Consider the following 72,089-nt stretch of genomic DNA (forward strand, 5'->3'; position numbering starts at 1 on the left):
TCTGACCAGGGTTTTGAAAGTCGGTAAAAACTTAGCGACAACAATAAAGAAAAAGCTGGTGGAATTTTTGAAGAAAAACCAGGAAGTCTTTGCTTGGTCGCATAAAGACATGGTTGGGATTGACCTAGCAGTTATCAGCCATGTCCTGAACATAGATAAAAGCTTTCCACTAGTGCAACAGAAAAGAATGCTGCTCGACAAAGATAGATCAAAAGATTTAAAGGAAGAAGTCGAGAAGCTAAAGGAGAACAGATTCATCAGGGTAGCGTTTTATCCATCGTGGGTCTCTAATCCCGTACTAGTACCCAAGTCGAATGGCAAGTGGAGAACATGCGTGAATTTCACAGACCTTAATAAAGTGTGCCCAAAATATTATTTCCCGCTCCCAAGGATCAACCAACTGGTCGATGCCACTTCAGGGCACGAGATCCTATCGTTTATGGATGCATACTCTGGGTACAATCAAATCAGTATGCACCCACTTGATGAGGATCACACTAGCTTTCGGACTGATACAGGGCTTTACTATTACAAAGTAATGCCCTTCGATTTGAAAAACGCTGGTGCGACTTACCAGTGACTAGTTAATCACATGTTTAAAGAGATGATCGGTACAAACATGGAAGTATATGTTGATGACAAGTTGGTTAGGTCAAAAAAGGTAGAAGAACACGTAGGGAACTGCAAGAGTGCTTCAAAGTCTTTAACAAATATTAGATGAAGCTTAATCCCCTCAAGTGTTCCTTCGGAGTTGGACCAGGGAAATTTTTGGGATTTATAGTGAACTCACGAGGGATTGAAGCTAATCCTGAAAAAATCAAGGCCCTGATCGAAATGAAATCGCCAACAAAGATGAAAGATGTTCAAAGTTTAACCTGGAGAATTACCGCTCTAAGTAGATTTATCTCTAAATCAACAGACAAATGTATCCCATTTTTCAATCTACTTAGGGGCAATAAGAAATTCAAGTGGACAGAGGAGTGTGAGCAGGCTTTCCAGTCTTTGAAGTCTCATATGTTGCAACCACCGATTCTATCTAAACCGGTTGAAAAAGAAACTTTGTTCATCTATTTGGCGGTCACAGAATATGTTGCTAGTGCTGTCTTGGTCAGATAGGAGGAAAATGTACAAAAAGTCATATATTATGTAAGCAAAAGGCTAATAAAAGCAGAAATGTGGTATCTGCCCATTGAAAAATTAGCCTACTGCTTGATCTTAGCCTCTAGAAAGCTGCAGCCATACTTTCAAGCTCACCCCATCTTAGTACTAACCGACCAACCCCTACGGCAAGTTCTGCAAAAGCCATAAGTCGCTGTTCGATTATTGAAATGGGCGGTTGAACTTGGGCAGTTTTAAATTTCTTACCTACCGCAAGCAGTAGTAAAAGGGCAAGCTCTGTCCGGCATCGTCACAGAACTCACTGGGCTTGCAGACTATAAACAGATAGAAGAGCCTGAACCTCAAAGCCAAACTCCCTCTTGGAAGTTGTTTACAAACGGTTCTTCTAATGAACATCATGCTGGAGCTGGAGTGATTTTGGTAACGCCTGAAGGAACATCAATTCCACTGCGCAATCAGATTCGACTTCACAGCATCCAACAACGAAGCCGAGTATGAAGAGCTGCTTGCAGGTTTACGATTAGACAGGGACATGAACATAAAGTCACTTGAAATCTATAGTGACTCCCAGTTGGTGGTTAATCAGATTACTGGAGAATATCAAGCTAGGGTGTGAAGATAGTTAATTACTTAAACAAAGCAAAGGATTTGTTGGCACAGTTTGAGAGATATACTCTCCAGTAAGTATCTCGCGATCAAAAATCAAATGCTGATCCTTTGGAAAAATTGGCAAGTGCAAAGGATGCTGACACCCTCAATATAGTGCCTGTTGAACGACTTTCCGCACCATGCATCAGAGTAGAAGAAACTTCTCTGGTAATTCTGGTAGAGGATACGTGGATGGCACCTTTCATTGAGTACTTGGTGCATGGAGTATTGTTGACAGACAAAAACAGAGCAAGGACCCTTCAGAGGCAGGCTGCTCGGTTTATCCTGGTCGACGAAATTCTATATCGAAGGGGGTACTCAATGCCACTCCTAAGATGCGTCTCAAAAGAAAAGGCCAAAGAATTAATGCGAGAAGTCCATGAAGGTGTCTGTGGAGATCACGCTGGGGGAAAAAGTTTATAAAAATAGATCCTAAGGCAAGGATACTTCTAGCCAACAATGAATGAAGACTCTATGGATTTTATTTAGAAATGCGACAAGTGTCAGAGGTTCTCCAAGATACCACGAGCAACCCCCAACGACCCAAAGCAGATGTAAAGTCCGTGGTCATTCGCAGTATGGGGAATAGACTTAATCGGGTCTTTGCCCACAAGAAAGGGCGGCGTCAAATACACCGTGGTGGCTGTTGATTACTTCACGAAGTGGGCTGAAGCTGAGCCACATGCAACCATAACGACCAAGAAAGTGCTGGATTTTTTGGTCAAGAACATAGTGTGTCGCTATGGATTGCCATGAAAAATTGTCTCAGACAATGACACACAATTTGATAGTGATCTGTTCACAAATTTTTGCGAACGGCATGGAATTATCAAAAGCGTTCCTTCAGTAGTTCATCCGCAGGCAAATGGACAAGTCGAGGCTGTCAATAAGACACTAAAAGATACTCTGAAGAAAAGACTCGAATAAGCAAAAGGATCATGGTCAGAGCAGTTGCCTGAAGTCCTCTGGTCGTATAGAATGTCGCATTGAATAGCAACAAGTCATACTCCATTTTCCTATGCTTATGGATATGAGGCTATGTTGCTTGTTGAATTAGATCCGCCATCACATCGACGAATGGCATACGATCAAGATACTAATAGCCAGTTATTAATGGAATCTTTGGATTTGATCGATGAAAGGCACGAGCAAGCCCAACTCCGAGTAGCAGCTTACCAACAAAAAGTCACCTGGTATTTCAACTCTAAAGTGCGTGAAAGAAAATTTAATGTGGGAGATCTGGTACTTAGAAAAGTTTTCCTTAATTCTCGCGATCAAGCTACTGGAGTACTCGGACCTAACTAGGAAGGACCATACCAAATCGAAGAAGTCCTCCATACAGGCACTTATAAACTTGCTCGCTTAAATGGAGATCTCATTCTTTGCTATTGGAATGGAGAGCACCTGTGCAAGTACTATCAATAAACAATTCTTGTTAAAGAATTGGCATGTATTAATTTTACTTTTTACAAGTTTATGAACAAGGGTTTGTCAATTATGTGACTGATCGCTTATAAGTGTAAGATCAATTTTTGATCACTCATACAGACATGATTTTCCATTTATTACGAGAAATATAAGGGACTGTGTGCAGCCAGTCAATCTTGCCAGCTATTGTATTTATTACAAGTATTTGCTCATTACGTGTGTTATTTTGCCATATTATCATTGTTTACATATCTTTATTACGAGCATAAATTTTTGAACAGGTCTAGGTCAAGGCAAGTGACTGAGAACCTTAAGCTCTTCAATCACAAAGGGCATACAAGGCATCTAGCAGGAAAAATCATAACAATAAGCATATGTAAACACGCGAGCAAAATAAGTGAAAGCATACTACAGTACTTAGAGTATTTTTCAAAATTTTGTTTAAATTTTGTTAAATCAAACCAAAGTGCTATGCTAAGTTTGGTCATGCAAACAGATGTTATAATAAAATGAAAATATTATCATATCAAAAAGGAAACCTTTTACACCGCGAGCAGTTACTGCTCGGATGTAATTGTCTGTTAAAAGGAAAAGCTGCCCGTGCAGCAATAAAAATTTAAATTGTCTTGACACTATGAACTGAGGTCCGTGTGTCCCAAATTACAAAATTAAATAAAAACAAAAAAAATTATGAAGCAGGAGGGTCCTGAGGAGTTTGTTGGTCGACAAAGGCCCCAACTTCCTCTTCCACGCAATCAATGCCTGTAGCCAAGGAGATTTCTGGGGAGGCTGGGACTTTAGCTCTCTCTTCTTCTTCAAGGCGAGCGAGGCACCTGCTTATTTGAGATTGCCTCAGGTGCTCGGAGAGGTAGCTGAAATCTGCCTTGCGATTATGCTTCCAAAACACGTAGAAGCAATTGAAGGTGGCACCCTTATACCTCTCCAAGTTGCTGGCATTGGTCTCCTCGAGCTCTTTGACGCGCTCCTCCAACCCCTCGGTCTCTTTTCTGTTGATGACCAGGTCATCTTAAAGTTTAGAGGCTTCCTTGAAATTAAGCAAAGAAGCCTCTGTGTACTTATCTTTGGTCTCGATGGATTTGAGCAAAGTAGTATGGTGTTGTCCTAGCTCTTCGGCCAGCTTAGCCTTCTGTTCGAATAGCTCAACATTTTTCTTCTCGGCTGCCTCGAGCTGCTCGGTGTATTTTGCCTCAGCCATCTTAAGCTCCTCAGAGCGTCTGACCTCGGACGCTTTAAGTTCCTCAGGGTGTATGTCCTCGGAAACCTTAAGCTACTCGCTAAGTCTCTTCTCATACTGAGCAATCTGGGCTACTGAACGATGACAACTGGCGGTCATAGTTAACATTCCCTGCGATCAGAGAAAAAGTTAAACTGATGACGGAAAATGACAAGATAAACAAATGGACCTCAGCAAGAAATGGCAATTTACACTGGCTATTTCATTCAGCGCACGGTTAATTATTTATCGACTTCCATGGTGTCGGTACCAATGATGGCCTCTCGACTGTGTCGATGCCTTGATATTTTAGTCATCCTCTCCTTGGCCGAACTAAGCACGATATTCATTAAGGTGTCTTCTATTTGATCAGGAGGTGTATGGTCAACAGGTGCGAGAGGAGGTGTCTGGTCGGCAGGTGCTTAAGGAGGAGTCTGACCGACAGGAGCTGGGGGAGACATTTGGTCGAGGGGGGCAGGAGGAGGTGTGATTTCCCGAGAAGGAATTGGCACTGGAGGATCCCCAGTCTGAGCTTTTTTCGCGGGGGGTTCTTGTTGCTTTTGCCTCGATGTGGCCTACTCCCTTTTTTCTTGCTCGAAGGAGCAGTAGGTACAGCTCCACTGTAAAGCTCGAACAGTTCTTCAGATGACATGGCTGCAAAATAGAAGCGAACAATCAGATAACATGGATGAAGGAATCTACTAAATCAAGAAAATAAGTTCAAGGAAATTATAAGTAAGATACCCGAGCTACAACTATTGGTCGCTACACTATTTACTACACTACTGCTACACTCACTCTCTGCCATGAAGAAGTCTGAATTTAAATTAGGAGTGTATTTAAAGTTTCCGTCCCCATCAAATAAATGATAGGGAATAGGAAAACTATCTAAGAGTGAGAGGTCAGTACTGTTCTCATCTCATGATTCAAGAATAGGTTCGGGGTGTTCAGAAACCTTCTGTTTGTCCTTTCCTGAAGGAGCAGGGGTAGCAACTACTCGCGGGGTGCGGGAGGGTTCCTTGATAGTCACTACCATTGTCCTCCTCCTCGGAGGTTGTGACACATCATGGTTCTGCTCCGAAACTTCTCCACCGGTAGCACTCCCCGCAGTTGTTTCCCTCACATCCTAGTGAGGAGCCAAAAGGCCCACCAACCTTAGATTATTCTCCGTGACCAGCTCTTTGACGCTTTTTTCTATGTCAGTCATGCTGGCCAGGGATGCTCCTTGTATCTCCATCTCTGGAGTAGTAGCTGGTCGGTGCCATGGACCTGAAGAATACTAAAATTCTAAGGAACGTGAGGAAAAGCTAAAGGAAATTAAAACGACCAGGAAATGAAGAATTTACCTCCTTCAGTGAAGGCTAGATTGTTGGCGACCAGATCTAGAGTTAAAAAGTACTCCTGGAAGTACTTTCCCACGTTGGACTTGTGGGTGATCTCACTTAGGAAGGTGCGAGCAGACTCCTGATGGTAAAAATGGAAGAACCCTGTGTTGTTGTGATTGGGGTTGGACTTGAGATCGAACAGATAGTTGATCTCGTGTGGCGTCAGGACAGGCCACTTCTTATGAATATACAGGATATAAAGAGCAGAAAGCAATCTATACCTATTTGGTGTTATTTGAAAGGGAGCGACCTCAAAGTAGTTGGCCACCCCCTGGAAAAACGGAAGAGGAGGTAAGGTTGCCCCTGCCTCGATATGATATCTCGACCAGGCGCTGTAAGCGCCCCCAGGCAAGTTTGCCCGCTGAACGATGGTGGGCTTGATTAGGGTTATCCTAGGAAGTTCGTACTTCTATAGATAAATCCCTACCATCTTATCTATGATGTTGCTAGGAGGTACCACGTACCATTCGACTCCTGGTCGAAGGACGTCCCTAGGTTTTGCCTTTGTTTGGATTTCTGGCTGGGAAGTGTTTTCAGACTGAGGTCTAGGTGATGGATTTTTAGCCTGAGGAGCAGGCTGTTTGGCAGGAGGAGAGGTTGTTTTCCTTTTCTTTTGGGCGGTGGAATTTACTCGACCCATGTTTGATGGATTAGTTGAAGGTCTATTAGAAGAGGTATGAGAAAAAGGAATCTCCAGGATAAGTAATGACGACTATTCCTGATCTTCGAGCAACTAGGCGAGCAAGTCGTCGTCGATCGACCTCTCACCTCCCCACAGATCGTGCATGAAAATCTGCGAACAGAGAAGGGGAGATGAGAATCTATGGCCAAATGACCAAGAATGTGTAAAAGTTGGAATAACATTGCTCGTGTATAAAAGTTAAGCTTCTATATGACCAGCAACATTCTAACAAAAACATTAAATTCTATGCGAACAGTTTGGAAAATGGATTAAAAAACAGAAGTGGAAAGTTTTTCAAGAAAAACTTTTCGACTCTAAAAGGGCAAGAAAAACCCAATTTTTTCTACATGCTTAAAAATCAAATTTTTACTTCGATTTTATGCCCTAAATTAATAATCCTAACCCTCAAACTGATTCCTAAGCCTCATGTAGTGTTATTCCCTTATACTATCATGCTTAGACTTACATACCCATTTACCCCAAAATAGTTTCTTTCAAGAAAATTCAAGAAATCAAGGTCCGAAACAGATATAGAATAGATATTGCATGGCATCTCGATGACAGAAAAAATCAAGAAACTTACTTTGATGAATATTTGAGTAAATCTCTGAGATGCTAAGTCAGGTGGCTAGGCAGAAACTTCGCGCATCGTCAAGATCGTCTAAGTTTCTGGGTTTTCTACGCCTTGTTCTTCGGTGTTCTTAAGGAGAAAGTGAAATGTAAAAAGTAAAAAGTGATTTTGAATGGTTATTTATATTGGTCGAGGTGCAGTTACCTAGGTAATCATAAGGGGTAACTTTCCAATGCATGGGTAAGTGTAATAGCCGTCAGACCATTTTTGGGAAACTGCAATGATATGATTGGTTTCCTTTTTTGAGAAGGCATGGATGACTCTGACAGATTTGACAAGGCATACGAAAGGTCGGTTGTCTAAGTTTACTTTATGCTGGTCGCAGTAAAATAAACTTGGGGGGTGCAAATGTTTACCCAAAAATGAATCCTGATGACGTGGCAGGATTAACCTACACGCGGCAGGCACGTGACAACTTTAAGTGGATAAATCTTGTTCGACCATCGACCATAAAGTTTTTTTATAAAGTATCACGCTTAGGTGCACCAGTCTGGTCGTATACTCTCATTTACTTCCTTTTGGATATGCAATCTTGTAATATTTGCATTAATTGTATTTTCTTTTATTACCTTGATATGCAAGTCTTAATGGTAATTAAGGCCCATGAGCCCATGTAATCTTCTTGAGCCTATAAATAAGAATCAAAGGGCTCAAGGAAAGGGCTTTTGAACTTTTGATCTTTGTATCCTGAGAGAAGAATATAGTGTGATTTTCACCGAAGTTGTAATCTTCCCAAGGCTGGTGAAACTCCTGAACCCTAGTTCATTGATCACATTGTTGGGATTCAATATCAATAAGAACACTAAGTGGACGTAGGTTATTACCATCCAATTGGGGCCAAACTACTATAAATCGTTTGTGTCGTTTGCTTTCCATTTGATTTTTCTTCCTTATTTCATCTCATTTTCTATCATTTATTTGACTCCGTGTCATTGACCAATTTGAGGGTTAACATTTCTATTTTTGAGGAAAAAAAAATTAAGACCTTTTTATTCTTTGCCATTATCTAAGCCTATCTGAAAACCTTGTTAATATATCCATCCCTAGTATATTATAAGCATATGATTTCAAAATACTAAGTTGAAGAAAAAAAGGAATGGAGAGAGTATATTAAAAAAATGAAAGAAAAGAGTTCAATCAAGAACTACACTCCCAATTTGAATATAAAAAAGAAATGAGTTTGGGGGAGTGTAGCTATTATAAATATATATATCTAAAATAAATAATAAAACAAGGGATTATTGGGTTGCATATTTCGGGATTGAAGTCTTGAGTAGATTGGTCATGTGCTTATGGTATTTCTGAGCTGAATTTTTTTTTTCTTCTGATCTACCCTTACCTAAGCCTAACGTTACAAGCTTATAAAGTCCTATTTATTCTTAAGCTTGTTTTGATTTATATTACTGGGGAATGACAAGTAAGTGAGCATATGGAATAATTGGTCAGTTTGGTTTGTTGGACGGAAATTTGGTATGCATAAATGAGTTAAGTGTTTTATTTGTTGAGCATGACAAGGTAATCTTGGATGTGATTAGTTTAAATTGGTTTAGAGGAGTAGTTTGATTAAAATTTTGGGTTGTGCAAAATGTTTAGTAGTTTTATGAGAATTACGTGACCTACATTCATGATTTGGCGGCATATATTGTTCATTGGGTTCATGTTAAAAGTGTTGTGTTGTTTTTGTATCATGTGAGTTTGTGTCCTTTGCTCGAGGGTGAGCAAAGATTGAGTTTGGGGGAATTTGATAAGTCTATTTTAGGGTAGTTTTAGAGTGTGTTTTAGTCTAAGTTTTGAGTCATATTGTGAGTTTTGTACATTATTATGCTTGAGTTAGTTTTGTTCTCAGGTTTTTGCTATGAATTTGCGAATGGAAAGGAAAGGAACAAATTTGATGATGAAAATTGGTATTTGGGGAGTCTTTGGCCATTTTGTCTGAATTTGGGAGAGCCGGGAATATTTGGATGACTCTAGTGCAAAATGAAGGTGAAAAAAAAGTGAAATTAAGAAATTTGGAACAAGGAGTCGTGACTTGCCCTTACAAGTCGCGACTTGCATGAAGACAATGGCGATTCGGTGAAGGGGATTAAGGACAAGCGGCTTGCGACTTGGTCTATCAAGTCGCGACGCTTGAGCTTCTAGAGGAGAAAGAAATTATCTAAAAATAGACACGGGTCATGACGCTAGAATGGGCAAGTCGCAACCTGCCTCACTAAAATATGAAAATAATGTGTTTAAATTCGATTATTAGGTCATTTGTAAAGGAGAGTGCTTGGATTCGGGATTAGTAGATGTTTAGCATTATTGATCTATTTTTCTTCACTTTTCTCTTAGTTTTTAGTAGTTTAATTTTATGTTTCTGAACAATTATTTTATGATTTCAGTAATGTCTGATATGAACTAAACATCTGTTATAGGGTTTAGTGTAGTCACTTGGATATTTGTTAATTTTCTATAAAGTTTATATAATTTCTTCTTCTTCTTCAATCCTTTATCTATATGATTTGTGTTTAATGTGTGTGGATCATTGATCATTATTTACATGATTTATGATTTTTATTCGAGATCCGAGAGGGGAGAGTTGAAAATTATATAATCATATAGACATAACTTGCATACAGGACAATAATACCTATAGGGTTTGTGTAGCGTTTAGGGTTTCTATGCTTCATGCCTACTAATATGTTAAAATTTATTATAGATATGTAGAAAGATTGCATATAGGTTGAGATCTTTTTATCTTGAAAAAAAATTAGGATTTTTTTAGTTAACTCGCTATTAGGATAGAAATTGAAAAATTATATGCATTGATTAGTAAGATTAACAGGTTGAAAAGTTGATGAAGCTAATACCCTAGGATTTTAATTATTGAATCAATTTTTTTAATTGCATAGTTTATTTCAATTTTCAATTTTAGGTTAATAATCACTTTATTTTCGACAGCTAAATAAAAGTTAGAATTGGTTATTAGTACTTGATTGATAGTCTCTGTGGGAACGATTCTTATTTATTATCTACATTTCTTGAATCGATTGGGTATACATGCACATTATATTTTCGCTATCAAATGTTCTCAAGAAGAACCTAAAAATGAAGTTAGAAAAATTGAAGGAAGCCTAGGTCGATGAGCTACCCAATGTGCTTTGGGCCAATAGAACCACGCCGCGCTCGACTACCGGGGAGACTCCTTTTGCCTTAGCATATGGATGCGAGGCTGTCTTCTAGGTGAAAATGATGATTAATTCCTTCAGGGTACAGGCTTATGAGGACCAAGTTAACCATACGGAAATGACTAGAAATTTGGACCTGTTGGAAGAAAGAAGAGAAAGGGCACAATTAAGATTGGCAACATATCAACAATGAGCCTTGAGGTACTGCAACTCTAGGGTTCGAGAGAGAGCATTCAGAGCAGGAAACTTAGTGCTGAGAAAAGTGCTCCCCAACACGTGAGACCCAGGGGCTGGCGTACTAGGGGAGAATTGGGAAGGACTCTACCAAGTCGCCCAGCTGATACCGCCAAACACTTCCAAAATAGCACGCCTGGATGACACCTCGATACGCGGAACATCTCAAGAAATACTACTAGTAAGACATTCACAATCAATGCAAAAATATTCGTACTTAGTTTGTTTGCATTATGTTAATTTCAGTAGATAAAAATCAAAGAGGTTGTCTAGATAACCTCACAGCAGATGCAATGTTGCTATACATACCTTTGTAATCTACCCACTATCAAAGAAAGTGTTTCCTATCTCACATATTATATAACAAAAAAAGTCTCTGTTGGGAGCAAAATGACCAAAGTGCTCGATGGAATAAATCTCACCAAGCACTTGGGGGGCAGGATAGGAGGCATATAAAAGGGATGAAGTGAAAACTCAACAAGTTGTCTCTTGGATTCATAAGGATAAGCTACCCTTACGAATATCAAGAGAGTTAAGAAACTTCACAAAGATAACCTTCTACAAAAGGCTGACGCCTCCTTAGGGGGTGACGCTTCAAGGAAGATATTCCCCAATAAGTTTAGAACGACCACCAAGTCGTCTAACCAATAAGGGTCCTAAAAGAGATCCTTGCAAAAATAGTAGTATACATAATGACAAGAAGGACTCTTCTCGCACAAAATAATAAGCGCGCAAAATATATATATATATATATAAAAGGATGACAAATAAAAAATCCCAAGGGGTTAACATGTCCTTATATAGGCAGTCAAGGTGCACCAATAGGCATAACCACATGCAACAAGGGGTCCCAAATGGAGCCTCTACGAAAAAAGGTAACATTACAACCAAATCGAAAAAAAATAAGAGCATGTAGAATAAAAACTTGCATAAATAATCAACCTGTTCTCGGACCACCATGCCTAGGAGGGGTGAAAAAGTGTATATAATAAGTTACTCAAGTGAGAAGAGAAATTCATAACCAAAATGGTCACACAAAAAGTAAAGTAGAAGTACCAGACATACGAAATCTCTGTGGATAGTAGAGATGCTCTCAGTGAAGAACAAACTTTGCTTCCAAGTTCTTGGATTAGAGATGGACCCAACCATGAAGTCTTTCTCTTCAAAGGCTTTCCCAAGATAATAAAAACCAAGGCTGCCGGGGACCTTCTTGAGATTGTACATGTAGTATACCTCTTGAGGCGAGGAAACTAGCACAAATTTTTTTTAGTACAACATGAACAAGCAGCATAAATTGATCCAAACATTTCGAGCCAATCGGAAAGGAGCAATGTTGAAGTAGTTTAACACGTCGACAAAAAAAGGATGCAGTGGAAGAGTTCCCCAGACCTGAGGATAAACTCCCTAAAATCCATCGTCTAAGGTGGAGGAGCATGGAAGAGGCATCATTCGGTAGGGGAGATGCAGTGAATAGGTGGCTCAAGCTTATACTTTTCTACCGCGTCAGCTAGCCTCAGCTCATCCATCTGGGAGATGATAGAAGCAACATCAAAGGTAGGAGCTAACTGGTAGATAGGAGAGGCCGCTTTATTCTTCTTCTTAGAAATATCTGAAATACAAGAAAAATGAGTAGTTAGTCCAATAGCAGACTTCCAATGCCACTTCCTCCTGCCCGCTCGTGTCTTTTTTCGAATGGAACAGGGGGTAGCATTAGTGGAACACTCATCATAAGAATATAGGGGCATAGAGGGTAAACCCCCCATCAAGTAGGAAGTCTCGACTTTGCCAAGAAATACAACATCCCATGACCAGACAATGGAGGTCTCCAGAGGGGAGGGAGCAACTGGAAACTCGCCGCAAGGGGCGGAATCAAGCTTGCTCTCCAAGCCCCAATCCTCACTCCTAAAAGGCGCTAACGATCCTAGAGTCCCATGTCCTTGTATTATCTCCTCTACGACATGTTCAGAATCTGAGGAGGAAACCTCAATAGGCATGACACTAGGAAGGATCCTAGAAGACCCACTTATGAATGAAAGGCTAAAAAAATACACATATACATGTAAGTAATATATAAATTAAGGTAAAAACAGAAACTAAGTGCCTAAGCAAATGAATGGCTCCCCAGACAAGAGAGTGTGATTCACAAACCTAGACATGACTCGACGTAGGACTAATCAATAAGTCCCCAGAGTATCAACAAGAGTATAAAACAAAGCGAGTATAATTACAATAAAGACACATATCTATCTTGCATGGATATGAAGAGAGATAGAATAAAAAGTGTACCTGGAAGAAGACGTGCTCAGACACACTGTTGCGAGATGGAGGGCAACTTTGGGGGGCGACTTCAGGCAGGAGCAACCTTGTGTAGCGACTTCAGGCAGGTGGCGATCTCGGAGGGCGACCTCGGGGTGCGACTCCAGGGAATACCTAAATTGAGAAACAAACTCCAAATTCTGTCCTAGATGGAATAATCGGCCATCCATAAAAAATAAACTAAATGAACATACAAAAGAAAATAAATGAAATTTACCTTAAAAATGTCCCCACCAAGTGTTGAACCTCCAACCTCTTAGAGGAAAGGAATGTCTACCAACCACTAAGCCAAGTAAGAGTGAAAAGGAGGTGTGGGTAAAATGTGAGAAAAATAGGAGGTATATGTAGGGAAAGCCAATCATTCCCAACTGTTGTATCAAAATACAATCCAAGGGTTCAAAAAGATATAGAGCATTACCACCCTTCTTGAAAAAGTGCATAGGGATCCGCCCCCCAACAAAGAATTCTCACTTCAAAATAAAGAAAAAGAAAAGGGGAGCCAAACACACTATCTATCTTTAACTTAGCTCAAACTCAAGTCCTACACGTAGGAGCGCAAGACACTGCCTCCACTAAGTACTATTTTTCTTGGATAAAGCATCACCACCATTCTACAATAATATGAGAGACACCTCCTTATAGATTAGGGGGAAAGTGTGAGCCTTGAAAATGGCAAGAAAAGCCATGTAGGGGATGTGCATCCAAGAGGTGCTTCAAGATGACAGGAGGAGCTTCAAGACCAAGTCCATGCCCACATGGACCCCCAGGGCGACCTGGGGGGCGACCTCAGCCAGCAGGGGCAAGCTTAGGGGGCGAGATCAAGGCCCCCTAGAAGCCAAGCACCAATTTGACCCTACTCAAGACCACATAATGCATGTGAAGCTTCCTAGAGGCTAAGAGGGATATTCAAAGTACCTTATAGTCTCTCCATAGATTCAAGCTATGAGCACCTTACACTCAAGGTCTCAAGAGCATAGAAAGATATATACAAAGTAGAGGTACAAAAAAGGTTTGGGTAGTGTGGAGTATGAACCAGACACGATCTTCAGAGGAGTGGTGGTCGCACTAAGTACTAGGAGTAGGACTACACCCCCTCCCCCCACGCCTCCAACCACAATGAGGCCCGACAAGCCTGAAGTGCGACACCACTACCACTATTTCTTTAAAGTGCCCCATAGTACCACTATTTCTTTGTCTCCATGAGATCGCTCTTGTACTAAGAGCCACTAGAGCTCCCCTATACATAAGGAAACCTCTGATCTTTGAGGGGGTTGGAAAATACTTGTAACACCAGACTATTCTAAGAGAAATATACAAGTTTTCTTCTGTAATTTTTCTCTAAGTTTCTACAAGTTCTTCTAAGTTCATAAATTTCTTTTTAAGTCTTCGAGTTTTCTGACCTAAATTCGTTGATAACTTCTTACCGTCAATAGTGCCCTAGATATTGATTCTGTACCTAGTGCTAACTCAATGACGAACTCAATCTCCTGGTGTGGGGGCAATCCTGGTAAGTCCTCAGGGAACACATCTATGAACTCACAAACTAATTTGGTATCTTCTCGTCCCACTGGCACGAACATAGTGGTATCAACCACACTAGCTAGGAATCCTATGCAACCTCCTTGCAATAGATCCCTAGCCCTCAATGTTGTTATCATAGGAATACGAGGTCCATGCATAGTGCCAACAAAAACAAAGGGGTCCTCACCCTCGGGCTTAAAAAGACACCATGTTTTTCTTGCAGTCTATAGTTTCCCCTTACCTGGCTAACTAATCCATTCCCAGAATCATGTCCAAATCATACATACCCCACTCAATCAAATCTACTGATAGTTTTCTATTGCCAACCACCATTGGCAATGACCTAACCCATCTCCTAGAGACTACCACCTCCCCGTAGGCAATAAAGTCCTAAACCCCACAATATAATAGTCACAAGGTCTACACAATCTATCAATTACTCTACTAGAAACAAACGAGAGTGTAGCACCAGAATCAATCAATACAGTGTATGGAGTGCCAACACTAGAAAGCTGACCTATCACTACTGAGAGACTAGCCTCAGCCTCTGACTGCATCAAGGTGAACACTCAAGCTGGACTCAAGATGTCTGCCTTCTTGGATTCCTCTTTCTTCGAACCTGAGCATTCCTTCTTAAGATCCTCAACCACCCCGCACAGATAGCATGCCTTCGCCCGATATTCTCCTAGATGGCACCTCCTACACCTGACACACTCCGGGTAACTCCTCCAACTCTCATTGCTGCTCTGAACACCCCAGCCCCTTCTATCAGGACCTGCAGTGGTCGAGGTGTCAATGGTCTTCCTCATGTGATTGCTAGGGCCTCCGCCCATACTAGACCCCCAAATGGAGGCACTACCCCCCAAAAATCACGTCGTGTAGCACTCTCCATACATATCTTATTCTTTACCTCCTCAACTGCGAGGGCTTTTTCAACCACCTGGGCATAAATAGTTTCCCCAGGTACTGACGTAATTCGAACATCCTGGGCTGTCATAGCATTTAGCCCCCGAACAAATCTATCATGTCTGGCTATGTTTGTAGGCATCAAGTCAGGCGCAAATTTATCCAGCATGTCAATTTTCAAGGCTCGGTGACTGACATACTATCTTGCACCAAACTAGTAAACTCATTCACTTCGCCGCTCTAACTGCATTATTCTAGTACTTCTAGTTAAATAGGTCTCACAACTCATCCAACTCATAGTAGAGACATTTCGAGTTTGGGATGCCACCTCCCAATAGATACGGGCATCGTTCTGAAACATAAATGTGGCGCAAGTCACTCTGTCATTACCTACCACCCTCATAAAATCAAGGTTTGAGGTACTGAAGCTCATCCACTGCTCAGCCTTGAGTGGATGCTGACCTCCCTCAAAGGTTGGAGGGTGATGTTTCCTGAATCTTTCGTACAACGATTCCCACATGTTTTGAACCTCTAGTTGTTGTACCACCGATACCATAGAAGGTAGCATGATTGGTGCAGTTTCCCCTAATGGAACCTGCTGTCTTAATAACCGAATCTACTCCTCTTGACTGTGAAGTTTGGCTTGCATATTAGCAAGCACTTACTCCTAGTTCTCAAAGACTGGCGAAGGGTTCTGACCCTAATTATCATCTCTAGCCTCGATCTTAGCGATGGCTAGTTGAACTAATCGCCTTGGAGGCATAACTCTCCAAGTATATCTGCAATCAACTACTCGGCTTATCAGGCAATGATAACGGGTTTTAGAAGTCACCCCATGGTCCAACACCAACAATTAAGAAAATACATGCAACCACAATGCTAATAAGCATTTCATTAGCGCTAACATACAGTAGCAATGCTAATAAGCATGCCTTTTCATGTACACATAGCAGTCAAGGGCCAGGCCCTATCAGTATATTTCATGCTTCCTATGTTAACATGTAAATACAACACATCTGTTTTAGTTAAGCAATTAACATATATTCAGATCATTGGTTACCCAACCATGAGTCAAGCATTTCTTTAGTGGTGAGTGTACATGCCCAGCCATTCTTCAGGAATCATTAAACCTTCTAAGCTCTGATACCAAGTTGTAACGTCCTACTAAACCAGGACAGTTACACTGTTTGTTTAAAATTCTGCGGGACTCGTTAAGCGAGTCATTTGGATTAAAACGTGCATTCAGGGTTAATTAAAAAATTTGGTATAAATTTTTTGGTCAAACGATTGTTGATTTTCATTAAAGGATTTGGTATATACACGGGATCCAAAAAAAGGTTTATAATTGATACAAGGGAAAATAAACAAAGTACTTGACACTCGTCCTAAGCAACAAAACAATTAAACCCTAGATTTCCAAAACAAGTCTCAACCGTGGCGACCGACCAGGCTGCCTATGTACACATTGGCCCCGAAGCTCTCCTACTCATTGATGTTCCAACTTCTCCTCGCCCTTACCTGAACCACGTAGCACCCGTGAGCTAAGGCCCAGCAAGAAAACTCAATCAAGCATACAGACAATCAACATATTATAATTATAATTATCTTGCTTAATAATTCAAAACAATGCTCAGTAATATTCAATTTATTTATGCGACCATAGGGCCACCTAAGTGCGTACCGTATTTGCTTCGATCAGACACATATAGAGTCGGACAAGCGTAACTCATGCTCCAATCTCTTTTCTAGCAGCCATTGGGCCATACCACTACGTGCTGCACTTCCAGTTATAAACAGACATACATTGCATACATAACTTAACTATGTAAAGCAGAGTTATTCATGGTCAAACAAACATTTCAAAACAAAATTATAACCATGTTCAATCACAGGGGCTCAAGCCCTAATTTCAACATGGGTGTAGTTTTCTTACCTTGAGTTTTGTGCGAATGACGATACGACCTCAAGCATGATCCCGATCCCGAGCCTTGCATAAATCCAGTCACAACATAAACATATTCCTATTAGGGATTTAGTCCAAATCTCGAGGCTCACCCTGAACCCTAGCTTGTAGAGTTATTATTCCATGTTGCCGGGACGTTAGAAACGTCCCCCAGAGCCCCCAAGTGGGCCCCCAAATGAATTCCTAAATCTCCCGAGCCATAATCTTAAAATCAGGACTAGGTTATGGGGCACCTGGCATGGTCACACCTACCCCTAGCGTGATCGTACTCACATAAACTTTGGGGATTTTGGGGTACTAGCGCAGTCATGCGTGCCCTTGGCGCGGTTGCACTCACATAAACTTTGGTGTTTCTTGGGTACAGGCGCAGTCACACCCTACCCCAGTCGATCGCGCCAAAGACCCCGAGACCCCAAATCAAAACCCAATTCCTATGGTTCTGGGACCCTAGCACGGTCATGCCACAACCTAGTGCATTCGCGCTAGGTTGCCAGGAACCCAAAATTACCCAAAAACTCAAGTGTTCTTCCCCAAATTAAAGAACCACGATTCCCCTGCATACCAGACCAAGAAAATTGACCCCAAATAGACTTTCCAACAAGTTTATGACCACAAAACGCCCTATACAACCCTAACAACCTAATTCCAATATTAATATACCACCAAAACTCACTCAAACTCATCAAATCAACGAAACACTAAAAATTGGACAAGTTTGAGCCAAAGGTTTAGAAACTTAACCAAATCCAAAAATTCAAGTCTGAAAATGTGAATTATAAACTTAGTCCAAGCTTAGCACATCCACCAATCATGTTTACACCAACAACAACAACATCAAAAAACTCCCTAGAAGCATTAAACTTTCAGAATTTACCTTTATCTAAAATTGACCAAGAACACCTCAAAGAAGAAATGAAAAACAGAGCAAATAATTCATACCTGCTATGAATTTTGAAATATCTGGTGTGGTTATGCTATGGGTAGCTCCTAATCCTCCCAAATACTTCAATTCTTCTAGTAATTTCCCTTAAATTCCAAACATAGACTTGGATCTTATATTTAGTGTCCTTGAGTGAGCTCTTGAAAGTGAACAAGGAGCAGAGTGAGAGTGTTGAACGTGAAAGGAAGGCTTCAGCCTATTTTTAGCCTAGTCCCCATGTCAAATGACCATTATACCTTCCCCACTTAACTTTTCTTCAAAGTACCCCAAGGGCAAAATGGTCATTTACCTTAAATTCACACTAAACATAAACTTTTACCTATGAGTCCAAATTTAATCCTCTAATCTTTCACACACAGATATTTCACCAATTATTTTTATCTACCAATGCTTCCCAAAAATATGCAAAATTTCAAAAATACCCCTTGGCTCACCCCGAGCCGGGTATAAATTTTCGTTGTGACTTTTCTGCTAAATTTCTTATAAGCATCGACTTAAGCCAAATATACCAAATATATTCGAATAATAATGTGTTCTCAATCACTTAATACATATAATTACAACTATACTCTCAACGGGTCAAAATTACAAAATTCTCTTTACAACGAAAACGGGCCCACAAGCATATTTAACGCACATAAATATACATAAGTAGTCATATCATAATATAACTCATATATTTCACGTAATCACCCATATATTCAATTAAATCCACATATAATTCCAATTATGCCCTCCTTGCACGCTAATCAAGGCACTACATCATATTAGCAAATTTGGGACATTACATTCTGCATAATGAATAGTAGCCAACCTTTCCTCCAATTCTCCTATGCAATTCCGAACCACGACCATCTCCATTCGTTGGAAGTTGAAGTACTCCATGAACTCATAGACAACGTATTTGAAGGTGGTGAACTCCAAATCCTCCTCAAAGGTTCCATGTCACGCCGTGACCCACCAAAGGAGAGCCTCAAGATGCTTTGCTAGTACTTCTCTCAACACCCAATGATGTTATATTGGCCATAGGAGTGCTCCTCTTTTGTTGAAGACCCCTTGGATGCATTCGCAAACCATCTGCATCTTCTTCAATACTGTAATTCGCCAGTCTCCATCACTAATGTCAGCTTCTACCTTAGTTATTTCTCAGATTTCCTTAAACACCAGTTTCTTGGTGGTTCTAATCAAAGGAGGCATCCTTTCTATACTCCTGTTACAAAGCTAGCTCTTTAAAACAAAGAAAACAAATAACAATTAAAGCATGTATGCATAGGGTCCTTAGAAACATGAATGGCATTCTCTGATTCCATTTGTAAGAACACCCAAATCTATTTACTATGTAAAAACATCGCTCAATTCGTATTTATTAGAAAAAATATCATTTTAGAGAAAAAGGTTCAGTGGGGCCTTGATAAAATATGCAATTTGGGCCAAATGGTTTTAAAATAAAAATGTAGTGTCTTTATGCAGTCTTTGAAAATAAAATAAAAATAATATGTCCCACTAACGTATATAAAACATAAACCATAAAATATAAGTTCATAATCTTTCTTGGCGCTCATCTTGATCGTTAATCGTTCACAGGACAAACCTCATCATAAATGCTGAGACATCAAGACTTCCCACATCATTGTGCGTGTCAAGGAGAAACCCTATTGCCTACCTAAAAGGGGGAAAGTAAGGGGTGACCTAAAAGCCTAATAAGGAAGTACAAACAAATGCAACAATTTCAAGAAATAACACGGAAAAACTACATACATATCATAAAACTCATAGCATATCCTATCAAAATAATATCATATTATTGATGGTAGAAACTCGTCAACAAAATATGGATGAAAACTCAAAAAAAAAATCAGATTCTAATGAACGCAAAGGAACTTGTAGAAATATGGAGGAAATTGCAAGTGAACAATAGAAGAAAAATTCGTATATGGCTCTTAGAATAATCTGATCTTACAAAAATTTCTCTCCCCCTTGCTAGAGAGTGGAAGATCCATTTATTGGGGGGGAATCAATTGCTCCTGATATATTGTGGTCCCAGGGGTCAAGATTATACATATGTACATTGTCAGGGTTGTGGCACAGGTCATACTGGAGAAGAAGGTTGTGGTGTCGGCTCCAGTACCTGGTTAGGGTCTATGGGAGCACCTCCACTTTAGTACTTGAATGTGCCTCCACTACTTGTTTAGTACGAGTGCCAGAGATTGGCTGGTGAGGACTATACCAGGTACCTCACTCGTACGACCACTACTTTTCTGGCATGACCTTTAGGGTCAGTCACCTAAGGCAGTCAGAGCCGTACCCCCACACATACTTCATATCCATATGTTCTCTATTGCGCCAATCATGGGTTTTCTTATTCTCATCATGCACCCTACTCTCTTAAAATTAATGGTGGGAAAGCTTGTATGCCATCATGAGTAACATACCTAGATACCTTCACCAATTTTAGCTTGATACCAAATGATGGTTGGGCCCTTACTGGTCCCCGTCATATGACGAGGCAAGGTGCCTTTCATGAACCTCCATCTAGATGAGACACGGGCTGTCGCATGGACACTGTGGTGCAAGGCACATCGTCTCACATGGCGAGGCTTATGAGCATATGGCGAGGCATGCATTTTCAAGTGGCATGTGGCCCCATGCATGAAGCATTGTGTGTGGTAGGAGGAAATCTCCACGAGACCTTGGCGTGAAGCCCTGGTGCACGCCTAGTGCGAGGACCCTCTCCACGAGGCCCTCGACGCGAAGCCTTGGTGGGCGCTTGGTGCAGGGCCCCCTCTCTGTGAGACCCTCGGCGCGATGCCTTGGTCCGTGCCTGGTGCGAGGCCCCCTCTCCTCGAGACTTTCGGCGTGAGGTCGTGCTGCGTGGCTGGGGTGGTGTCCGCGAGACGTTGGAACAAGGCGAGATGCGCGCGAGATGCTGGGCGCGGGCGTGAGGCACCTGATGCATGCGAGACGTTAGGGGCGTGCGTGGCTTTAGGGCCGTGCGAGTTGACGGGTGCGCGCGAGGCGCTTGATGCCTTTTATGATACTTTTACAACGCGAGTGGACCTCACCCATTGATAGAGTGGGCCTTACGAGACTTTATACATGGCTACTTTGGACCGTCAAGGGACCTTAGGCAAGTGACTTGGGTCCTTTACCAGTGTGGAATTTTTAGCATTCACACTTGCCCCCCAGTCTACGAGAGGGTCTTTAGGCTCTCTGGTTGACTTCATGGTGCGATGCTTTTGGGATGCCTGTGAGGTATTAGCTTGATTCTTGATTTTGAAATTATAGAAATGCACACATTGGAGTTGTAGACTATAATGAGATTTTGAGAATGAATGTGAGCCTGCATTATGCTCCATTGATCCCAAGGCAAGTGCCAAGCCCCCGTCTTAACCATTGATCAAGCAGTGAATCTAATGGATAAGGTGAGTTTGTGGTTCTTATAAATAGACCTTCATCTCAAGCATAATATTTACATTTTCTCTCCTTAGTGTGGTGCTTTTAGTGTCTACACTTCCTCCAACAAGTAAGGGGTTCGATTCCTCAGAAACTCATTTTGGTTGTCTTTCCCTTTTATTATTTAAATTCATTTCTTTTATGCCAATATCCATATAGGTGCTTGGAGACTAAAATACCTTTCTCCATTTTTGCAGGTGCATACCTTCGACCCCTTGCATTTCTTCGATCGCGACGGTGATTTTGACCCTTGGCCTCCTTTCCACTATGACGGTACTTTCGACCCTTGGCCTCCTTTCGACCGTGACTGTGTTTTTGACCCTTGGCCTTCTTTTCAACCGTGTCGGTGCTCGATTTTTCTTACTCAAGGTATACTTTCTTTCTTTCTTATGTTCATTGGGTCTAAATTAGCACTACTCGGGATGGGTCGCCTTCGTCGGAGCTCCTTGTGAGCTAATCCACACACATGCCCTTGCTTGTACCCCGTAGTTGGTCATTTAAAGTGCCTGTGTATAGAGGTTTTGAGCCTATTCCTTTGTGTTTTGTAGTACTCCCTTCACCTACACGCACACCCTTATTACCCACGAGACGAGGTTCCATGGCATGTGAGGGATCACCTGGTGTTCCTCTGGGGGTCGAGTTTGTAAACTTATCTTCAGACTCAGAGTCCCTCGAAAACAACCCTTACCAAGACTATGATACTTTGAGGCAGGTCCGTATACGTCACCTTGAACACATGGCTAAACTTAGGTGTAAAATGTGGGTGGTGGAGAGCGAAATAGATTCAATTTTGAGGGGTGATGGAGTTCGTTTCTCCTTTGAACTTAGTGACAACATTGGAAACCTTAGAGTGAACCTTTTTGATCTACAAATGGATTTGGAGTTCATGGAGGGAAACCTTGCACCTGAACCTCCTGCCTCGTTCACCCCTTATAGTTGTCATGAGATCACCCCGGATTCCCATCAACCCTTGTCTTAGATTCACCCTTGCTCAGCGCTTCCACTCTCAGCGACTCGGTGGAAAACTCTTGGTAGAAAGAAAAAATGGAGGGTAAAGTGCCCTGTTTCGACCTCACCTTTTTCTTTGGACTTTGCAGATATGTCGAAGAAAGTGCGGCAATAGGTAGCTCTCGAGGGGCCAGATTCTGGTCCTCTGCTGGCGTCTTCTATTGTGTCCAACGTGTCAAAGAACCGACTGTTGGAGTTATTCGAGAAATACCATATTGGCAAGGAGTACAAGCTGTATGTTCCTTCCAACAAGTGTCGGGTCGATAATCCCCCCCCCCCCCAGGGGTACGTGGCCATGAGTGAGCAGATCCTGAAGGTGGGTGGGACCATTCCTTTACACCCGTTCTTCGTCATGATCCTTAAACATTTCGACCTTGCTCCACTCCAGCTGGCGCCTAATAGCTGGCTGACCTTAAGCTGCCTATTCATGGAGTTCATTGAGCTCAACCGTCGTGCTCCTACGACTCAAGAGGTGCACTTTATGTACAACCTCATGCCAACCCCTAAATCCAAAGGCTTTTCTTTCCTGCAGAAAGCCAATTTCCAGGTTACCCTCATAGAGGGCTCTGTATCCAACCTGGGGTCCTAGAAGCAGGACTTTTTCTCGTGAATGGTCCCCTTTTTGTACGTGAACCCTTTCGCTCGTCTCCAAGTAAGTACTTCAAGTTTTTCTTCCTTTTACCATGAATTCGTTATTTTGGAACATATGCTCATATTTGTAACTTTGTTGATTCTACAGAGAACAGGGGTGTCCCCGACATTCCTGAGTCGGAGGCAGCACCAGTGGACACCTTTCTCAATGTCGACCCCGCTAAAAAAATGGTCGCCCGTCTCTTCACCGTGGCCAACCTTAACCACTATGGTTTATCCACAGTTTTTGATCCCGATTCGCTGTTGCATATTTCTGAACGAAGTCAAAAGGTGACCTTTGTCGAGCCTCACTTGGACGGGGGTGACGCAAATTGGGTGCCTGAGGATGTTTCCCCAGAATCCAGACGCCCACCTCGGTAATCTCTGTCTCCCAAGGGTACCCTCCTTTGGTCCCTATGGACCGTGACATGGCCTCTCATTCCTGCGGTTCGCAGGCCATGCCAGGGTGCTTCTTTGTGCCCGATTATGAGGAATATGATACTCTTCCTCATTCTCCCATCAATCTATGTTCGTCAGGGCCTCATTTTTTTGATGTTCCTGTGCCTCCTCCTCCTTTGGTGAGTGGGTCATTTGTCCCTGCTTAGCTAGGCGCCCTTGATTTGGAGGGGACACCCTGGGTCGGTCGTATGGTGGCCTCTTATGGGCAAAGGTATACCCGGGTTGTCGAAGGTATTCCTGAGACTGAGTGGAGAGGTCTTGGGAATGTTTCCATGTCAGAGCTTGGGGAGACCCTTGTGCGCTCCACAACTTGGGTGAGCTCATCTGTCTTACATTGGTCTTACTCTTTCTTTTCTTTTCTTTTTTTGTTTTGAGTTCTTTATTTTCTCACCATTTTTTACTTTTTTCTTTCTTGCACGCTTCTCTGGTGGCTCAACGCTTTGATGACTCGGCGCAGGACTTCTCCTCGTCGAACACTGAAAGGAACCGCCTCACGGTCAAAGTTCAGGATCTTGAGAGGGAGCTTACTAACACTAGGCTCAAACTAGAGAAGGCCTTGGCGAAGGCCTCTTCATCCTCGAAAAGGAGGAGGAGAGCGGAAGCCAAGGCTGTGATGTTTTAGGAGAAGGTCGCTCGCCTGGAGGCTGATCTTGGGGCAGCGAAAACCAAAGTTGTAATGTTGCAGGAGAGGATCACTCTCCTGGAGGCGAATTTGGCCAAGATCGAATTTAGATCCATAGAGCGCACCCTCTATGGAGTGTGGAGGAAAAATCCTAACTTCGATTTCTCCTCCGTTGGTGGGCATGCCGTCGCCAAGGTGGCCGAGTGGAATGCTCGCGGCGGGAGGCCTTGAGATTTTGCTTCTGCAATTGTTATCATTTAATTTGATTTAGTTGTACGCTCATTTTACCCTATCATTTTTTTTGTTTGAACTTTTCTAAGTCCTGCCACATTATCGCAACTTTTATATATATATATGATCATTTATTTTGGCTTCTCTATGCTTGAGGTCCTTTTGAGCCCGCAAAAGGGGGTTTGATAGGTCATTTTTTTTTACTTTTTATTTATTATGCTTGAGATCCTTTTGAGCCCACACGAAGGGGTTCGATAGGCCTCTCTTTGGTGCACCTTGATTGTATTTGTAAGTATATGTTGACCCTTTGGGTTCTAGTCATCCTTTTATATACTTTTGCGCGCGCTTATTATTTTTTGCGAGAAGCGTCCTTCTCGTCATTATGCATAGTACTATTTTTGCAAAAGTCTCTTTTAGGACCCTTTTTGGCTAGATGGCTTGGTGGCCACTCTAGACTTATTGGTGGACGCTCTTCCTGAGGCCTTTCCTCTCATGGAGGTATTAGCCTTTATTAGGAGGCTTTTCCTGTAGGTCTTTTTGACCTTCTTGATGTTCATAAGGGTAGCTAATCCTTGTGAACTTAAGAGGTGCCTTGCAAGGTCTTCTTCCTTATTTATAAAGGGTCTTCTTTTTTTAATATATAAGGGTCTCGTTTAGGACCCTTTTTTTGGTTGTATACTCTGCCCCCCAAGTGGTTGGCGAGATTTATTTTGTCGGGCACTTTGATCATTTCGCTCATGCATTTTGATAGTTATTGGAAATGAGAGTTCTTACTAAATATTCATTAGATGTCAAAACACATTCATTGGAAATGAGTGAAGTACATGGTTACCTACGGTGACTTTGTTCTTACTACATATCAAGGGGTGTAAGTTAGCCCTCTACCTCATAGCTATTACACTTAAACTTGCATGTTTAGACAAAGAAATAATATTCTTGCCTTAGACATGGAGGCCTTAGTGATAATATTTTTTTAGATGCTTTGCGTTCCACGCTCTGGGTACCATGGTATCATCCACATGTGCCCGCTTGTAGGTGCTAGGGGGCACCACCTGGGCAACGTGGTAGGGCCCTTCCCAGTTTGCCCCTAATACACCCGTGTTCGGGTCTCGAGTATTTGGCAGGACTTTCCTTTATACGAGGTCTCTAACCCTGAATTCCCTCTATCGCACCCTTGAGTTATAGTATCTTCCAGCTCGTTGTTGATACGTTGCCAACTTCAATTGTGCCTTTTCTCTTCTTGCTTCCAACAGGTCCAAAATTTTGACCAATGCTGCGTGGTTAACCTGGTCATCATATGCTTGTATGCGGAAGGAGTTGATTTTCATTTCTATTGGAAGAACAGCCTCACACCCATAGGCTAAGGAGAAAGTCGTTTCTCCAGTAATGTTACGAGGCGTGGTTCTGTAGGCCCAAAGCACATTGGGTAGTTCTTTGACCCAGGCTCCTTTCAACTTTTCCAACTTTGTTTTCAGGTTCCTTTTTAGGATCTTGTTGATGGCCTCAACTTCTCCATTTCCTTATGGGTGCACTACAACGGAGAAGCTCCTCTTGATTCCCTTTTCTCTACAATATTCTTCGAATACCCCTCCTTCAAACTGCGTCCCATTGTCAAATATTATCTTGTAGGGTACTCCAAACAATAAATTTTTTGACAAAGGTGGTGATTTGCTTAGCCGTTATGTTGACTAGAGGCTTCATTTCCACCCATTTAGTAAATTAATCGACTGCTACAACCGTGTATTTTTCTCCACCTCTTCATCCTTGTAGCGCTCCAATAAAGTCAATCCCCCACACAGCAAAGGGCCACGAACAGGTCATGCTCACCAGCTCATTTGGTGACTGTCTGGGGTATTTTGCATGTCGTTGGCACTTGTCACATCTTCTCACAAAATTGCTCGCATCCTTCTCCATGGTAGGCCAATAATACCCCTGTCGTATGGCCTTTTTTGCTGTGGATTGCCCCCAGCATGATTTCCACTGTAACGACCTGAATTTGCTAATCGAGCTTAGGGCCTTGATTAGTGTGCCTGGAGGGCAATAAATGATTTAATACGCTAATATGTGGATTTATGTGTATATATGATGATGATGCATGTTTAGTTAAGTTAAATATGCATGTGGACCCCATCTGGATATTAGGGGTATAAATGTGATAAATGTTATATATATATGATATGTCTGTCCAGCACGATCCGAGACAGTCCTGGGGAGCAGTTAGCCTGAAGGTCACAACGGGGTTGAGATTCGGACTCGGGGCGAGTTGAGCGGTAATTCGGGTATTGGATGAGTTATGGGGTTATCAGGACATGAAAATATATATTTGGAGATATATTTGAGGATAGAATGTCTAGGCGGGAATATTGGGGAAATTTACCATTTTGGGGACTTTTTGGTACCCCGAGCCTTGAGGTAACCATATAGACTTAAGCTGAATAAAACAAAAAGGAGGATTTACTTAGAAGCCTTGGGAAACCGACCTATACTTCTCCTTCTGAACTAAGGATAGCATCTCACCATCCTCATCTTTCTCTCCTTCATTCTCTAAGGCATATCAAAGGGAATTTTTGGTGCAAGCTAGCTTAAGCAAGGGAATGGGCTGAGGAAACTTAGGAGATTAAAGCTTGAGGATTGAGGATCAACTACAGGGATTGAATTCAGCAAGGTAAGCTTTAATTATTGGGATTATGTTGAGAATTGTGGCTGGTTTGCTAGAGTATTCATGCTAGTTAAGTTTGATATGTTCTTGAGTATTTTAGTTGGGTTTTGGAGTAGATTTTGATTGGGTTTTAGTGTTGATATTGAGCTGGTATGTATGTGCTAATTATCTGGGTTTGCTAAGTAGGCTTTGGGAATGTTAGCTTGGTTTTGGTGAGGATTGGCTTGAAGAAAAGGTAGAAAACTGATGAATAATTCTGGGTTCTGTGATGAGGGTCGCGGTCCTAGGAGGGGCGCGCGAGCGGTCCGTGTGTGTGCGCGGCCATGGGAGGCCGAGAAGCTCATGCGCGCCGCGGCACTTGGTGCGCGCGCCGCGGCCCGTGTGGGGGGTCAGTGTTGTGCTAGCCTCTGTTTTGAGGCTAGCCGCGGCGCTTGTGGGAGGGGTCGTGGCTCTTAGTGCCAAATTGTGCTTTTTAGGGTATTTGGGCTTAGGAACTCATTGGGTTAGGCTCGGGATGGATTTTATCACCCGGATTGATAGAATTCAAGGTCTCGGAGGTTAGGGTTATGGCTCGAAGTAATTTATTGGATTAGAACTTGATGGATGGATATTGTTAATGTGTTGTGACTAGGGTTTTGGCGAGGCTCAAGTTAGAGGACTGTGCTCAGGGCATCGGTGCTCAGGAAGCTCGGAACTCAAGTAAGAAAACCCTTGTTCCCATAGAGCTTGTGTGCAGGGCTGAGCCCAATGTGTTTGAATAGAATTGGTATGCAGGGTTGAGCCCAACATGTTAGAACTGCGGGGCGTAGCCCTTTAACTGAATATGCTAGAATTCTATACTTGCTTGTTATGTTATGTGTATTATGATGTGAATGATCGGCTAGAGCCCAGAACGGTGTGGACCGGGAACGGCGAAGGGTCGGGAACGGCGTTAGGCACGTTGAGTGCAAGGCCGAGAACGGCAAGGGGGCTGGGAGCAGCGTTGAGCACGTGGGTACGAGTTGCCAGGGCAGGTCCCTAAAAGGATACCTGGGATATCCTCACGGCGTGGTCCGCGAACCCAGGGCTTGGTAAATGCCTGGGACGGCTAGGCCGTATGTGTTAGCCCATTGGTGGCCTGTTTATATGCTTGATATATGTGCTGCATATGTTATCTGCTTGTGGGTTTTCTTGCTGGGCATCGGCTCACAGATGCTCTGTGGTGCAGGTAAGGGTAAAGAGAAGGTCAACCAACCATGAGTACAGCGGGCGTGAGGCGGCGTGTACATGTTTGGCCAGCCTGGCTGCCACAACCAGAGGATTTTGGGAGATGCTTGTAAATAAACTTAGATTTTGTCGTTTAGCCGACTTGGTTATATTTTTATGCTATAAATATTTCTAAACTGTACTTTGGGATCCCAAGTGTAAAACTTTTATGATTTTCTATGAAAATTATTATTTCTTAAGCTTTTGCTTTTTTAATGGCTTAATTACACCGTTTGACCTAAAACCTCGATTAGCGAGTTGAAAGCACGTTTTTAAACTAACTTAGTAACGGCTCTAAGGAAGTAGGGCGTTACATCGACACTCCCCTTCATGTATATCTTGTAGGAACTTTAAAGCCTCCCCCGGGGTGGAGAAGCCTTTTTTATACAATACTCCATCTACTAGGGTGTATTGGGCAGCTTTGTAAATTAGCTTACAAGCATCTTTTTTGTCCGAAGGCAACGTTCCATCGCTAATGTATCTCGAGATGGGTGCAAACCATGACTCCTTAGGGTTATTGACCATGTGGACCTCCTCTTCTGCTATGCTCGACCTGGAGAGGTATTCGACAGGAATGGACTCAAGCGTGTCTTCGTCTCGGGTAGAAGCGAGTTTTGCAAGAGCATTGACATTTGCGTTTTTCTCCCTTGGGATCTGTTCTATGGTGTAATTTTCGAACCGATCCAAATACTCCTTCACCTTGACGAGAAATGCAGCCATTTTTGGGCCTCTAGCTTGATATTTTCCCTTCACTTGAAATACTACTAGCTATGAGTCACTAAAGACATGCAAATGTGTTGCCTTCAATTCCTTGGCTAGTCGTAGGCCAGCCAGTAGTGCCTCGTATTTTGCTTCATCTTTGGAAGTTTCAAATCTGAATCTTAATGCACAATACATCTTATGTCCCTTAGGCCAGCACCAACTCCTCCTTCGTTAGACACCCCGCCCACATGGAGGCTCCATTCTTCAGGCTGCTTTTCCCCTTCACCCATTGGTTCATTCTCTTCTATTTCTTCCTCCTCATGGGGTCGATATGAAAATCCAAGCTGAGGCCCTATTTTCATGCTCATGCAACTCAATTGACCATTTTAACAACCTTCCCAAAGTCTCCGGTTTGTGCAAGACCTGACGCAAAGGGGCATTGGTGAGCACTTCAATTGCATGAGAATGAAAATAGGGCCTCAACTTTCACAAAGCCACTATCAAGGCATATGCTAAATTTTCTATTTTTGGGTATCAGGTTTCTACGTCTACCAATCGTTTGCTTACATAATATACGGGTTGTTGATGCTTCTTTTCTCCTTTGACCAGGGCGGCTCTTATAGCATGCTCTGATATGGCTAAGTAAAGGTACAATTTTTCCCCTTTTTCTGGCTTTGCCAAAAGGGGAGGTTTTCCAAGGTGTTCCTTTGGCTTAGCGAAGGCTTCCTGACAATCTTCATCCCAAGAGAACTTTTTGCTCCCTTTTAGGATGTTGAAGAAAGGGAGGCATTTATCAGTGGATCTGGAGATGAACCTATTGAGGGCTGCTACTCTCCCGTTAACCACTGCACCTCATTCTTGCTTCGTGGTGGGCTCATTTCCAACAATGCCTTGATTTTGTCAGGATTGGCATCAATACCTTAAGAATTCACCATAAAACCCAGGAACTTCCCTGACGAAACTCCAAATGTGCACTTGAGCGGGTTTACCTTCATTCTAAATTTTTGGAGGGTGTCAAACATCTCACTAAGGTCGTTTGTGAGCTCTTCTTCCTTCTTTGTCTTTACCAGCGTATCATCTACATATACTTCCATATTTCATCCTATTTGATTCACAAATATTCTATTCACCAACCTTTGATAAGTAGCACCTGCGTTCGTTAAACAAAAGGCATTACTTTGTAGCAATAAAGCACCTTGTCTGTTATATACGAAGTGTGCTCCTCATCGGCCGGGTTCATGGGTATTTGATTGTACCCGGAATATGCATCCATGAAGCTGAGTAGCTCGTGCCCACCATGGCGTCTACTAACTGATCTATCTTAGGAAACAGGAAGCTATCCTTAGGGCAGACTTTATTGAGGTTAGTAAAATCCACGCAAGTCCTCCACTTTCCATTGGGCTATGGACTGAAACTGGGTTGGATAACCATACTGGGTAGAATGCTTCTCGGATAAACCCATTTGCCTTCAACTTGTCAACCTCTTCTTTTAGGGCAACGTATCTTTCTGGGCCTACCACTCTCATTTTCTGCCTCACAGGTCTTGCGTTTAGGTCCATGTTTAAGTGATGGTACATGAATGATGGGTCTATCCCCACCATGTCCTCATGACTCCAGGCGAATACATCGAGGTTGACTTTCAAAAATTCTACCAGCTCTTTCTTCATGATAATCGGAAGGTTTCTTCCTACCTTCAACTTCCTCAACGACTCATTCATAACTGTGACCTCTTCCAACTCCTCTACTGGATCAACCCTGGGTTCCTCCGTGACCCGCGGGTCCAATTCATGCGAGTTTGTGCTTCCATGCACCACCATTGCCATAGGCACTGACGACTTTATGGCCGTGCAGAGCGATGTGTTATAACATTCCCTCACTTCCTTCTGCTCTCTTTTCATGCTTGTAGAGTCTACCACGACAAAGTTTGTTATTATGGTGGTTTGTCTGGGTTGCTCTCCCATGGTGAGGGATAACTCAATTGCACCTATGGGCTGTATTGAGTCTCCTGTAAACCCATATAGGGAGGTATTGCAGGGCTTTAGGTTCCCAATGCTCAGTCTCATCTTCTCTAAATCTAGGCGATATAGGATGTCTACGGAACTCCCATTGTCCACCAGGACCCGATGCACCCTCGTGTTAGCAAGTTGTACAGTCATCACCAAGGGATCCTTGTACGAAAAATTCAAAGCCTATGCGTTGTACAGTCATCGCGTCGTTGTCCCCCTTAAAACTATTTGAGGGGCGTTGCTCCAAACTTTAGATGCATGGCGGTGGACTTTGCCTGGCTTCCCTGACATATTTGTCTAACCCATTCCTTGATTCGCCTCCGAATCTTGGCCCCCCAAAGATGGCCCTAACATCTCCTAACAAATTTGGGGCTACCTCTCGTGCCCGTGGTGAGGATACTCCTTCTTTTGGCCTTTGGTTTTATTTGCGGACGCATCTACCCAAATTTCCCCTGCGTATAAGCTCTTCGATTTCTATTTTCAAATGAGTGCATTTTGCGGTGGTGTGGCCAATATCATTATGATACTGACAATATTTACTTGGGTCACTTTTTTATCGGTCTTTTTAAATTTGCGGGGGCCTCTTGAAAGGAATCTGATTTTCATTCATGACGAAGATATGTTCCCTAGCGTGTGTGAAGTGAGTATTAAAGGTGTAGGGGGGCTGTTTGCGTTCATCAATGCATTGGGGCTTCCGAGGTCATCTCTTGGCGAGGCTGGTGTCTGCCATTGTGTAATCACACACAACGTGATGTTGTTGGAGAAATTCATCAGAAAATTGTTGCCAATACCTGATGGACCCACCCTGGCCAGAGTCTTTTGAACCATTTGTACGCAGGTCCCTTTAACGTGACAGCAAAGCAGTGGCATCTGGCCCTGCTACTAATTCCCCTCAATTTCATCAATTCGTTAAATGCGTACAGATCGTATTTCCTTCATAAGGGGTCATGTGAGGCTCTTTGAAGTTGGACTTGGATTTCTTTAGTGAAGGGTGATTCGTAATCGAACTCGTCGTTAACTGCTTGCCTTCCAGATGCGGTGACTATCTTGCTCCGAAGGCTCCTTATTTCTGTGTCTAGGTCCTGTCTCCTTTTGTTCAAGGAGTCTCTGAAAGTGGATGGGTTAGCCTTTCCCTTTCCTTTGTCTTCACGGGGTGCCATAGGAGGTGTAGTCCTTTTGTCCATCCTTTTGTTATTGAGCTCTTCCTGTAAGTCCGAGGCTGATTTCCTTGTAGTGACTTCGACTTCGTTATGAGGGTCAGCATTGTTCTTCTACTCCGGCCTTTGAGGATTTTTGGTGGTCTGTGACTTTCACGCTGCTTTGTCTGGGGGGTATTACTGGTGGAGAGTCGAGTCCTCCAATCTTCCATTGGGACTGTGGTTTCTGCCCCCTCTTGGCCTCTCTCTTTTCGCCTAGGAAGAGATATGCTTGATTTCCCTTGTAGCAGGACATTCAACACCTCTTGCATATTCTCTATGGTTGTTTCTAGCCTTTGGTTCTTCCAGTGTAATTCGCGTATCTCCTCTTTGTAAAATCGAGACCTAGAGCTCAAGATTATGGAATGGACTCGAGGATTCTGGTCAGGCCTGTGCGTCGATGGGCCCAGATCTTGCCGGCCGAAGTTCGGCACCTGTGGTGGCTTTGGGGGCGGGAACTCTCTGGCATCTCTTGCAGGAGCAGCCGCTGATCTCAAACGGTTCTCATCAGGTGGGGTAGTCGGGGACGAGGCCTCCCTTTCATCCTCAGGAACCCCGGGCTCCTTTGGTGCATTCACATTTTCAGGTGGCGAAGGATTCTTCATGGAGGCCTTCAGCTGATCTCCATCGAGGTGGACCTCAACCTCCCGTGGTTCTCTCAACTACTTAGAGCATCTCGACATCTTTTCTACCAGAATCAATGGAAGAACAGTGGCTTGCCACTTATCCTTCCCACAGACGGTGCCAAACTGTTGACGGTAGAAACTCGTCAACGAAATATGGATGAAAAATCACAAAATTAATTAGAGTCTAATAAACTCAAAGGAACTTGTAGAAATATCGAGGAAAATTGCAAGTGAACAATAGAAGAAAAATTCGTATATGGCTCATAGAATAACCTGATCTTACAAAAATTTCTCACCCCACTCGCTAGAGAGGTGAAGATCTATTTATAGTGGGGCTCTAATGGCTCATGATACATTGTGGTCCCAGGGGACAAGATTGTACATATGTACATTATCAGGGTTGTGGCACAGGTCATACTAGAGCAGAAGGTTGTGGTGTCGGTTCCAGTACCTTGTCAGGGTCTATGGGAGCGCCTCCACTTTAGTACTTGAATGTGCCTCCACTACTTGTTTCGTACAAGTTTAAGAGATTTGTTAGTACAAGGTACCTCACTCGTACGACCACTACTTTTTTGGCATGGCCTTTAGGGTCAGTCACCTACGGCAGTCATAGTCGTACCCCCGCACATACTTCGTATCTGTATGCTCTCTTTTGCGTCACTCGTGGGTTTTCTTATTCTCATCATGCACCCTGCTCTCTTAAACTTTAAGGGTGGGAAATCTTGTATGCCATCATGAGTAACATACCTAGCTACCATCACCAATTCTAGCTTGATACCAAATGATGGTTGGTCCTTTACTGGTCCCCCTCATATGACGAGGCACGGCGCCTTTCGCAAACCTCCATCTAAATGAGACACGGGCTCTCACATGGACCCTTGGGTGCAAGGCACATCGTCTCACATGGTGAGGCATGCACGGGCAAGCAACATGTGGCCCCATTCACGAAGCATTGGGCGTGGCCGAGGCTATCTCCACAAGACCCTTGGCGTTTAGCCTTGGTGCGCGCCTAGTGTGACGTCCCACTCTGCGAGGCCCTCAGCACGAAGCCTTGGTGGGCACCTGGTGCAAGGCCCTTTATCCGTGAGACCCTCGGCGCGAAGCCTTGGTGCGCAGCTAGTGCGAGGCCCCCTCTCCATGAGACCCCCAGCGTGGGGCTGTGCTGCGTGGCCGGGGTGGTGTTCACGAGACATTGGCACTAGGCGAGATGCGCGCGAGACGCGTGCGAGACTCTAGGCACGCACACGAGATGCCTGACGCATGCAAGGAAATGGGCGCACTCGCGAGGTGCCTGATGGACATGAGATGTGAGGCACACGGGTGGCTCCAGGGGTGTGCATGGTGACGGGTGCGCACGAGGTGCTTGATGCCTTTTATGATACTTTTGCAATGCGAGTGGGCCTCACCCATCGACACAGTGGACCTTACGGGACTTTAGACATGGTTACTTTGGACCGTTAAGGGACCATAGGCAAGTGACGTGGATCCTTCGGTGTGGAATTTTTAGCATCCACACATATTCAATTCATAATCATATTGTATCGTATCATACTCATAATCATATCGTATCATATTCATAGTCATAACGTATTATTCATAATCATAATCATACTTCATACATCATGTGAGCATGGCACCCCTATTTTCTATGTCACATCGTGAGGTAACCAACAAAAACATAAACCTATAAGACCTCCTCTACGAGATAAACAAGAACTCTAGTCCTCGAATAACCTCAGCGTGTCCACCCTATGAGTTACGTCATATCCTTAGTAACTCCTTCGTTGTGTCACGTTCAGCCTGCTAACAACCTACTACTTTTTCATACATTATACAATTAGACATAACAACATTCCATAACATAACACAGCAATTCATACTTTTGATAACACTTTAGCTTATCATAACTTATACTTTCCATATTACTATAACATTTGCAACACAATAGTCCATACCTTTCATAACATAATTCATAGAAAATTCTAGCTAGCTTCCTTACTTCAAGTCCAAGAAAAAATAACGTGTGAGGTACTTCCCAACGACCCTATAATCATAATCAAACGTTCGTCTTAAAGTCATGTAAGACTAAGCATATTAAACAAACATATCCCATGTGTGCATTGGCCATGCACACGTAACACAAGTTACACCATAACTATTAACATACAATAATCTTACATAAAATTATAAAAGAATAATCTCAATTCTACAAGTAAATCCTTAATGTTTGCAAAACAAAAATCATGCATTCAATTAAATGACGTATATTTGAACGTAAGACTAATATTACATGTAACATGCATATGTGGGAGGGTTCTTAAAACACGCCTTGAAGTTGGTAAATTTTACCCTTTCATATTCTAGTTAACTTCATAAAAAAAATATTAGAAAGCATAAGAAAGTTACCACTTGATTAGTACTTATCTTATTTGTTGCAAGAATAGTTTAATTTGCTAAAATAATCCTTTTTATTTAATTGTACAAAATAAAAAAAAAATCTTATATATTATTAAATAAAAGGAAATATGACAAAATTGTGGTTACTTATAAATTAATTAATTTGAAATGATTAATTCATTTAATAAAAATATTCCATTTGTCTTAGCAATATAAATAAATAATAAAATGTGGCATATTTAATTTCTTCAAAATAATAATTTTTTTTTCTAGATCACATAATTAATTTATAATCATTAAAATGGTACAAGGATTAATATCAATCACATTTTTAATAAACCGATTGTGAACATCTTTTTAAAATATTTTTTTCTCAAGTTTTAAACAAAAAACATTCTGCATGTATCTATTGAAGAAAAATACCTAATTGACATGTGAAAATTGCCATTTTCCTACCTAGGTTTTAAAAACATAATTTTAAGACATATTTTGCTTCCTATTTTAGTTTATTTACTATTTCCAATTTAGATTATATAAATTCAGTCGTACCCTAAAATTAGCACGAGTTCAATTACTCAGCTCGGGTACATCGGGCAGATGAATATGTGGAAAAATAGCCAAGTATGATATTTGGTTAACAATGATGTGAGCAGCTCGAAACTCAGTCCAGTCCGTACATGATATACATGTTATTATCTAACCGCCTCTCAGGATGACAATTGAGTTCGAGACTTATAATGACCAGATCCAACTTTGGGCTCTCTAAGTTTACTGCGAGCTAAGGTTCAAATAGACTTTGAACACAAGATCGGGTGAGATATTTAGCTCGTGGAAACCTAGATAGAACGCACACTGAAGGATCCCAAGAGATCCAGAGGCTCCTTATATGCTCATTAATGCCCAGGCTGTATCGTATATCTATCATTTATTATCCGTGATAGCAGGAGTATAGTCTATTATGTTATCAAATCATATCCCAATGTAAATGGGAATAATCTGTATTAAATGTATACCTTATTAATTCACGTGATTACCCAAACCTATCCAGGAAATTCCTCTATAAATATCAAGAATAATGGACTGGGAAAGGGACAACCAATTTTGTATTACTAAAACTCTGCAAAAATTGAGAAAGAAAAGCAATAACATTCTCTCGTGGACTAGGTGGATTTTAACCACTGAACCACATAATAGTTGTGTGTGTTCGAGAGAGTTTTATTATTTAATTACTGTTTATGATTTAGCACTAATCTACCTATTTGATTTCTTAATCTACTATTGGCGAAAAACCGCGTCAACAAATTCCACCAAGCATAAAATTCTCATAAAATGTTAAAACACTCAAAATCCTTTCCACAATGTTTCAACAATTCACCTAACATGTTTCTAAACTTTGCACCTTTTATTACAACTAGCATGCAAATTAATCAACACAATAATCAAACCATTATAAATCCTACCATACTCATAAGGTTGAAACCCACATAATAGCCTTATCTTAAAAAAATATTACAAATATACTTATCATAATACATGGCTTTTAAAATAACATCAAGGAGCAACCAAAATTCTATTTATTCATTTTAATACACCTAGGCCGAAACCCTATATCCATGTTTCTATCTTCCAAGTTTACATTTAAGTGCCCGAACATCAAGATTCATTTAATCAATAATATCTCATCATTAATCTTTAAAACAATTACAAATCAAAACTCTTAAACAAAAAATTTAAGAACCCTAACATGTTCCTATTCCAAGGCATAAACAATTGAAAGAACAAATTAATTAAAATAAACATCAAACACAACTTGTAACCCTAAATAAAAACCCTAGGTCGAAACCCTCCTTATCAGGTTTCTAACATCAACTTTGCAACTTTTCATAACATTACACCACCATGTATTTAAAACAACAATGACCCACAATAAACATTCAAATAGGATCATAGTTCCCCCAAGGATCTTGAAACCCTAGAAGATACAACACCAAACCAATATGATCATATTTCTAATATAACAACAAAATCAATAACAAAAGATTACATACAATATTTCTTGCCAAACACCAACCCATATTTCGAACTACAACAAAATTAAGAATTAAAAAAAAACATAGATTGAGGGAGGGATCCATTGGCTTCCTTGTTTATGTTCACAACACTAATATTTTGATTTCCTTTAATTTTAAATGCTAATAAAATGTCAACACATAGTAAAAAAAATTCCTCTTCCTTGCCCTATACACACACGCTGCCCCCTCTATCTCTTATCACAATTTGTTTCCCATTTTCTCTTTTCTTAAATTAATTAAACAAAAAAAATATATATATATATAAATAATAGGAAAATATACACTATGCAAGAAAACTAATGCATGCTCATCATGCATACCATGCACAAGCACACACACAAGTGCTGTAGTCAATCACTACTAAGCATGCACCTCCTTGCACACAATTAAATCTCATGAACTCACATTTGCAATTAATTAATTAAATAAATTAACAAAATAAAAATAATTTATTTTCTACCTAACAAGTTAAATAGGATTAAAACTTAACAATTAATAATAAAATAATGCACACAAATTAATAAAATATAAAAAAGGTTGGTGCGCTACATAAAGATTGAACCAAGTATTCCTTAATGATAAGAGTGGTAATTCCTCACACACATCCACTTGACCATTCATTTCCCCATTGTCGCACTTAGGAGTTTTCATGGCTTTGTGCTCATCCAGTTCATGAACTTTCCTGGGAGAAACTCCAACTCCCATGAGAGGCGGCACCACCTCTAAGTTCACATAGGTGAAGTTCTTACAACATCTTTGCTACCTTTAAAGATGCTTGTTACACACAATAGAACTTTATTAAAATCCCTAGGCTTAACCCTCGGTCGATAGCAACCAACACTAACCAACATTGGATGGAACTCATGACTATGTTAGTGTTGAAACTATTCACTCAATAACGTGTTCTTACCCTTTGAACTCTTTCCCTTGATGTATACGAGTTAGGAGTTGGGTTGCAATCATTGATGAATGTATTATTTTAGGAGTTTCGGTCCCATCCCTTTTGAAGTGGAACTTACTAACCTCTTCACAAGAGGTTTTGTGAAAGGATCCGTTAAGTTATCACTTGTCTTAACATATGAGATTGATATGATTCCATCTTGAATAAATTGTCTTGCATATTCATGTCTTAGACTTATATGTCTAGACTTCAATTATATTCACGTCTTAGACTTTTATGTCTAGACTTCCATTATATTCATGTCTTAGACTCATCGATATCTCATCACGGTAATTGAGATATCCAACATGAGATCTCTAAACCATCCGCCTCTTTGCTGGAAACCGCAAGATAAAATCAGAATACGCGGCGGAATAGGATCTTTTAAAAAAATTATTAATACCAGCTAGGATCATACATATATAGATATATTAAATCACATACACATAGATAAATGATTACTTCTTGAAGCCTATCAAGTTTCCTTGAATCTTTTTTGTATAAATCAACGATCTTCCTATCCTTATTCTAAAAGCTCACATCTTGATCTTCCAGATCAATCCTCAAACACACAAGGACATGTGTGGGCATGTAGGATTCAAAGGTTGATTTAGAACTCTCCAGATGTACTCAGCACATGAGAACTAGAGAGGTTTTAGAAGAGAGAGGATATATAATTTTATAGAATTTCATGTTTAGGAAATTCTATCATTTTCTTGAGAGCGAGTCTAACATGAAAACAACTTCATAAAACTTAAACTGAAAGTATCGATTCTTTCAAGTTTATAAAGATAATTAACTAATTTAATTAATGTTTATATTAACTAGTTAAAACTTATTTAATTTAAATCATATTTAAGAAGAATAATCAAATAAAATTAAATGAACAAATAAATTTGAAATTCCAAATTCAAATCCAGGGAAATGTTCTATCTCCGAGTGGCGCCACACACTCACTGTACAATGAGTGTGTGTCATGGCCCACATTAGGGATTTTCCCAATTTTCTCATTTGTTTATTTAATTAATATTTAAGATAATGTATTTATCCCAAAATAAATATCAATTAATTCAAAGTTAACTTTATCTTAAAATATCAATTTTTAAATAAATGAACAAATATCTTATAATAAGATAATTATTAATCTCACTCTATATTAATACAAACATGATTAATATTTATATTAATATATAGTTTTTCAAAATAAAAACTATACAGTTAAATAATTAATTAATTCACAATTAATCAATTTTCCATAATTATCACATAATTATTTTCTTGCCCCGAAAAATTAATTCCTTTACAATTAAGTCTTTCTCTCTACAAATCTTCATTATGGAATCCTTACCCTTGACAGTGTAGGATAGAGGTGACTTGGGGACCATGGACCTATAATATGAAGGTCCAATAAAGCAGATTATTAATTAAACTTTTTAATCTGATAATCTTATTTATTACTTCCATGATTACTTTACTATAGATATGGAATTCCACTCCAAGTATTTATAGAATTACATTTACAGAGATTTCTCTATAGTCCATCAATATAATCAATAAATGTAGTTTTGTCCTCCAATTATTGTTTTGTTAGTTAGAGTTGGTCAAAATTACCATTTTACCCTTCTAAGACCTCTTGTTCCTTAAGTACCATTAATTTACTAGCGAATAATTATTCTATAATTAAATTATAGATTTGAGTTTGATAACTATTCAGTTTCAACATTAACCCATAAGAGAACCAATATTCGATTCATTAGGAAAGTATGGATTCCATTTTTGTAAATCATGTTCCTAGCCATTGATGATATTGAATCTCCAAAACAAATTCATTAGCCTCACTATACTAAGAAAATATAACGAGTGAATCAAAAGATTCAATAAGTACAAACATGAGTTCATGACTACTCAAGATTTAGACTGATCTACAAATGATCATCTATTATGATAAGAATTAAATATTTATGGCAAACGGTAATTTTATAAAGATAGTTAATTAATATCAGTCGTGTCATATATAATATCTATTATATACAATACCTTTACCAAAATGTCTATCCACATCAGTAATTCGAATCTAGACTACATGCATCTCGTATGCTTAGTAAACCATACGAGTAACCATTCATTAAGTATTGCTTACTTTAATATGTTACTAACTATTTTATTCATTATATATGATCTTAATTCTCTCGTAATAATACGAGATCATATCCTCATAAATGAATATGGAATTTTCATAATATTCATATAAATTATTCAAATAATAATTATAACATTCAAATATAATAAAATTGTACTTTTTTTTTAAATCAATAAATTGTCTTTACATGCTTTTAGGGCATAAATCCTAACAATCTCCTACTTGCCCTCAAAGCAAGTGAGGCATCTCCCTTAATCCCATGTTACGCATATGACCCATAAACGACTTTGCAGGAAGTTTCTTGGTGAACGGATCTACCAGGTTTTGTTCCGAGGCTATCTTCATAATAGTCACATAACATTGATCCACAATCTCTCTAACCAAATCGTATTTCCTTTCAATATGCTTTCCTCTCTTGTGGCTTCTGGGTTCCATAGAGTTAGCGACTGCTTCACTATTGTCACAGCACATGATTAGTGGCTTCTCCATATCTAGAATTACTTTTAGAATAGTGTCAAACTTTCTAAGACACACCGCTTTCTTAGCTGCTTCACAAGCCGCTATATACTCAACTTCCATGGTTGACTGGATTGTTTAATAATTCTCCAGACTACAACTCCTCCACCAAGAGTGAACGCTGACCAGGAAGTTGACTTATGACTATCTTTGTTTGATTGGAAATCGGAATAAGTGTATCCAGTAGTGTTTAGCTCACCCCCTAAATATACAAGCATATAATCTCTCATTCTCGTAAGAAACTTGAGAATGTGATTTACTGCAATCCAATGTTCCAAACCAGGATTTGATTGATAACTACTTACAATCCCTGCTGCATAGCATATGTCAAGCCTAGTACATTACATAGCAAACATTAGACTCCCAGCTGCTGAAGCATAGGGATACTTTCTTATGTCATCTTCTTCCCGAGGTGTCTCTGGACATTGCTCTTTGGAAAGAGTAATTCCATGTTTGTTCGATAAATGACGTTTCTTGGAATTCTCCATAGACAACCTTTCAAGCACCTTTATCTATATAATTAGCCTGAGAAAGTGCCAAGACCCTATTCTTCCTATTCCTTAGGATTTGGACTCCCAGAACATAGCTCGCTTCGCCCAAATCTTTCATTTGGAACTTTTCAGCTAACCACTTCTTCACGTTTGACAGTGTCTCTAAATTGTTACCAATGAGGAGAATGTTATCAACGTAAAGAACTAAGAAAACTACCACTTTACCTTTGGCATATTTATACACACATGCTTCATCAACATTCTATTCAAAGCCGTATATTTTAATTATCTCATCAAAGGTGATATTCCAAGATCTAGATGCTTGCTTTAATCCATAAATAGATTTCAGCAACTTACACAGCTTATGATCTTCCCCATCCTATATGAACCTTTCTGGTTGTATCATATAGATATTTTCATCAAGATAACAATTGAGAAAAGTTGTCTCGACGTCCATTTGACATATCTCATAGTCATAGGTGGCATCTATGGATAAGAAGATGCGAATGGATTTTAGCATTACCACAGGAGAAAATGTTTCTTCATAATCAACACCCTCTCTCCCAGTTTAACCTTTCACTACTAGCCTTGCCTTGAAAGTCTCTACTTTCCCAACTACACATCTTTTCTTCTTGAACATCCATGTACACCCAATGGGCCTGACATCTTCAGGTGGGTCTACGAGTTCCCAGACAGAATTTGAATACATCGATTTCATTTCTTGGTTCATGGCTTCTTGCCATTTCTCCTTTTCAGGATCATCCATTTCCTTTTTGAAGGTTAATGGATCTTCCTTATCTATATTAGAAACAAGTACATGTGTCTCATGTTCATAGCGAACAAGTTGTCTCACAATCCTCCAACTACGACGTTGTAATGGGGTTTCTTTTCCATGAATATTGGTTTCCTCGATTTGTCGTTTATCATTTAATGATGATGAAGAAGGTGATGAAATCTTATCAGCTGTGAGTTCCTACAAAACTACATTGCTCTGAGGTTTATAGTTATTCATATAGTCGTGTTCAAGGAAGGTCAGATTTGTTGAAATAAATACCTTTTGGTCCTTGGGACTATCGAAGTAACCCTCGCTTTTTTCTGGAGCATAGCCCACGAAAAATGCATACTTTAGACCTCGAATCAAGGTTTCTGATATAGGTCTAAGAATATAAGCAGGACAACCACAAATGTAGAAATAGTGCAAGCTAGAAATGTTAGCATTCCACAGTTCCAGTGGCATTTTGCTTATGGTTTTATATAGGATTACATTCAAAATGTAAGTCATTTTTTGAAGAGCATATTCCCAAAATGAGAGAGGATGTGAAGAGTAGCTTAACATAGACCTGACCATGTTCAACAAGGTCCTATTTCTTCTTTCTGAAACACCATTTTGTTGTGGCATTCCAGGTGTTGTGAGTTGCGACAGAATACCATGCTCCAGCATGAAATCTTTGAATTCCAAATCCAAATATTCACCACCCCAATCTGATCGAAGTGTTTTAAGAGCTTTACCTAATTTATTGCCACCCTTAGCTTTGAAGTCTTGAAACTTACCAAAGGTTTCAGACTTCCTAAGCATTAGGTAAGTATGACCATATCTAGAGTAATAGTTAATAAAGGTCATGAAGTAATCATTTCCACCTCTAGCTTGTACATTTATTGGACCACAGACATCATTGTGTATAAGCTCTCAAGGCTCTTTAGTTCTATTATCTTTCCCTGAGAAAGGACGTTTGGTAATTTTGCCTTCTAGACAAGACTCACAAATCGGAAGAGTTCCAACTCTTAGTTATCTCAATGGCTCATCTTTTGTTAACTGGTTTATCCTGTCTAGTCCTATATGACCAAGTCTAAGATACCAAAGATATGTGTCATCTTCATTTGAAACCTTTTGTCTTTTGTTTCCTTTATGTTTATCTACTTTAAATAATTCCGAATTATTTAGCGATTGTTCATTTTGTGAAAGCATTTAAAGTCTGAACATTCAATTGCATGTCTAAAGAAAATTTAAGAATAATCAAATTATAAAATATATATATATTCTAAAGTCAATGCATGCAATAAAGTCAAATTCAAAATACTAAAAGAAATAAACTAAAGGAATTATTCAAAACAACAAAATAGTTTTCTTTCAATAAAACTAAAGAACTATAAAAAAAAAAAGACTTTCTTCAATGCTTTCTTCATCTACAATGTCCTCTTGATTGCTCAAGTGTCTATAGAGAAGAAAAAAAATATGATTAGTTGTTTCTAAATCAAAGATTCAGAATGATACATTAAAATCAACTATTAAGCTTAAGGTAAAGGCAAATCATATTTACCATTTTTGCAAATGTGCTCTTGTCTGTATATCCCCATAGACAACATCCCACATATCACGAGCGTATTCAATATCTTCAAACTAGAGTGACCATTAGGGAACCCTCCAGCACCCCTGCCCCTATGGGAAAGGGAAAAAAGAAAGCTTCCGAACCCCCTGCACCCATCGACGAGTCTTTACATGAGAACAGTACTATCTTCTCATTCTTAGATAGTTTCCCAATTCCCTGTCACTTATTTGACGGGGACGGCAACTTTAAGTATACTCCAAACTTAGGTTCAGATTTCTTCCAGGCAGTAAGTGAGGGTAGCAGTAGTTTAGTAAGTAATGTAGCGACTAGTAGTTATAGCACAGGTAATTTACTTATAAATATTGTCTCACTGCTCGCAATGTTTCCTTACATGCAAATATGTCGTCTGAAGACGTGCTCGATCACTACACCGCCGCTGCTACACCCTCAAGTAGGAAGAAAGACAGCAAGAGGGTTCACGGAGAAAGTAGCAAAACTTCTTCAAAGAAGGCCCAGACTGAGGGTCCCTCTGCAGCTGCTCCTTCAAAGGAAACCATGCCACCTCCCACAAAGGAAACAACGCCACCTCCATCTCCACTCGACCAGCCGTCTTCAACTGAATCGGTCGACCAGCACTCTACTCCTCCCACGCCTACCGACCGGCCACACCACACTCAACCCGAAGATACTCTGGCCAGCATCGTGGTCAGTTTGGCCAGGGAGAGAATATCAAACTCTCCAAGCACAAATGCAGTCAAGAGGCCATCTTCGACACCAGCTTCATGGAAACCAACCAAATAATAAACCGAGGGTTGAACGAGATAGGCAGTGTAAGTTATTTTCTGTTGTTGAGTCATTTTACTCTGTTGATTGCTGACTATCACTGCTGTTTGGCGCCGCACGGGTACTTTGGTCACCTAGACCAAAGACTTTGACGTTAGGCATACTGAGGCAGTGAAGGTGCTCGAGGGGAAGAATGCTGACCTGCTCGAGAAAAACACAGAACTGATCAACCAAAACAACAAACTGCGCGAGCAGAAAGCCCAGCTGACCGAAGAGCTCTTGGAGTGCGGGGATCCCCTGAAAAAATTTAATGAAGACAAAGAAAAATTCAAGAAGAGTGCCAAACTCAACTTCCAAGAAGTAAAACAGCTTGGGCTCGATCTGATTGTGAGCAGGAAGGAGACGGAGGAGCTGGAGGGGCGCGTTAAGGAGCTCGAAGAGACTAATGCCAAAAACTTGGAGAAGTATAGGGAAGCCACTGACCTTTGCTTCTACAAGTTTTGGAAGCATAATCAAAAGGCCAACTTCAGCTATCTATCTGAGCGCTTGAGATGAACCCAAATAACCCGTTGAACCATTCGCCTGGAGGAAGAAGAAAGAGCCAAAATTCCTGCTTCCCCAGAGATTTCCTTAGCAACGGGGATTGACGACACGGACAATGAAGCTGGCGCTACTGTTGAACAGAACACTCGTCAAGATCCTCCAGCCTCATAATCTTTTATTTTTCTTTTTATTTTATTATCTTTTAAATACACGACCTACGGGTCGTGATGTAAAGACAATTGCTTTTTTAATTTTTATTGCTGCATGGGCAGCTTTTACTTTTAATCATACATTTACATCAAAGCAGTAACTGCTCGCGGTGTAAAAGAATTCCTTTTTGATATTATAATATTTGCATTTATTATAACATCTGTTCACATAACCGAACTTAGCATAGTACTTTGATTTTATTTAACAAAATACAAAATTTTGAAAAATACTCTAAGTACCGTAGCATGCTTTCACTTATTTTGCACATGTGTTTACATACCTGTGTCGATATGCTTTGCTTACTAGATGCCTTATATGCCCCCCAAGTGATTGAGGAACTTTAGGTCCTCGGTCACTTGCCTTGACTGAGACCTGTTCGAACATTACTGCTCGTAGCAATGAATTTAAAATAAAAATATAGCAAAATAACACACGTAATGAGCAAATACTTGTAATAAGTACAATAGTTGGCAAGAATGTCTGGCTGCGCACAGTCCTTTTTATTTCTCGTAATAAATGGACAAAACATGTCTGTACGAGTGATCAACAAAATGATCTTACACTTATAAGTGATCAGTCACATAAAATGACCAACCCTTTTTCAGAACTTGTAAAAAGTAAAATTAATACAAGCTAATTCTTTAAGAAGAATTGTTTATTGGTAGTACTTGCGTAGGTGTTCTCCATTCCAATAGCGAGGAATGAGAACTCCATTCAAGCGAGCAAGTTTACAGGTGCCTGGTTGAAGGACTTCTTCAATTTGGTACGGTCCTTCCGAATTAGGTCCGAGTACTCCAGCTGCCTGGTCGCGGGTGCTGAGAAAAACCCTTCTAAGTACTAGGTCTCCGACATTGAACTTCCTCTCACGTACCTTAGAATTTAAATACTAGGCGACCTTTTTCTTGTTAGCAGCTACTCGAAGTTGGGCTTGCTCTCGCTTTTCATCGACCAAATCAAGAGATTCCATCAATAGTTGGCTATTAGAGCCTTGATCGTACATTATTCTTTGATGCGATGGTGGATCTAACTCAACAAGCAATATAGCCTCATATCCATACGCTAAGGAAAATGGAGTATGGCCTGTTGCTGTTCAATGGGAAGTTCTGTACGACCAAAGGACTTCAGGCAATTGCTCTGGCCATGCCCCCTTCGCTTCCTCAAGTATTTTCTTCAGAGTATCCTTTAGCGTTTTATTGACTACTTTGACTTGTCCGTTTTCTTGAGGATGAGCAACTGAAGAAAAGCTCTTGATAATTCCATGCCGCTCGCAAAAATCTGTGAACATATCACTATCAAACTGGGTGCCGTTTTCTGAGACAATCTTTCTTGGCAATCCATAATGACACACGATGTTTTTGACCACGAAATCCAGCACTTTCTTGGTCGTTATGGTTGCGGGTGGCTCAGCTTCGGCTCATTTAGTGAAGTAATCGACGGCCACCAGAGCGTACTTGACGCCGCCCATTCCTGTGGGTAGAGATCTGATTAAATCTATACCCCAGACTACGAACTGCCACAGACTTTGCATCTGTATTAGCTCATTAGGGGCTGCTCATGGAATTTTTGAGAACCTTTGGCATTTGTCACACCTCCGCACGAATTCCATCAAGTCTTCATTCACTGTTGGCTAGAAGTATCCCAGCCTTAGGATCTTTTTTGATAAACTCTGCCCCCCAGCATGGTCCCCACAAAAACCTTCGTGGATCTCTTTCATCAATTCTTTGGTCTTCTCTTTCAAAATACATCTGAGGAGTGGCAATGAGTATCCCCTTCGGTACAAGATTCCATTGACTAGGATATACCTAGGAGCCTGCCGCTAAAGGGTCCTAGCTTTATTTTTGTTCGTCGGTAACACGCCTTGGGTTAGGTACTATATGTAAGGTGCCATCCATGTATCCGCCGCCTGGATCTCCAAAGAGGTCTCCTCTGCTTGGATGCTTGGTGCGGATAGTCGTTCAACTGGCACTATGTTCAGAGTGTCAGCATCCTTGGCACTTGCCAGCTTGGCCAAAGCATCAGCGTTTGAATTTTGGTTGCGAGGTACTTGTTGGAGGGTATACGTATCAAACTACGCCAATATATCCTTCACTTTATTTAAGTAAGCGACCATTTTTAAGCCTCGGGCCTGGTACTCTCTAACGTTCTGATTGACTACTAACTGAGAGTCACTGTAAATGTCAAGTGACATTATGTGCATGCTCCTGGCCAACCGTAATCCAGCGAGCAGTGCTTCATACTCGGCTTCGTTGTTAGAAGCAGTGAAGTCAAACCTGATTGCGCAGTGAAATCGATGCCCTTCAGGTGTTATCAAAATCACTCCTACTCCTACGTGGTGCTCATTAGAAGAACCATCTGTGATCAACTTCCAAGAAGGAGTTTGGCTTTGAGACTCAGGTTCTTCAGGCACTTCTAGCTGCTCGATGTCTGGAAGCCCAGTGAATTCTGCGATGAAGTCCGCCAGGGCTTGCCCTTTTACTGCTACTCGTGGCAAGTAAGAGATATCAAACTGCCCAAGTTCGACCGCCCATTTCAATAGGCGGCCCGCGGCCTCTGGTTTCTGTAGAACCTGCCGTAGAGGTTGGTCGGTCAAAACTGTGATTGGGTGAGCTTGGAAGTAAGGCCGCAGCTTCCTGGAGGCTAATATTAAGCAATAGGCTAATTTTTCAATAGGTGGATACCGCAGCTCCGCTCCAATTAGCCTTTTGCTTACATAATAAACAGCCTTTTGCATGCCTTCCACTTCTCTTACTAAGACAGCACTAGCAGTGTATTCAGTGATCGCTAAATAGATGAACAAAGTCTCTTTATCAACCGGCTTTGATAGAATCGGAGGTTGCGACATGTGAGTCTTTAAGGCTTGAAAAGCCTGTTCACACTCCTCCTTCCATTCGAATTTCTTGTTGCCCCTGAGTAGATTAAAAAATGGGACGCATTTGTTCGTCGATTTGGAAATAAATCTACTGAGAGAAGCAATTCTTCTGGTCAAGCTTTGAACATCCTTGATCTTTACTGGAAATTTCATATCGACCAAGGCTTTGATCTTCTCGGGATTGGCCTCAATTCCTCGCGAGTTTACTATGAATCCCAAGAACTTCCCTGATCCTACTTCGAAGGAGCACTTGAGGGGATTCAGCTTCATCTGATATTTGTTCAAGACGTTGAAGCATTCTTGTAAGTCCTCTATATGCCCTTCTGCCTTCTTTGACTTAACCAGCATGTCATTGACATATACCTCCATGTTTGTGTTGATCAACTCCTTAAACATGTGGTTGACCAGTCGCTGGTAAGTCGCACCAGCGTTTTTCAAACTGAAGGGCATTACTTTGTAACAGTAAAGCCCTGTGTCAGTCCGAAAGCTAGTGTGATCCTCATCAGGAGGATGCATACTGATCTGATTATATCCGGAGTATGCATCCATGAATGAGAGAATATCGTGCCCTGCAATGGCATCGACCAGTTGGGCGATTCTAGGGAGTGGGAAACAATCTTTAGGACAGGCTTTATTAAGGTCTGTGAAATCCACACATGTTCGCCACTTGCCATTTGGCTTGGGAGCAAGCACGGGATAAGAGACCCATGATGGATAAATGCTACCCTGATGAATCCATTCTCCTTCAGCTTCTCGACTTCTTCCTTTAGGGCCTTTGATCTATCTTTGTCGAGTAGCCTCCTTTTTTGATGTACTGGTGGAAAACTCTTCTCTATGTTCAGGACATGGCTAATGACTGCAGGGTCTATTCCAACCATGTCTTTGTGCGACCAGGCAAAGACTTCTTAGTTTTTCCTCAAAAATTCCACCAGTGTTCGCTTCGTTGTTATCTCTAAGTTTTTACCGACATTCACAACCATGGTCTGATCTTCTTCATCGAGTTGGACCTCCTCAAGGTCCTTGATGGGTCCTATCTCTTCATCAAAATCCCCAAAGCGAGGATCTAAATCTCTATCCTCACTTTGGGCAACGCCCTATTTGGTGACATCATCACCCGATTGGGCTTGTACATTAATTGCCATTTGCAACCCCTTTCTGTCAACTTCCTTTGATATGCCTTTCTTTACCTTAGATATCGAGGTGTTGTAGCACTCCCTTGCTTCCCGCTAATTTCCCAACATGCATCCTACCCCTACGTCGATCGGGAATTTCATGGCAAGGTGCCATATCGAGGTAACGGGTCGCAGGTCGACCAAAATCAGCCTCCCAATTACAGCATTATATGTAGAAGGACAATCAACTACTGTGAAAGTAGTGAGTAATGTCATGTTTGTAGGCACAGTTCTTGCCATAACTAGGAGCCTAATCGACCCAGTTGGGGTGAGCCCTTCACTAGAAAAACCATAAATGGTTTGGTTGCACGGCTTTAGGTACTTGATGGACAATTTCATTCTTTCCAGTGAAGACTTGTATAAGATGTTGACTGAGCCTCCTGTGTCAACCAACACCCTCTTAACCATCATGTTGGCGATTTGAACATCAATGACCAGCGGATCGGAGTGTGGGAATCGTACGTGCTGGGCATCGTCTTCAGAGGAGGTTATCAATGCCTCCTCTGTTCGAGCCTTCTTTGGTGCTCGATCCTCCACACTCATCATCTCGATGTCCTGGTCGTGGCGTAGGGTTCGAGAATATGGTGAGTAACGTGCTTGCCACATGAGCTGGCTGTAGAGGTGGCGAACGCTGGCGTGCAGGCGCCTGCTCGTTGCCATCTTGAGACTCTCGTTGAGACCATCCTTTGGCTCACACATATCTCCTTTGATTTCCCTGTCTGATCAGGAACTCAATCTCATCCTTGAAATGGTTGTACTCATTGGTATCATGTCCGTAGTCGTTGTGCAAACGAAATTTTTTTGTTGTATCTCTTTTGGAGATATCCTTCCTTATAGGTGCGGGTCGCTTATAAGGAACATTAGAGCTAGTTGCCTGGTAGACCTCTGCTCGACTTTCAACAAGGGTCGTATAGTTGGTGAATCTCGGCTCGTATCTATTGCCTTTGGGGCATTTGTTCTCTGATGTTGGCGGCTCATTGCCTGCCCTTTTTCCACCATTTCTGCCATTTTCGTTCTCGTTGCCCTTGTCGTTGCCATTGGGTTTCTCTGACCCATTGGCGGCCTTGGCAGGTTCTTCCTTCGGTCCCTTATCTTTCATAGGCAATTTCCCCTCGTTGGCAATCGCGACTTTGAGCTTGATGTATCGATCATCTCAATCCAAAAACTCATGGGTACTCCTTACCCCGTTCTTCCTTAGGCTGTTCCAGAGGGGAGAATGGCGTCTGACCCGGGCAGTTAGGGCCATCATTTTTCCCTCGTCGCCCAATTTTTTGGCACCAGCTGCTGCTCGGATAAAGCGTTGGACATACTCCTTCAAGGGTTCTCCCTTCTTTTGGCGTATCTAGACCAGCTGGTTGGCCTCAGTGGGGTGTACACAACCCGCATAATATTGTCCGTAAAATTCCTTCACGAACATCTCCCATGATACTATGCTAGCAGGAGGGAACTTAAAGAACCACTTCTGGGTGGTGTCAGATAGTGTGGCGGGGAAGATCCTACAGCGGGCATCCTTCGACACCTTCTGAATATCCATTTGTATCTCAAATTTGTTGACGTGAGATACTGAGTCTTCGTACCCATTAAAGTTTGGCAGTATAGGCATTTTGAATTTGGTAGGGGTTTCTGCCACAGCAATCCTTTGCACAAACAGATTGCCTCTCCTCCGGTCATACTCTATGTGGGATGTTCGACTCCCAACCAGCTGCTATATTGCCTGGTTCAGGGCATCAATTTGTGCCTGAACCGCGTCCGAGATCGCTGGGGCGACTGGTGCTGTAGGAGCGTACTCATCGTGCCTCTCGTGACGGTCGTTGAGCACGTCCCTTAAATCATCATCCCTGGGCCTCTGCTCGCTAACTCCTAGCCGATCAAAGACATTATTTTTTCGGGGTTGCCCCCCAGCATTATGGCTCGTCGGCCTATTTTCTCTAGGTGGGGGGTTTCTGTCTTCACCTCTTTCTTCATTCCTCCAACTAGCATTCCCTCTACCAGAATCAACCTTATTATAGTCATGGTCGTCTCTAAATTTAGGCTGACTATGGCGCGATCAGCTGCTCACGCTGTTTCCTCCTCAAGCTGGCATCTCCCGAGCATCAAGGGGAGGCCTGCGTTGGTCGTGGGGTCCTTGTGCATTATTATGCCGTGGGGGCCCTTGACCACAGAGCCTGACTCGTTGTGTCTTCTGTTGGCAGAAAGACGCTACCCCCTGCTTGGAGAATTTGTCCCTTCGTCCCTTGGGCGTCTAGGGTTGCAGGGCGGCTGCCCGGCCTTATTCTACCTCTAGCGCTGGGGATTTCATCGACCAACCTGAGATGGAGGTTGCTGCTCAGGATCCTGAATTGGGACATCATCCTAAGCCACAGGTGGTTGCTCCGACCTTTCAGGGCTTGCTGGCTGGAGCGAAGGACTTGGATTGGGAGCCCGCTGAGGTGGCACACTCGGTGGCTGATTCGGCTGAGAGGCCGGCGCAGCCTATCCTTGAGCCAATTGAATGGCTACTTCAAGAGCGACTGTGGCCTCTCTTTATCGACAGTCCATGTCTGCCTGCCGCTCATTCAGCTTCTGGCACTGACAATCAATCTCCCTTTGCTGCAGCACCAAGGTTTCTGCTGCACTCTCCTGATTCGCCTTTAGATTGGCCAACTCGTCCTGCAACACCCCTAGTGTTGCCCTCAGCGTTTCTGAATCCAACTCCTCCTCTTCAAACTCTAAATGTAGTTCATTCTCTGCCACATTTGGAGGAGGAGGTTGAGATGATGCAGCACTAGCGGCCTGTGTAGCTCTCTTGGATGTCTTTGCCATTTGATTTTCTTAAAGCTTCTTGATCAAACTCTCAATTAAAGCACCATAAGGTTGACCCTTGATTTGGCCAACGACACAGAATCAAAATTATGACAAGAAATGAGATGATAGTCAAGAATGGAATCAAATGGTAAAGAAATGACACAAATGATTTATAGTGGTTCGGCCCCAATGAATGTTAATGACCTACGTCCACTTAGTGTTATGATTGATGTTGAATCCCAATGTCGTGATCAAAGAACTAGGGTTATTGCGTTTCATAAGCTTTAGGAGAATTACAACTTTCTAAAGGATAATCACACTATACGCTCTTTCTATGAGTATTCGGAAAAAAGATTCCAAAGTCCCTTCCTTGATCCCTCTCATTCATATTTATAGGCTCAAGGGGGTTACATGGGCCAAAGGGCCTTAATTATCCTTAATATCAGCGTATCAAGGCGATAAAGAGGAAATAACAAATGCAGTTATTGCAAGATTACAATCTTTAAAGGAAAGACATCAAAGCATGCGACCAGACTGGTCGCACCTAACTGCGAGATCTGATGAAGCAACAAGGAGCTGGTTGATAGGCAAACAACACCTCTTCACCGTGACGCTGCCACGTGCCAACCACGTGTAATAAGTTCTTGCTACGTCATCAGGAGCCATTTTTTGGTAAACAAACATACATATAACAAATGCAAGAAACCCAGACAATATTTAATATATATATGTAGAGTGCTCTGGTAACTATTGTTGGTATTAAATATGAAAATCATAATACCCAACGGAATGGGGTCTTTTAAAAAAATTATTAATACTAGCAAAGATAAAAAAATATATAGATATATTAAATGTAATATACTCTTCTACTTGAAAGGTATTTTGGTAATCTAGCTTGGGTCAAGGTATTATGGTAAATTGTATGCTCTTATGCATTTAATTATTCGAATTATGATATGCATTATTTATGATGTATATTTATTTTATGTTTTCCATCAGGCAATCCACACACATTAGTTTCTTTAAGCATTAGGGGCCAAAGTGAGATAGAAATTGAATTGTGGGGGTCAAAGTGATAGAAAGTGTAATTATGAGAAGTTAAAACTAATAGTTTTGGATGAAAATTTAAATAAATGGCTTAAGTAATTATTAAGGAAAAGTTAGAGATTCAGGATAGTAGTGTAATTTGGTTTTTTTTACATGAATTAAATCAGATTAAATAATTAATCAATAAAAGAATAGGTTTAGATGTCGTACAATTATTTCAGACTTATGGTTTTGTGATATAAGAAAGGGGAAACAGACCAAGAACAATCTCTCATTCTTGATCTGAGTATTGAAGCCTATGGTGTTGGAGGATATCATTAGTTTGGATTTTGGAAGGGCTAGGAGATCTCATAAGGAGCAAGGATTTAAGCTTTGTGGCTCGGATTTTGTTTGTAAGTTTTCAAACTTTACTGTTCAAGTATTTTTTCAGATCAAGGTTTTTAAATTATTGAGACTATTTTTATTGTTTCTAGGATTCTGAATGTTTACTATAGGTTAAGGATTTTTAGTATCTATGTTCCAAGGGTTAAAAACATGTTAGGAGAGCTATTTTGGTGCAACGTTTTGAGTCCCCTAGTGTTTTGGTATGTTGGGGGTCGAAATGGTTGAGAAATCGCATAAATTTTTGGATTTTTTTGCAGTCGCACTGCGACTCAAGTGGATGAGCATCGTAGCACAAATGAATATCATTTAGGCTTCGAAATGCTCTCTGACTTTGATAGCGCCGCGACACTTTTGGGAGGGCGTCGTAGCTCAAATACATTTTTGGTTATAATTTTTCGAGTGTTGTATTTTGAGCATAACTTTTGACCCTGATGTTAGATTTGGATGTTCTTTATATGGTTGGAAGCCTTGTGAAAAAATCTACAGTCCTAGAACCTAAGCCAAGTTTAGATGTTATTATTTTTTAGTTTGATTTATGAACTAAGCTAGGTATTAATCGATTTTGATCGGTTTTTTTTTAGGTTTGGCTAGAGACGCTTGAACAAAATCACGCTTGGGTTGTTTTATCAATTAAATTGCTGGAATTCAGGTAATAAGAGTGGACAACTGCACACAGAGTGTACGCTTGACGCACTTAATGGTAGAAACTGGTTTATATGATGTGTTTATGTTAATGTATGATTGTGCTAGTGACTGATGTTGTTTAATGAGCTTATATATAATTGTGGTTATGTAATGTGTATAGGTATGTGATAACTGCTTGGCATGCTTACATTTTAAAATGCATGTCTACATTATGAAACTGCGTGCTTATGATATGTTGAAATTGCATGCTTACATTATATGATACTTGTCCAACTCAACATCGGCTACGTTATTTCATGATTTATGTCATATTTAACTTTATTTCTATTGATTTAAATTCTTTGTTAAGGTTATGGGGTGGTTTCCTACACAACTCTTCTTGTTGGGATTTGGCTCATAGGTACTTTGTTCTGCAGGTAAAGACAAAGATGTGGTTACTACATAATAAGTTAGAGAGCTCTAGCAGAGGGTGTACATGTCAAGGATTTAATGACCATAAGGGATCGGGCCTACATTGGGAATTTATTTAGTATTTTTTTAGAATCATGTTTTAGTTTTATTGACTGGATTTAATGTTCTTTATTTTATCTTATTTATGATAACTATGAAACTTCGGAGTTTCATTCTTTTAAACGTTTGTTTTGTATTTACGATTGATTTTCTATAAATAAAAGATATTTTTTTTTTCAAAATTAAGTATGGTAATAGTCAGTTAATGTTTCAAGAAATTGGGGCATTACAGTTGGTATTAGAGAAATGGTTTTGTTTCCTGTAGACTCTCCTAACATGTACTCTCGTTGCTGAAGACAAGCTCGACTTATTGCACTATATGCTTTATTTGAGATATTTTGGTTATGTGACTATTTTCCTTATGTGTTTTAGTGTCTTCTCTTCATGTATAGAGTATCTAGTATGGCTACTGTGCTTAGAGTTCCTAAGGGTCGTTTAAACAAGACTCAACGAATGAAGCTTGCAAGAAAGATAAGAAAGGTAAGAAGGATAAGGATGCAGTGTTTTTCGGAATGGAGCATCCAAAATTTAGTGGACCATTGTGTGACGGTCAATAAGCGCACTCAAGGTATGGTCTTGGAAGGAGGACTGTTAATGTAACGCCCCAAAGTTGCTAATAAGGCTTAGTGCCTTGATTAGCGTGCTGGGAAGGAAATAATTGATTTACTCGTATTATTAAGTGGTTAATTGTGATTTATGTGTATCAGTATCTGATTACTTAAATTAAATGATTATATGACTAGACATACATATTTAGGTGAATTAAATATGCATGTGGGCCCACTCGTGTTGTTAAGGGCATATTTATAATTTTGGCCTGTTGAGGGCATAAATGTGATTATGTGTGTGTGTGTTGTGCGTAAAACCACAGTATTGTGGAGATATATTTGATATGTGCAGTCTGAGACGGTCCTAGGGAGCGGATTAGCGAAATAGTCACAACAGGGTCGGATACCCGGCTTGGGGTGAGCCTAGGGGTATTTTGGGAATGTAGCACGTGTTTGGGGTTACTGGGTAATGGTTGGAGATTTATCGATTTTTTGGGTATGTCAGGATTCATTGGGGATTCATTGGACTACTCGAGGAATTAGAAGAAATGTGGAAAATGACAGGATTGCCCTTGGAGGCATTATATGGCTAAGGATTAACTTAGGGGTATTTTGGTCATTTTCTAGGATAGAATTGGACTTACCTTAGGAATCTAGAACTAATCAGAACATAACACTCTCTCAGCCCATTTTCTCTTCTGTTACTCGATTCACTCTCTCCATTGGGTGCTTGGAAACTTTGTGGAAATCTTGGAAAATTGGTTGAGGAATTGAGGATTTGAGGCTGGAAATTAGGAAAATCAAGCTAGGAGGAGATCTGAGGTAGCATAAGGGGTGTGATTCTTCAGTAAGGCAATGTTTTTCTCTAAGTTTTTGGTAGCTTCAGCTGTGGTTTAAAGGTTTTCCTTAAGGTTTAAGCTGTGGTCTAATTTTGGGGTTTCGATGAAAGTATGGGGTCATTTTTGGGGTATTAATACTGATTGGGTTGCCTTGATATGAATTCTAGATTTAAATTTTGGGTTGGGTGTTTATTTGGATGGATTTCAATGGATTTGGCTTGAGAAAATGCAGGGGGAATTATGGGTTTTGGGGCTCGAGCTGCGACTCTATTCTTTAGGCGTCGCAGCCCGTGTGTGCGAGAAGGCTTGGGAGGCTCTAAGATCGTCCAGGAGTCGCAGCGCAGGCTGAGGTGTGCCACCCTTGTAGCATGTCATGGCCCTAGGGGCCTAGGCTGCAGATCAAATAAAGGAAAATGGCCAATATAGGGTTTTAAGCTTAGGAACTTAAATTTAAGGACTCGGGAAGGGTTTTACTACCCTGTTTAGTAGGATTCGAGAACCCGGAGGCTAGCATATTCTTCCAAAGTCTGTAATTGGTTTAGGGCTTGATGGATGTTTATTATTATTGCATTGTGACTAGGTTTTACTGCCAAGGCTCAGGTTTAAGGGATCGTGCTCGGGATCGCACTAGTCAATCAGCTCAGGACACAGGTAAGAAAACTGTTTGTACCCGTAGAGCAGGGCATGGCCCGATTATCTATGTTTAATTCTATGAATGAGTATTTGTAATTATTATGCCATGTTTGTGTTATTATGACTGATCGCGAATGCTAGGATCGGTGATAAGCATGCTGAATGCAGGCCGCCATGGGATGGCCATCTAGGGTGTTGTATTCAGCCGTTCGATAAAGACCGTGAACCTTGTGCCTGGTAAAACACCTTGGTCGGCATAGGTTGTTATGTGAATAGTCTATTATCTGTTTAAAGTTATGCATTTACTGGAATTAATTGTTATATGCTATGTGAATGAGTTTTCTTGCTGGGCCTTCTCTCACGGGTGCTTTATGGTGCATGTAAGAGCAAAGGAAAGGCCGACCAAGCTGAGTTGGAGGGCATGGAGCAGCGTGTACATGTTTGGCCTACCTGGCCGCCACGTCTAGGGTTGTTTTAAGGGACACTTTGTGAACGTTTGATTTTGTCGCCTGGGACGACTGTACTCTAACTTTTTAAACTTAAATATATTTCGAAGCAGTATTTTGGGATCCCAATGTAACACTTTTATAATTTTAATGAATGTCCAAACCCTTTTATACGAGTCTTTATTTTGATTAATCACTTTTTTCAGTCTAAAACCTCGATTAGCGAGCTAATGTAACATTTTAAAATCACTCGGTAACAGCTCTAGGGTAGTAGGGCATTACAGTCTAGCTGTAAGAAGAAGTACGAAGTATTTAGAGATATGATTTCCTTAAGAAGGATGCAGGAGGAACTTCAAGAAATAGTAAAGCACGTACAAGATAGAGCTTTGGAAGGTGCTAAGTATAATTGTACACTTAAGGCCTTCATAAGACAACAAGGGTTCGCAATGTCTAATGAACCATATGATCAAGGAATTTTTGTAGAGTTGTTGGATAAGCTCAAAAGTTCTTTCCCTGTGCATAGAATGTGGTTGTAGATGTTTTGTTGCATACAAATTGGCTTTAGTTGATTTATTCTTATATTGGTTTGTGAGTTTTTGTGAATGATGGATGTATCAAGATATATATATATATATAGCTTCAAGAATAAATGGAGATTAGTTGTTTGATGGATTTAAAAGTATGTTTTGGTTCCTGATTTAGAAGAGTTACACTAAGATACACTGTTGGTTTCAGGAATGAACTGAAATCATGCCTCCTAGAAGATTAGTATGAAGAAGCAATGGGTTAACCACAACTTCAATAATCCTCATCTTATGAGACCTAGTACGCGAGCTAACCACAATGGTAACCCTCGACCTAATGATGGGGGAAGTAAGCGCGAAGAAGATCCTCATACTTCTTACCAAAGGTTGGAGGTGAAGTTTATGGCAATGCAAGAAGACATGAGGAATTAAGGGAATTGAGATAGTTGAGGCAGCAACAAGCTCAGTCAACACCATTAATCAGAGATATTCAACAACCTATAGCACCAATTGTAGCTATTCCTGAAGCTGGCAATCACTTGGAGCCATTGTATGAAAGGTTTAGGAAGCGAAATTCTCCAGTGTTTGAGGGATGCGCTGATCCATGGAAGGAAGAGCAATGGATGAGCATGATGGGGTCAATTTTGGACTTCATGCGAGTTGAAGGAAATGATAGGGTAGCCTATGCAACTCACATGCTGAGGGACGACGCAAGAATTTTGTGCGAAGTGATCTCCCAGGCAAGAGATGTTATTGTAATGACCTGGGCAGAGTTTCATCAAGCATTTAATAACAAGTACTACAATGATGCAGTACGGACGTCAAAGGTGGATGAGTTTGCTACCTTGACCCAGGGGAATATGACGGTGAAAGAGTATGCATTAAAGTTTGACAGACTTGCCAAGTTTGCAGCAGACCTGGTGCCAACTATTGCAACCAGAGTAGACCGGTTCATTTGAGGCCTGAAGCCCATGATAGTAAGAGATGTGGAGATTGTTTCAGTAGGGGCAATAGTACATATGCTCAGGTTCTGGAAAGGGCCCGCACTACTGAGAGAATGGAAGATAGAATATGGAAGGAAGGTGTTGCTAAGAGAAAGGCAAGAAAGAACACCTCCCAAGGTCATAACTCTAACGATAAGAAAAGAAAGGGCAATGACCAGACAGGGCAGTCAAGCCAGGATAAAAAGGGCAAAGGATAACAAGGGAAATAATCGCATTAGGAATAAGGAATGGGTACAGTACCCAAAGTGTGAGAAATGTAAAAAGTGCCACCAAGGTGAATGTCGAGCAAATGCATGTTACGGTTGTGGCTAACGAAATACTACGCTACCATCGACTGCAAGAAGAAAATGGTGGTGTTTAAGCCTGACGGGGAGGATCCTTTTTCAATTGTGGGGAGAATAATGGGTCTACGAATTCCAATCGTTTCAGTGTTGGAAGCTGGGAAGATGTTAAAACATGGATGCATGCGATTCTTGGCTAGTGTGGTTAACACAACAGAAACAGGAAAGCAGAGACTGGAAGACAAGAGGATAATACATGATTACTTGGATGTATTTTCAGAAGATTTACCAGGGTTGCTTGAGCTAGCACCAGAAACAACGCCAATCTCGAATGCACCATATAGGATGGTGCCTGCTGAGTTGAAGGAGCTGCAAGAACTACTTGACCTAGGTTTCATTAGGCCAAGTTACGCACCATGGGGAGCATTGATGTTATTTTTAAAGAAGAAAGATGGGTCGATGTGAATGTGCATTGATCATATGGAACTTAATAAGGTCACCATCAAGAAAAAAATACCCTTTGCCAAGGATTGGTGATCTTTTTTATCAACTCCAAGAAAAGGCAGTGTTCTCAAAGATAGACTTGAGGTCGGGATACCACCAGCTACGAGTGAAGGAAGGGGACATTCCGAAGAAAGCATTATGTACTAGATCGACCACTATGAATTCCTGGTGATGTATTTTGGACTTACCAATGCCCCTGCGGCATTTATGGACCTCATGAATAGAGTCTTCAAGAACAACTTGGATAAGTTCGTGATAGTATTTATAGATGATTCAATTTGCGAACCGAGGAAGAACACCTATGGTTGACACTACAAAGGTTGAGGGAGCATCAATTGTACGCAAAATAAAAAAAGTGTGAGTTTTGGTTAACTTAAGTGGCATTCTTAGGACACATTTTTAGTGAGGATGGTATTAAGGTAGACCTAGTAAAGATCAAAGACGTAAAAGATTGACCACAACCAAAGAATGCTTTAGATGTGAGAATTTTTCTTAGGTTGGCTAGGTATTACCGAAAATTTGTAGAAGGGTTTTCAAAGATTGCTACACCATTGAAAGAATTGACCAAAAATGGTATCAAGTTCGTATGGACTAAGGATTGCGAACAAAGTTTTCAAGAGTTAAAGGAAAGACTTATTACGACACCTGTAATATGTTTACCTAAAAATAATGAGAAATTCGTGGTATATTGTGATGCGTAAAAGCAGGGACTAGGGTGCGTATTAATGCACTAGGGTGCGTATTAATGTAGGCAGAGAAGGTGATAGCATATGCATATAGGCAATGGAAAGAGTATGAACAATGCTACAGGACACATGACTTTGAATTGGCAGCAGTAGTGTTCGTACTGAAGATATGGAGACACTATTTTTATCGAAAGAAATTTCAAATTTATATAGACCAGAAGAGTCTAAAATACTTCTTTACTCAAAGAGAGTTAATTATGAGGCAACAACGAAATTTAAAATTAGTCAAGGACTACGACTGTAAAATATTTTATCATCCGGGGAAGGCGAATGTGGTAGCCGACGCCCTAAGTCGTAGAAGCCAAGGGCAAGTAATTTCTACAAGAAATATATCTGCCAAGTTGATGGAAAAAGTAGAACGAGTAGGTATAGAGTTGATCGTAGGGGGATTAGCAAACATGGCTCTACACTTGACTTTGTTAGACATAATTAAAGAAGGACTAAATAAGGATCTATAAATACAAAAGTATAAACAAGGAATCCAATATGGAAATAGCAAAGATTTTACCCTCAATAACTAGGGAACATTGAGGTATAAGGAATGCATATGTGTGCCAACTAATTTAAAAGTTAAGAAGGAGATTCTTGAAGAGGCGCACACTACTCCATATTCTTTACACCCAAGGAATACGAAGATGTATCAAGACTTGAAAATGTTATATTGGTGGACTGGGATGAAGAATGACGTAGTGGAATATGTCACAAGGTGCCTCACATGCCAGCAAGTCAAAGCGGAGCACCAAAGACCATCTAGTTTGTTACAACCGTTAAACATTCTAGAATGGAAGTGGGAAGAGATTTCTATGGAATTTGTGGTTGGGTTACCTAAGACCACAAAGCAACATGATTCAGTCTGGGTGATCATTGATAGATTTACGAAATTGGCACACTTTATACCTGTTAGAACAGTGTTCACAACAAATCAGTATGTAGAGCTTTATGTGCAAGAAATTGTGAGACTTCATTGAGTACCGAAGTTAATTGTTTCGGATAGAGACCCAAAATTCTCATGCAAGTTCTGGGAAGGATTATAGAAAGCGAGGGTACCAAGTTGAAATTTAGTACAACATTCCACCCCTAGACAGATGGCAGACAGAAAGAAGAATATAGATTCTGGAAGACATGCTTAGAGTGTGCATGTTGGACTTAAGTGGATTATGGAGCAAGTACCTCCCATTGATAGAGTTCTCGTATAATAATAGTTATCAGTCCACTATTTGATTAGCACCATCGAGATGTTGTACGAAAGAAAATGTAGGTCGCTGATTCATTGGGATGAGATGTGTGAAAGTAAGTATTTAGGTGCGGAGGCAGTATGAGAAACGAACTAAGCTATTGCCAAGATAAGAGCGCGCATGATCACCTCACAAGATTGACAAAAGAGCTATGCTGATCCTAAGCGTAAGCATGTTGAGTTCAAAGTGGGAAATCATGTATTCCTCCGTGTTTCACCTATGAAAGGAATTAAGAGATTTGGCAAGAAAGGAAAGTTAATTCCTCAATTTGTTGGACCCTTCTAGATTTTAGAGAGAATTGGGGAAGTGGCTTATAGGTTAGCCATGCCTCCAGCTTTGTTAGGAGTGCACAAAGTTTTTCATGTGTCTATGTTATGCAAGTATGTTTCAGACCCGTCTCTCATTCTTAGTTATGATGCATTGGATATGTAACAGACCTATCCTATGAAGAAAATCCAATAAAGATTCTTGATAAAAAAAAAAAGAGAAAGCATTACGAAATAAGACGATTGGGTTAGTCAAGGTCCTTTGGAAAAATGACTCTACCGAAGATGCCAAGTGGGAGTTACAAAACATATATCATGGAGCAATACCCAGTGTTGTTCATGTAAATTTTGACGACAAAATTTCTTTTAGGAGGGGATAGTTGTAATATCTACTTCTATTTGTAAGGTTATTTTGGTAATCTAGCTTGGGTCAGGGTATTGTGGTAAATTGTATGTTCTTAAGTGTTTAATTATACGAATTATGATATGCATGATTTATGGTGTCTGTTTATTTTATGTTTTCCATCAGGCAATCCACACCCATTACTTTCTTCAAGTATTAGGGGCCAAAGTGTGATAGAAATTGAATTGTGGGAATCAAAGTAGAATTATGGGTTTTGTGATAGAAAGTGTAATTATGAGAAGTTATAACTATTAGTTTTGGATTGAAATTTCAATAAAGGGCTTAAGTAATTAATAAGGAAAAGTTAGAAGTTGGGGATTGTAGTGTAAATTGGTTTTTTTACATGATTTAAATCAGATTAAATAAATAATTAATAAAAAGATTAGGTTTAGATGTCGTACAATTCTTTCAAACTTATGGTTTTGTGATATACGAAAGGGGAAACAGACCAAGAACAATCTCTCGTTCTCGATTTGAGTTTTGAAGCCTAGGTGTTGGAGGAGATCATTAGTTTGGATTTTTGAAGGGCTAGGATTTCTCATAAGGAGCAAGGATTTAAGTTTTGTGGCTGGGATTTTGTTTGTAAGTATTCAAACTTTACTATTTAAGTATTTTGTCATATCTAGGTTTTTAAAGTATTGAGACTGATTTTATTGTTTCTAGGATTATGAATGTTTACTATAGGTTTAGGATTGTTAGTATCTGGGTTCCACGGGTTAGAAACATGTTAGGATAACTGTTTTGGTGCTAAGTTTTGATTCCCCTAGTGTTTTGGGATGTCGGGGCTCGAAATGGTTGAGAAATCACAAAAATTTCTTGATTTTTTTGCAGTGGTGCCGCGACTCAAGTGGATGAGCGTCGCGGCGCAAATGCACCTCATTTACTCTCTGAAATGCTTTCTATTGTACCCCAAAATAGGCATGGGCTTGATCACTCAGCTAGGGATACAACTGGTAAATAAACACATGGAAATATTAGGCGAGTAGAATATCTAGCTAGTGCTAATATGATTAGCTCTAGTTGTAGGACTTGACAGCGCGATATGCATGTAATCTCCATATCGGCTTGTAGGACAATAATCTAGTTCGAGACAGGTAATCTATAGATTTTCTTTAGGAGGGTATGAACTTAACCCTAATCTGAGTTCGTACATTCTTAAATCACCTACTCGTTGAAGATGTTCAACTCGTGGAAACCTGATCATGACGCACAGTGAAGGATCCCGAAAGACTTGGAGGTCACTTATACGGTCAATAATGTCCATGTTGTATTATACATTTATTGCCCGAAGATAACTGGAGTAATTTTCATAGGAAATCGTATCCTTATATAAATGGGTATTATCTTGATTGATTGTTTACCATATTTACATAGTTACCGAAACTTGTCCAGGAAATTCCACTAGAAATATCAGGGAAAATGGACAGCTTTTTGAAATACAGAAACTCTGTAGATATTGTGAGAGAATAATAATATTGTCTCATGGACTAGGTGGATTTGAACCACTGAACCACGTAAAATTATGTGTTTGAGAAGTTGTTCACATAGTTCATTACGGTTTACAAATAAGCAGTAATATCTTTCTTGTTGGATTTCTTATTCTACTGTTGGTGAAAAATTGCGTCAACAGTTTGGTGCTTTCATTGAGGGTCATTAGTGCTTAATCCTTTACAAGTTTCATTTAATGTTCATCATGGTGGTTACTCAATCAATTCACTACAATGAAATGAAGTAGCCTGGTGGGAAAGAGGCACATCATACATCCATTCACACTGAAAAGGACCCAGATGTTCAGCAATGTCCTGGAAAACAACAGGTGGGCGAAGACAATGCTGGGAGTTCAACGTCACGCCCACCAAATCCTAATCCAGGATATCTAAAAGCCATCATGGTGGAGAATACGTAATTAAGGAGTCATACCACTTGGGCTAACAAACAGATCGAGGAGGTCCTAGCTCGGTTACCTCCTCTTGCGACCGATGCTAACGTCGAAAAGAAGCAAAGTGGGTCCCATCGGTCCCACACGAATAACTGACCAAATCCTAGTCATTCTGTCAGAATCGAAACTCCGAGCTCTATAACTTCATAGAGAAATTAGCGAAGTGTTCAACCTGCTAATCATCACAGAAACCATCATCCCATGTTAGTCCATCGGTCTAAACTGCGACTCCCAGCTTCATGCCTTCCGCATAGATTCCAAGCAATGTTCACAACAACACAGTAAGGCGAGCTGGGACAAATTCACGAAGACAAAATTCCCTGGAGAATCCCCCTGCACCGCGATCAGAACCACAAATGCAGAGAACTCGAAGATGAGGGTAGAATTTAGACGGGCTAATTTAGTCCGACCTGATGGGACGAGGATAGCCTCGCCGATAAGACATCCGCCATCACCAGCTAGAGATCCTACACCACGGTGCCCATAGATAGACGCTTCCGTTCATGGAAATAGAAGGAGAAATCCTCCCCCATCAGTGAACACTTACCTCCCACTAGGACGTGCTGATAATCCATGTCCTCGATCTTAGCCACAAGTCATAAGTTTTGCAATGGAAGTAATTGGGCGAGGAGCCAACGTGGAGGCAGGTATGAAAGCGACCTGAGGATTCATCTTAAATCTGCGCAAAGTCCTCGTTTTGATCCATATCCTGGCCTGTGTGACCATTTGAATTCACAAAGGAGGTATCTAGCTCCCAATGATGATTTGAGTTATACTCAGCATGGGGGAGGTCCATCTATCGTATGTGACAATGGGAATGTCCCACCTAACAATGCTTGAACTTGGAGGGAAAACAACCCATCAAATGCGTACAATAGGATGGGGCTGGTCAATAGCTCCTAGCTAACCTAGAGACCAAAGATCCAACCCTCGAGCGACTGGCCTTGATGGAGGAACAAATGAAGAAGCTCTTATCTGGAAAAGGAATTGATGATTGTGATTCCGATAAGCTGCTCGAGCCTTTCACCCCAAATATTGAAGCAACTTCGTATCCTATTGCCTTTAGGATGTCGACCATGCATGCGTTTGATGGAAACACAGTTCCATCTGACCACCTCGAGATGTTCAATACACTGATGATGGCCTACAATGTTGGGTTTGACCTAAGGTGTATTTTGCTCCCCACAACTCTGACCAGACCTGCCAGAAGTGGTTCAAAAAGTACAAAAAACATTTGATCAACTCATGGAAGAAGTTTTCTTTCGAGTTCAAGAGAGTGTTCCGAGCTTCAAAGGAAACTCGCATGGAGGCCAACTCATTGGCCAACATAAAACAACAACCTAGTGAGTCCTTGAAAGCATATATGAGCAGATTCACCAATGTTGCAGCACGATCTAGAGACGGCGATGATAGCTCAAAGCTCATGGCAATGAGAACGGGAATCCTAGTAGGAGGCAATTTATGGCAGGGGCTCCAACGAAAAGGAGTTAAAAGTGTAGATGAGTTCTTCGCCAAGGCTCAAGATTGGATAAACTTGGAAAAGGCGTTTATTGTCGCAGGAATTAGCTTGGTCCCTATTCAGCCCGCTGGAGTGGTGACAGATGTTGCAGCTACGGATCAACATGTTACCATGAATAACCAAGTGGGAAACAATAAGAGGAAAGAGAATGGTGAGGGGGACAAGAGTGACACAAATAAGAACAAGCCAGAGGAGAAATTCTAGCCCATTTATGCCACCTACACTGACCTGAAAAATACACGGGAACACATTTTCCTGGAAAACTCTAATTTTCTTCCGTGGAAGAAACCAGAGCCATTAAGGCACCAGAGGGCGAAGAGAGATCCCTCTAAGTGTTGTCGATATCACAATGACATCAGCCATAACACTAATGATTTCCAAAAATTGAAGGACGAGATAGAAACTCTCATTCGGGTTGGACCGTTAGCCTAGTATGCCTGAAACCGAGTTGTTCCCAATCAATCAGCCGAACAGAATTCTCATCTAGTTCTGGAAACTCCAATAGGTCAGCCTAGAACACAAATGGATCAAGAGGACCGAGTTGACCCTCCTCCAATAGTCAAAGGAGATATAACTACTATCGTTGGAGGACCTCATTTGGCGGGCACAAGTAATGGAGCCTAAAAGAGGTAAATACATGAGCTGAAAACTCACAATGCATTTGAAGTTATCCCGGAGCAACAATTATTGAAACAACAACGGTTGGATAAGCAACCAATCATTTACACGGAAGAGGACACTAGCTATGTTCAGTTCGCACATAATGACCTACTGGTGGTAACCGCCCAGCTTGCTAACGGAAGGGTAAGAAGGTTATTGGTTGACTACGAGACCTCAGTAAATGTGTTGTTCAGGTCCACTCTAGAAAAGATGGGATTATCCGTAACCAATCTTAAGGCGACCTTGATGACATTGTACAGATTCTTAGGTGAAGGAACAGCAGGCATAGGGACAATCATACTTGTGGTTATGCTAGGGGATGATACAAGAAGTGTTACCAAAATACTTGAGTTTGTGGTAATCGATTTTCCGGCTACATATAATGCGATTTTGGGATGACCCGCGCTGATGGTTTTTGAGGCCATTACCTCGATCGGACACCTGGCAATGAAGTTCCCCTCAACTTCAGGTATATGCACCATAAGAGGAGACCAGCTAGTTGCCCGAGAATGTTACAGAATTTCCATGAAGGGAAAATCACAACCTGGGCAACAGGCAATGGTCATAGTCAGAGAAGGAAAGGAGTCCCTAGTAATGGAAGTTACCCATGGGATGGAAGAACCTCAAGAATGAGATAACAAGGTCGCCCAACAAGACAACATTTATCCATAAATGGGTAAGGATAGATCTGAGCTCTGAGCTGTGGAGGAGCTCAAAAAAATATGTATCAACCCTGAAACACCTTCAAGAGTTATAAAAGTTGGGAAAAATCTTAGAGCTGAAAGGAAGGAGTTGGTCGAACTCTTGAGAAAGAACCTGGAAATCTTCGCCTGGTCGTACGAAGATATGGTGAGAATCAGTTTGAATGTAATAATGCATACTTTGAACTTGGACAAGAATGTTCCTGCAAAGTCCCAAAACGAAGGCTTTTGGGGAGAGTACGGTCGGAAGCTTTAGAAGAAGAAGTAGCTCGCCTACTTAAATGTGGATTTATCAGGGAAGCAAAATATCTGATATGGGTTGCTAATCTGTTCTGGTCCCGAAGCCAAACGTGAAGTGGCGAACTTGCATTGACTTCTCCAATCTCAACAAAGCCTTTCCTAAGGATTGTTTCCCATTACCTAGAATTGATCAGTTGGTAGACGTCACAGCCAGTCACAAGCTTATGTCTTTCATGGAAGAATATTTTGGATATAACCAGATAATGATGAACCCTGCAGATCAAGAGCATACCAGCTTCATGACTGAGCATAACGTATACTGCTACAAATTTATGTCATTCGGGTAGAAGAATGTCGGTGCAACATACCAACGATTAGTCAACAAAATGTTCGTTAACCAGATTCGGAAAAACATGGAGGTGTATGTCGATGATATGCTCATTAAAACAAACACTTCCAGTAACCATGTGTCCGACCTAGAAGAGTGTTTTGGCATACTAAGGTACGACATGAAGTAAAATCCTCAGAAGTGCACTTTTGGAGTTTCGTCGGGAACGTTTCCAGGGTTTATATTCACCACAGGGGGATAGAGGAAAATACAGATAAAATCATATCATTATTAGAAATTCCTTCGCCTAGGTCGCGTAAGAATGTACAGAGTTTAACTGGAAAAGTGGTGGCCCTAAACTACTTCATTTCAAAATCCACTGACAAGTGCCTCCCATTTTACAACTTTCTCTGAGGAAACAAAAAGTTCAAGTGGACCAAAGAATGCAAACAGGCATTTGAAGATCTGAAAGCTCACCTGGTTGAACCCCATGTACTATCAAAATCAGCATCTGGAGAATGTTTGCTCCTGTATCTGGCTGTGACGGAAAATGCGGTTAGCGTTGTGTTAGTTCGAGAGGAGAATCGGGCACTAAAAACCAGTGCACTACATAAGTAAAAGGCATCTCAGAACTGAGTCCCGATATTCATTAATAGAAAGGCTCGCGTTCTATCTTACTTTGGCTTCAAGAAAGCTCAGACAGTACTTTCAGTCCCACACCATCCACGTCTTAACTGACCAACCTTTAAGGGAGGTCTTGTAAAAGCCTGAAACGTCAGGATGTCTACTAAAGTGGGCCATCAAACTCAGCCAGTTTGATATATTGTATATGCCATGCACATCAATCAAGATTGAAGCCCTCACTGACTTTCTGGGCGAGTGCACAGGTTTTCAGGATAAGCCGATGAGAGAACTAGTGCAGGGGTTGTGGAAAATTGTCGTTGATGGATCCTCTAATGAAAATGGATCACGAGTTGGGATAATTTTAATCTTACCTGAAGGGCATCAATTCCATACAGCTCTCAATTTTGGATTCGCAGCCCTATTGGTAGGAATAAGGGGTGCAAAAGAGCTAAAAGCAAAGGCGATCCAATGTTATAGTGATTCCCAGCTCATGGTCAATTAGATATTGGGGGAATATCAAGCTTACGATATCAAGATGGCGGCTTACTTAGCCAAGGTTAAGGGTGAGTTGTCTGAATTCAAGTTCAACTCCGTTGAACAAGTACCCCACGAACAGAATTCCAATCCTTATGCTTTGGCTCAACTTGCTGCCACCAAAGAGGCGGATACACTTAACGCAGTTCCAGTGGAGTTCTTGGAAAAATCGAACATAGTAGCATAATCGGTTTAGGTCGGAATGATTGACATAAAACCGACCTGGATGACCCCCATAGTGGAGTACCTCATAAGCGATAAGTAACCTGATGATCGAAAGGGTGCAATAAAGTTGTTATATCAAGCTCCACGGTATGTTATGGTTGAATGGACTCTATATCGACGAGGTCATTCGCTACCCCTCATGCGGTGTGTTCATCCCGAGGAAGCACAGACTATTTTGCAAGAAATACACGAAGGCTTCTGCGTAGATCATGTTGGGGGGAAAAACCTGGCTCTTAGGTATTGAGACAGGGTTATTTTTGGCCTATGCTTACAAAGGACTCGATCTCGTATGTGCAGAAATGTGAAAAATGAAAACGCTTCTTCATAATTTATCGTGCAGCGCCTAGTGAGTTAACCATGATCACATCCCCTTGGTCGTTTGATGTTTGGGGGATCGACTTGATTGGTTCTTTTCCAACAAGTTTAACACCCTACTACCCAGGGACCGTTACAGTGTGCATTTTAAATAGTGCTAAACTCGCTAATCGAGTCATTTGGCCATAATCGTGTAACTAAGTATGATTAGTGGTTTAGGGTTAAAATTTTTTTGGTTAAGATACAACATTTCAGTAAAACATTTACTGTATACATTGGGATCCCAAAATATAATTTAAAGGTTCATTACAATAAAATGTTTAGAACCAGCTGACCTAAGCGGCAAAATAGGGTTTAACCCTAGTTCTTCTTTCAACCCTCGGTCGTGGCGATCAAGCAGCCGCATATGTACACATCGTCACCTAAGCTCTGCAACTCAAGGATGGTCCAGGTTTCTTTTGCCTTTACCTGCACCACATAGCACCCGTGAGCCAAAGCTCAGCAAGAAAACTCAATATGCTCATGAATAGTAATAACATGTTACTAAATCATAATAGGCATGCCTAGCAATAATATCCCTATTCACGCATGCAAATAAGTTCAGATAATGATGGTGGATCCTGCCCTCCTGTGTGGATGACTATCAAATCAATCCTAATTAGATTAGTGATTAACACTTTGAGGTTCTGATAACCATGTTGGGGAGTGTAGCCCAAATCAGATGAGTGTTTAACACTTTGAGGTTCTGAAGACCATGTTGGGGCTTGTAGCCCAAATCAGATGAGTGACTAATGAGTAAGTCACTAACTTAAACTAGATGAGTGATTAAAACTTGAGATTTTGATAATCATGTTGGGGCGTGTCACCCTAATCAGATGAGTGATTAACACTTGCGATTATGATAATCATATTGGGGGCGTGTAGCCCATAGCCATGTGACGATGCAGTCACCTGGGCCTTCTGGCCCTGGCTCTAAGTAACTAGCCATTAGACTAGACAAGCGCTTTTAATTTTCATCGAACTTGAGGTCGGTCAGGCATCAATGCTCATGATGAGTCATTCAATGCTTATGTCGATTAGATCTAATCTTTTCGGCTTGTGTTGAACACATCAATGCCGTTCTTGATTCTTAAGCCAATACCATACTACTCGTGCCAATTTCTGACTCATGGGTCAGTGCCATACACAAGTAAGCAATGCAACTAGGTATATATTGTTGGGGTTTTATGCCCTAATTAAAACTCAAATTCTTTGTTATCTCATTTTATTATCAATAAAAGACTAGAAATCATTTTTTGACTTGGTTAATCACTTTGCTCACGTGTTTTATTTTCATGATTATTTGTTTAATATAAACTTCTATTAAATCCCAAGCATATAGCTAATCATATTTATAGTGACGTAATCACAGTGGAATATAAATATAATTATATGTTCAAAATAAGTTAGTTCTAAGATTTGTCAATGCACACGATTTACACTGACTTGCCGATCTATGATATGATCTACTTACACATTATGGTGTTATGTTCTTTCCAGAATATTAGCAAAGTAGATAAGATCGGATGTATTTGTTACATCGGACTTGACCGATATTGACAGTTGATAAGATAAGTAAACATACCGTTATTATCTATTCTAGTCATATCATATAGTTGACCATAGGTCAATTCAATATCAATTCTGAGTGGTTAGTATTCTAACTGATTGTATTGTTTGAGTTCTTTGACTTGTTCGTTACGAGCTTACCCTACGGACAAGCCCATACTTACATCTTGGGAACTCGATATTATAATTGAGAGGGAGTGTTAATCATAGATATTAACATCTATAGCTTCTGATGAAGAAGTGAAATGATGGTTTCCTTTTAGTTTGGTTCAAGGTGTTAGATGATAAAGATCTCATTTCAGTAATTAAATTAGTTTACTGAAATATCATTTACAAGGAACAAAGTGTTTTAAGGATAAAATACAATGAGGGGTAAACAGTATTTTAGTCCCATCCCATTGTAGATCGTCTATAGAGGATTGAGTGACAATTATGGTTGTTGCAATGGATAATTAATAGCGTATCTATATTTTTTATAGAGCGTTCTATGAATTCAAGAGTGCAATTCCAAGTCTATAGTGGAGTCATTGTAACGACCCCAAATTCGGTATTAAGGCTTAGGGCCTGAGATAGCGTGCCTGGAGGGCATAATGGAATTCTGTGTGGGTCTTAATGGGTTTTATGCATGATTATGATTTAGTGCACGTTTTATGATTATGTGATTAATTGTGGTGCATGATTATGAGAATTAATATGCATGTAGACCTGATTGAGCATATTTGTAATTTGGCCATGTTGGGCATGTTTATGTTGATACCTGTGATCTATGACTCGAGACGATCCTAGAACGAGCGGGTTAGCGGAAAGTCAAAGCGGGAACCTGTACCAGGCTTGGGTTAAGCCTGGGGAGTTAATCGAGAATTTGGGAATGTATTTGGTGATTTATTAGGCATTGGGTAGCGAACGGGAATAATTAGGAACACTTGAGGAATTAGTGGGAATTTGGGTATTATGACTAAAATGCCCTTTATGGACATAAAGGCTTAGAATTTGTAAGAGAGGGTATTTTGGTCATTAGGCTTGCAAGAGATAAAATAAAGAAGGCCTTTATACTTAGTGGATTTAGTAGAGAAAATTATAAGCTGAAAAGAAAGAAAGAAAGAAAGAAGAGAAAAGGAAGTGAGGG

This window comes from Humulus lupulus, chromosome 4 (assembly GCF_963169125.1).
Source record: "Humulus lupulus chromosome 4, drHumLupu1.1, whole genome shotgun sequence".
In the NCBI taxonomy this organism is placed as follows: domain Eukaryota; kingdom Viridiplantae; phylum Streptophyta; class Magnoliopsida; order Rosales; family Cannabaceae; genus Humulus; species Humulus lupulus.